We start from the raw sequence: 68,805 nt of genomic DNA, 5'->3' as shown, positions 1-68,805 counted from the left end.
TAAAATATCAGCTGTTTTAACTCGTTCAGAAACAGGGAGTCTGTACAGGACAAATATAAATGTGACCAACTCATGAGACGCTGTGATGTCTTCTATCTTGAATGAATGTCATGTGTGTCATGTTAATCTAGCAATGGATCATGTAGTTTATTATTTATTAAGACAAATACATGGTCAAAATTTCAGTTACCTCGCTCGTTCATAGCTCTGGTTTTGTGCCTGAAGCAACAAGGCTCAAGCTTACTGTTGCTACAAAACTGTTGCTGAGCATTACCAGCAATTTGCTATTGTTGTCTTACTAAATGGAAACCTGATGTCAAAAGAACCAAAACGGGTTTTCACAGTAGGTTTAATACCGATACGAGACCCGTGTTAGCCGACAGTTTATTTATAGTTACAGTTTCTGAGCATGTGATCATGCACAAAACTTTGTTTTCGTAAATATACGGTAGGCAGTTTCACCTAAGTTACCTGGTAACGTAGCGCAAGTCACTACTGTTGTTGCTATGGTTTCCTAAGGTTTAAAATTTCTTGCACACTGATTTAGAACAGTAAGTGTTGACTGATGTTTTAGGTGTTTTAATATATGATTAGACTAGCCAATGAGAAGTGAGTATTTGTCATGGCCATGGTCAGAATGTGAGGCTTCTCTCTTTAGTGCAGCTTTATTAAGTCTCACTTCAGTGCTGGACTATCCTCGACTTTTCAGAATTATCCCCAAAAAGTCTGAAGGTGTGTACAGACTGAATGTGAAGCAAGTTTAAGAAGTGGTGCAATTTCATACAGTTGAAACAAACAAGTAAATACTTACAAATGCAGATTCACTCTTAAGTCGTGTGAAGCAAGAAATGTTTAAGTGTTTTTACTTGTTTGAAGCTGTTTGAATTTGTTTCAGTAACATAAAAGACAAGAGGAAAGATTAAAGATCTGTAACAATTTAACAGAAGAACTGGAGTTCATGATAGATTCTGAGATCAGTTTGGGGTTTGAGCTGTCACACATACACATTTATTACATGTGTTGCTACAGTAACTAGCTAACAGTCCAGGAAGTCCAGTTACTGCGACCTTGAATCAGACGCCAAATTGTTGCACAGTGGTTTATAAAACTAAGAGACAGGATTTTACAACTTTTGGAAAGTTATCACAATAGCAACTCTTTTGTTGCAATAATCGTGAGGTAAACAGTAGAAATACTCTGCTGTTCATATTACACCAGTAATCTACCAGGAACATGTGCTTGCATGTATGTAAGTTGTCTCACTGGACGACATTGCATTGCAGCAAAAGCCGTGACAGGTTCACCTTTTTTCCCGGACAACGATGCTATTTTCGGTCTGCCTCATGTCACATGTTAAAGCGAGATTAAAATTTGCTTTTGCCTTCAGTCTGAATGCATCTTTAACATCAAAAGTATGATTCATTGTCAGACCAAAGCAACGGTTTGTTGTCCAATCAAATCTCAGCATGTTATGTGCTGTCATTGCCCTGAAGGTTTAACCCCGGGCGCTGATTTACAAGTGTGAATCTTCAGCTTGAGGTTTGGTGTGTCAAGTACGAGTGTGAAATGAGGTTAAGATAGCCTTGAGCTTCCTGTCAGCCCGCAGGGTTTAGGTCAGCAGGCCTGAGAAATGAAAGTGTGAGGAGCCTTCATGTTTCATGGCCAAATGAAATCTGACAACCATTCAGTCGCCCACAGAGTGTGTGGATGTTAAAGTGGTGTTTAAAAAAAAAACACTTAAGAAATGTAGTGTTTATTTTAGACATGAATACTTTAGTGCATAAGTGAATTTTCATTTTTGAATAAAATCTCTTTCAGCAGGGAAATGAAGCAGTCGTAGCTCTGCTCTGTCTGGAAGTCCTGAAACTCCAGCTGTTCTGCAGCTGTGTGATATTAACCAACAGTAATTACACCACTCAGCTGCAGCTACGTGGTGTAATTATGTTTTTAAGTACTATATACACAGTAATTTAATAAACAAATCAATCAATCCACAGGATAATCTAGTCTAATCTAATCTCAGTACTTCACAGACTTCATTGATATTCATGTGAGTCTAACGATGGAATACTGCGTTTATCCTTGACGACGTATCTGATTACATGTTTTAAATACACATGATGCTATTAAGAACAAGTCTTTGTTGGTGACACGCTGCAGCTGTTCTTACAGCGTCCAGTGTGTTCACTCGAAGCAAAGTTCAATTTTTATTACTGTTTTATTTCAGTGTCTTTCTTGTCTTTGATTCTTTTTTTGGTCAGTAGTTCAAGTTTGTTGATTTGCATCTTCTGAGCAGAAACAGTTTTTGACCTGGTTTCATGTATTTGTTAGTTGTCAGTGACTTGAAGCTTTTTGATTATTTGTTAGGTTTCATTCATGATTATAATTCAGTTAAATGCTTTCAAAATCAATACTTTCAGCTCTGACAACTCTAAAAATTCCATCTTAATTTACAACATAAATGACTTATTGGTACCAAGAGCTCACCTGCTTTCTACTAATTTCTACTGACCAACTAAATTTCTTGCCATTAAAGGTTCCCTGTGGAGTTTATGACCACTAATGGCGGGTAGAATAATTTCAGGAGCAGGTGCTGTGTTGTTTGAATCACATGTTCTACCAGCATAATGACAAAAAATGCAAATGCACGTCATGAGTAAGGGGACGCTGGTATTTATATTCTTATGACTGCAGAGATCGATAACTGGCGATTTTCCAAAATAACAATAACACATTTTGGTTATTGTTTATCATTAGAGCTAATGTTTTTAGAGCGTTCTCACTCAGCTGCCAACTATTGCAGTCCTGCATGTCACATTGCCTTGTGTGTTGTTTGAACAGCTGTGCTGTTTTATGCAGTTTCACTTATCAACATGTAATGATGGTCACATGACGTAAAAAGTAGCATAACTGCGATAAAAGAGAAGAAGACTGCAAGCTGTTGTAAACAATTTAAAGCAACATTATGCAACTATTTTACCTTAAAATAACAGCTTCAAAATCATTTTGATGGTAAACTGACTTGTAATAGAGGGACTGGCGCCTCTTTCATTCCCACTCCGCGCCCCTGACGCCTGTTCTTGTAATGTGTAATTTGGGTTGAGCGGTTACGATCACCCTTTAGAATAGTAGTAGTTACCTGGACGTAACTCCAGTTCTATGAGTACGTGCAGATGACTCTTCAACTAATAAGCAACAGCTGATGAGCCTGATGAACCCTTCAGTGAATTACAATCACTTGTTATCTCACCAATATGTAACTATATCGTTATCAACAGAACTAAAATACATACTGGCAGCCACCAGACTTTATTTTCTGCAATGTGTGAAGATGCTGAAGAGTATAACGCTAGCTGTTAGCAACTACATTTTAGCACACAGCTGCTGTGGGTTTATATGTTGACGATCACAGAAATAAGATCAACCAGAAGCACAGTGAGAGATGTCATAACAGTAACCCCCCCGTCAAGACAGCGGTCTAACACTGACCGCTCCTTCAGACTTTAACACTTATGCTGTGTCTAGACCTTAGCCTGAGCAGCACGTTTAACAGTGTCTCTGCTAGACACACAGACGGAGCACTCACTGTTGCTGCTGCTCTGCTAAACGTGCTGCTCGTGTTACGCTTGCGGTCTAAACATGCCATAAGTGTTCCCTCATGTTACAACAGTGCTGTATCCTCACTGCTCAGGTATCAACAGAGTTAAATGCATCAGTGTCCTGTAATCACCACTTGTGGCAGTAGAGGCCGCTGTTGCTGCTGTTCAGCAGAAGTCACATAGTCCTGCTTTAAAACGATTTTTCATAAAGTAAGAAACACATTCAGTATGTTCTCCGTTCATTTTGTGAACAAAATCTTGCTTGTTTACATCAAAAGTGCCTTTAACATACCAATGATATAACTAGCTGGCCCAAATGTCCTAAATTTAATGCACTTACAATAGTTTGTTTTTGTTTTTTGAGCATGCGGGTCAGCTTACAACAGCTGTGCTAACTATAAGACATTAAAAATGATGAAAACAACCTACTAAAAAATTAATCTACTGATGAATAAATATAATTTGAGCGTTATGGTTTGCAGATGAACTAAACTCACTGTTTGCCTTAATCACTCTATATAGTATATCAACCCATATGCTGTAAATAGAGGCCTGAGAGGATGACATCACAGCTGCACATGGTGCTTTTATCATTTATGGTTCCTGTTGAGATATATTTATGATAATAATTTGAGACCTTCTCTTATTTCCTTTGAGGAGAATATTGGGGCTTTTCAACAGATTTAAGCTGTGTGTTTGTGTGTGTGTGTGTGAAAATTAAAAAAAAAAAAAAAAAAAAAAAGCCTTGAAAAGGAATCTGTAAAGGATTCATTGTTACCGAAAGTCATTTCAACACCTCCATTTACTTCATATTTACTGATGTTTACTTACTCAACAGAGCCGTAGATATCCTGGGTTTGTCTTTTGTGAATGAACTCTATTAATATGGAAATGTTTCAAGAATTTAAGCCAGCGGGGAACATGATGATGATTGTGTTGTAACTGCAGGAATAAGAGTGGATTAATTGCAGAAGGTGTGAATTGTGTTTATGTTGTTTTTGAAGCAATTTGGTGATGTCTTATGTATTATGCATGCTGTTGTTATTCAAACAAAGCCACATTTTCGAGTTGTAATTTGCAGTTATAATTCAGTTGCACTCAACACCAACTCTTCAGTGTAAAATAAACACCAACCAGCAGTAGGTCCTGTGCTGTATAAAGAATGTAGATAACACGGATTGTTTTATTTGTTGCACTCTGGAGACTCATTAATAAATCTTTAGGTCTCACACTGACAGAGAGAAGAAAAATACACAAGTTTGGTTGGAAAAATTCACTTTGTTCTAATTAGAGAAGATGTTTTTCTTTGCAGATCAGTGTCATTAGACTGTAACATAAAACTTGGGCAATAATTTTAACTTTGTTTCATAAAGAGACGGTATAAACAACCTGTTGCATGTATTACAAGGCAGAATGCAATCACCCAATCACAGTACTGAATATTTTAGGAGCAAATTAAATGACATCTCAGGCTGTACTGAGAATGCCCGCTGTGTCATATGTAGAATACAAACCCAAAATGCAGTTTTTGAGTCATAATTTGAATAAAATCATGCAGAAAATTGTGACATAATCATTGTGTTTTTCTTTATAATTTTATAGGCGAACATACTTCTCAGTAAAAAGTCAATATTATGGAGACACAGAAGAACATTTGAGACTGATGTACTCTGGCTTCTGTAGAGCAAATGAATACCTACCTGATGCATGAGGTGTTTATGTGCCACTAATTTGCTTTTCTAAATACATTTTGGAACCAATCGGTGAAGTGTGACGTTCTTCGCATCCTGCATTCCCCCTAAAGTTAAGGAAAGATTGTGGTTTTGTTTAAATATCGAAAAGGACAATGATTTTGTGAATCATATGAATTATCTGGTGCCTTAACTCAGTGTTAAAATGTCCGAAGAAGTTTAAAGTTGTGGATATTTCTGCTCCTAGAAATTAGACTGTAATTGGAAATGTAATTGGTGCATGTAGTAAATTCAGTCACAGGTGCTCTGTTCCTGTACTGGTGAGGAGGTCGAGGTGACACTTTGATAAGGTGCTTTGGTTCAGTATTTGGGAAAGATTGACATTTCAGTTAAATGTTAAGAAACACGTGTCTCAGCTTCAAGTCACTGTGACTTTTTCAGTATTTAACCAAAACCATCATTTCACTCCCCTCTAATCTCATTCAAGTGCTTTGCCTGCATAAACATAAAAACCATAAAAAACGATTATCATGCTGTGGTTGCTCTGAGCTGATATTGCAGGGAAAACAAAACGTCACGGTTCACGACAGTTTTGCAGACAGATTCAATATGAACATGTTGCTACTTTGCAGATACGTTCATTAAAAAAATGTTCCCTCATTATGTTGATAGAAAATGTAATCTGGGCGGCATTGCAATTCTCTAAAAACATATTTTCTCTTGCAAATTAGTGTTATAGAAACATCATTTCTAGGAGACAGGTTTGACAACTGCAGCACAGCGAGTCTGTCCTGCACTCAAGGCTACGTCCTCCTTTTTCTCCACTAAGTGCAAAGTGAATTCAAGCACCATCTTTCAACCTGAGTGAACGTACTCAAAAATCTTCTCAGAAAACATTACGTTTCTAGTCCCTTTTCATTTGGTCTTTGCCTCCAGCTTCACTCCCAGGAAACAGACATTTGTCCTGATTGTTGATTCCCTGCAGGTGCAAGTAGGATCCATCCCCGTTAGTGTTACATCTGAAGCTCCACCTCCAACTCTCACATACTGGATTATTATTAAAGCGATGAAACAGTCTCAAGACAAAAACAAGAGAAATGTGACCAGTGAGAAAATCTACGTGTGTTCATATTTATTTTGCTCATTTTACATAATGCATTTCAGCAAATTGCCTTTGAGGACATTTATACATTTAACACCTGCTAACTGAACAGTTTTTGCTCCTATAATATACCGGCTTTCCATGATAACACAATTCAGTTTTGAGTTTGGTCTCCCTACAGCGCCTACTGCAACTATACAATCAAAGAACAGTGATATGAAACTTAAATAAATATATATCACCAAATGAAAATTGTGCATTCATTTTTAGGAAATTATCAATCATTTAAAAAATGTCATTCAGTGCCCAAACTCTCAAAGCACAAATACTTAATGCTTAGAAACAATACATTGAATTTTTAATGGAAGAGGTGGCTTTGGCTGAGATAAATCGAACATTAGTCAACGTCAGTGAGAAATAAATCATTTAAGTTCAGCCTCCCACATTAAAGGAGGTCATTATAAAGACTGAAATACATTGACAAAGCTTGTGATGGAGAGTTTAATTCCAAAATGATGAATTATTGTAAAGAAAATTCATCAGTAAATCGAATAAAGGTGATCGTTAAATGTTTCCATGTCAGAAAATGATTCTCAAAGGGCTGCTGTTTATTTTGTGACCTCATTTTGGAACAAAACTCTTTATGTGAACACTTCATTTCTAATACAGCTCTACACAGTGTTGTATAAATTGAAATGCATGTGCAGTCATTGCTGCGAGTTTGACATAAACAAAGTTATTGTGATCAGGGTAGTTTAGGTTGCCAAGAAAGCAGAAGACATTTACATCACTGAAACCAAACATCTGGGTTAACATTTGCCCTTTTTATATCCATTTAGTGCAAAACATATGTAAATATGTTTTAAATATAACATATGCATAAATGCAAACAACACATGTATTTCTCTTCTATGGATGATGTCATGTCCTCTCTTCTACAATCTCCCAGTTAGGCACAGTTTCAATGTAGTCATATGTTCCAAACTGGGATTCAAACTCTGGCCTGTAGTTGCAGAAATGCTCCAAATATGGAGTCATTGCATTTGTATCTCACATATTCTGCTGACAACATTTGGCGCCATCATGGAGGTCTGAAAGTAATATCTAAACATACCAAGATCAAGTCTGGTGATGCTCAAAAATCAGAAGTTGGACTTCTCAAACGTATAATTCAGCAAAAAAAACATTTTTGACAGTGCTGTGTGACAGTGTGACATGTGATGAAGAGCGAATCTGAAAATCTGAAAATCTGTTTTTCATAGTTTTTATCCCATGAGATGTAAATATAATCTCACCAACAGGATGTGATGTATCATGTTTTGAGCTTCAGTGAAAACTGTTTTCCAGACTTCAAAGTAAAAAACACTGAAAAAAAGTTCACAAGCGAAAAGCAAAAGAAAGAGAAACAACCCAAAATACTGGTAATGGCCTCGTATGTTAAGTCTATTTAACACTTTTATCTTTTTATCTGAAGAAAAGAATAAAGTTGGAAACATCACACCAACCAAAGCTTACGGGTGAATGTCGTCGTTACAGTAAAGGTTCCCTGTGGAGTTTCTGACCTCTGGTGACGATATGGAGCCATTTTTATGTCTTTTTAAAGAGTGGGACCTGTTTTCCGTTCCTGCATGTGCAAAGACACTCAATCCTGCTAATGCTTTCATACTATTCAAATGATCTACAGGTGGCTGTAATGTGCTAAGAAAAGCAGCAATATGCCAGAAAATAAATGGCAGGGAAGAAGAAGATGGCAAAGAGGTAAACATGGATGTAAACAATGCAGGATTCAACATACTTTTAAAAAACATTCACTTTGCAAATGTTTTATAAGGAAGGAAATAGATTCAACACCTTTGTTAAACCTGAAGGATGCACACAATGCATTTTGGTGAATAACGCTCACTGTAAACACTTTTGTTTGTTTATAAGAAAACTCCACAGTGAGCCTTTAACATATTAGTGTCTGAAGATGCAGTTCCTGTAATGACCACTAGATTCCGGGTCCAATAACACTCTGGCTGTATTGAATTAAATGGTAAAACCCTCAACTTCTCTCTAAAAAATACTGATATTTTTTTTCCTCACAAGGACATTTTTTTTTCTCTCTTATGTTTTGCTTTATGACAGGAAAATTTTCAAAATGAATGTTATTAATATCATGCTTTTTCTCATAATGCCTGATGTTAAAAATGGACAAAGTTCCAAAACTTGAGATGAACGTGTTTAAAAATGCTCCCTGAAAGTCAAAAGCCAAAGATTAAAAACTATAAATCATGCAAAGATATTCCAGTAAAGCCCCAGAATGAAAATATAGACCTGGAAATGTGACGACGCGTCCTCTTTAAAGCTGGAAGCAAGCTATGTCTGGGGGGGGGGTGAACTTGATTGCATGCAAATCACAGAAAATATGGATTTGCTGCCCAGATTTCAAAACATCTCTTCAGAAACCTACAAGTGACGCTGCAGAAGCTTCACTCATGTTTCTCTACAGTCTGTGTGTCACGTGAGATTAATCGGATTTTGCACGGGGAGCATGACAGTATGTTGGCTCCATATCTCTTCTCATGTAAGCTGGTGTGAAATATAGATCACTCTCACATAAAAACTGACATTAAGTGTTCGTGACAGGATGCACAAAATTAGCACAGAAATGAACAATATGTGTTTCTTTTGAGATGAAGCGGTTGAGTTTAAAATAAAAATACAAAGGACCTCCAGTATGGCAGCCAAAGGGTTTTTTTTTTTTTACAACCTTCTATACTGTCTTGTAACAGCAGGTCTCTGAAATATATATTCAGCAATACTGTGATCCAAAATCAGCGGGTAAGACATAACAACATCACAGGAAGAACATTCAAAATGCTGAAAAATACTTAAATAAAAACAGATTATTCTAACATCTGTTTACAATTCATACAACATATATCTGTCACCTGTGTAATAAACAAAAAAGATAGATAGCAATTTTAATAAAATACTGACAAAAAAAAACACATTTAAAAAACCTTAAATGTATGGCAAAGCACAAAGCATCACCCGATAAAGTATATTTGTAATAAAAGTAAAAATCTTCAGCTGTGTGTTACTGTGTTTAAGTTCTTTTACATACAATAAGTTTTACAACAGAACAAAGCAGCCTCTCCGAACTCAATCAACCTCTAATACTTATACAGCGGACCTGCAGGACGCTCTGAGTGACACTCAGTTAAAAGAGTTTAGCAATATTCAAGCAGTATACAGATGTTTATTTAATGTAAACTTTGTATCCTAACAACTGGAAGCATCTACAGTGGCTGTGTGTAAATGTGTGTGTCCCTGTTTATCGTACTAATCTGCTTTCAGCATCGTATTTTCCTCCTGAATGTCTGACTGCTTGTGATAAAAGCTCGACTGCATCCTGACGTATCGGCTCTAAATGTTTTACTGTGTGTGTATAATAACTAATGCGATATTTTCTAATGCAAAGAAGTCATTCTAAACACCTGATAAACATGTTTTTCTGGTTTCACCGTCGTCTTTACAGAGGTGCACAGAAGTGGCAGTTTTACATTTTTGTTTTGTTTGTTCATTTATCAAGAAAAAAAACCCTAGATGAGATTTGACAAAATAATCTTAATGTTGTTTTAAGAAAGCAACACAGGTTTTAAAGTACAGTTTTGGGTTTTGAAAACCGACATCAGTACTGATCCTGATAGAATTTTGGATTGCAGAAAGATGATATGTTTGATTATCTCTCAATTTTTTAATTGATATGCTCAGACGCTTCAACCCCTGCCAGCAAAACCCCAGAATGCGTTCAATGAAGATGAAATATTAAATACCAGCTTTTATAAAAGATTTCTTCTCATTCTGTGGTGAACATTAGGAGACTAAAATGACTTAATTAAGATTAAGGAAGGATCATTGTTTCGTTTTTGGTCTGAGACACAAACTCCTGTTTCTGGTATAAAAGCCGACACGCTACACGCTCCTGCTACATAAAAGACAAACTGCTCTCTGCATTGATACTTAAAGTTGACATCGGGCATAAACTGAATGCTGCAGAACGTCAAGGATACTGGGCTGGATGATCAAATATTACTCAGCGTTACTGGGAACTTCACACCAGGAGCTTTATGTCTGAAAGGAAACAGCTGCAATTCTCAGAGTGGGCGCCATGTTCTGAGGGTTCAAATAAACTTGGTGGTTCAGGATTAAAAGTAATCTGTAATTCAGTAGTTTAATTGTTTGTAGTTCACTGAACAAACAAAACAATTAGCAACAAATTATAACATGCATGATAAAGTCGGTATTGCTGCAAGGATTTGTGACATCAGCTTATGATTCAGGTAGAAGCAACATGTGGATTGTGATGTCAACACAACATTAACCCTCAGTCAGTCCCCCCTCGCTGTCATATGATCTTCTCTGTCTCCTATAATAATGATGTTTTACATGTCTGGGGAGTTCAATGTGAGACTCAATGAGAGCATGAAACAAGCAGTGATGTGACAGGACATGAGGTAGCACCAAAGCTGGCCAATCGGATAAGATTACATCAGATTTACATGAGAAAGTCTTTGATGTTTAGGAGCTTCTTGATGCTGAATACTGAATGTCTGGGAAACTCCAGGATACATTAATACTTTTAAATAACTGCTTTTACTATCAGTAAAAACATTCTGTAGCAGTTTGAGTAAATCTACTGCAAAGCTAGCTGACAAACAAACGTCCTTCCTTTGCGTTCTTGCAGAGTTTATTATGCTTTTGTTCAGGTTTGAATTGTGATAAGACTTAAATTATTTTGCAGGTGATTTGTTCAGGATTTAAAGCAGCAAAAATCAATATTTTTTACAATAAAAATGTTTTAGATGACAGTGTTTTATAGCGGAGGCATTGCTCGTAGTGATGAACCTACAGAATTAGAGATTTTATAGTGAGTTTCAGCTCATTGTTTATCTGTCCAGCTGAAACTTTACTGTTTTGGTTCACTCTCAGTGCTCTCATAGTGTCGTTTCTGTTGTTTTTTCAGAGAAAAAGCTGTAAAAAGCCGCTGTACACTACCTGCTCAGCACCAAACCGCAAACAGACACAGTTAGCTGTAGACTAGCTGGTGAACATAGTGGAGCATTTAGCAGTTAAAGAGCCAGATATTTCCCTCAGGAGTTGGTAGAGAGCAAAAACAGAGCTAAAAGAGAGCTGGACAGAAACACAACTCCACATGGATAATTATGTAACTGCTTCATGTGAAATAAGCAACTGTTTGCTAACAAGTTCAACATGTCAACTTAAAAGGTGATGACGTGTTTCTGCTGCCCCCATGTGGCCAAAAATAATCAATAATAATAATCAGATGTGAGAACAGTTCTGCTCATTATCATCTATCTAAACCTTGTCCCCACAGTTCACTGCTTTGAGCTTTCTGATGCCACGTTCAATAAGTTTGCCAAAGTAATATCTGAAATTGAAAACTGAGCTGTTTCTGCACGGCTACTTTCACACTGTTTGAGTCTCTTTTTGTGATGAAAGTTGATGATATGTCTGGATTTTTCAGAATAATACAATTTTCTATATTTGCTTCTTTTTTTTGCCGCAGTCAGAAGCGTTTAATATAAATTGTCTGTCATTTTAAATAAAATGCCTTTTAAAACTACAATCATTGGAGTGTATCAAGAGCAGTTTCAGTCTCACAGAAGTGAAGGTGAACAGAGCTCAGTGTTTTCCACTCTGCCTTAAAATCAGTGGCATTATCATAGATATCAGTATTGGATCTATTCACTGAAGGATACGTTCTTGCCTCTGTAAATAAAGGTAACAAATAGGAGGCTTTGACTTCAGGGATTTTGGGCAAAGCTGCAGCAGAATTGGCTTGCAGCTGACTGTAGCAAATCCACTGGGGAGGTTAGACTTTTACCAAGCATTCAATGAAAAGCTAAAATGAAATTACGCTGGATTTATGCTGCGATGAGTAAAGGAAATGTGCAAAGAAACCCACTTGTCTCAGGGTTGTCTGTTCTCAGAGGACTAGCTGATCACATTCTTAATAGAAAACCATCTCAGCATCGTATTTGGCAAACTGTTATATCCATCTAACTCTGATTTGAACCAGACAGATCACATAGAACCACTGAGACTGGAGTCTAACTCTAATCTGTAAAGGGTAGAGCCTGTTGTAACTGGGGTTGACATGTCATGTTCACTGGTGTGATGGTTTAGCATTCCAGCTGTCTGCTCTCGTTGCAGCCGGCCACCTCACGCTTCCTGCCTGCCGGCCTTTCTGTGATCTGCTCGGCTGTCTGCTTGCCAGTCTGACTATCTTTACCCACCTACTGGCTTTACTTGGCTTTACCTCTGCTGCTCTGCCTGTCATAGTCGCATGTTTTCCTTCTTGCTGGCCTGTCTACCCTCTTAACATTCGCTTGTCATACCTTTCGCTCTTCACAACATAAACCTGGAGTGAATTGTTGACTTGGAGGAGCCTAAGCTATGTCAAACAGCTTTAAGTAATGCCAGTTTCACCCAGAAGTATTTTTAGGAAGTCAGCAGCATTTAAAACAAAAAAACAAAAACTGTGAGTATAGCAAGTGGAAAATAGTGTCTGTCATTTTAAATATCCTACTCTATCTACACTGCAGCAGTAGCTTGTCTAACTGCTGTATTTAAATTTAAATCTGACTGTAATTATAATAAAACACTGTACTTTAAATATGTAAATAATACTTTTCTGAAATAAAGCTCAACATAGATTCAAAGTCCTCTGCACAGAAAATAATGATTCATGCTGAAAAAATGGACTTTTATTTTAGCCCATTTACTGCCAGTTTGGATACTGCTTGATGATCCATGACAGTGAAAATCATTCTTATTTCATTTTTGTTAGAGTTAAATCATCATTTCCTGGTAATACAGTTTCAACATTGCCAGATGTATGTGGTGATATAATCTCTACGATGTACACTCAATAAGGCCAAAAGTCCCATAATGTACAATAATTTGATCATTTTATGACACTTAGTATTAGTAGCTGTAATCAGTCTAGGCGATCTCATTTTAATTCATTTCCCGACACGATCAGAAAAGTAAAATATGGATCCTACGTCTGTGTTTACGCATCTCTTTTCACGTGACATCTTTCCAGCCAATCACACTTGTTGTGATGTTGAACGTGACTCATGAGCACGGCTGTCGTTCTCTGGCGAAGGTTTGCACGAGAGAGATTTTACTGCTGCGTCTTTGTGAAAAAAAGAGTAAAGAAAATGAGTTATTTATTCATTTATTGAACAGCTATGCTTTTGTTTTCAATTATGGGATGTTTTTATTTGAGTGAGTCATGAAAGAACTCTCCCACACATCATATAACTATGTCAGCATTTAAAAAAAAAAAAAAAAAGAGGCTAGATTTGTAGGCAGCATCAAAAAGTTGTTCGTCTCAAAAAATGCGTTTTCTGAAATGACACATTTACGTCTATTCGTTCTCTTGGTTATGACTCGCCTACAGTCATTTTAAGCCACTGTTACGATACTTTAACATTTCCCATCTGGCAACGCTGAGCAGTTTACTAGAATGAAATCTGCCAGTGTGGTGTGTTCATGTGCTGTCAGGAAGCTTTGACACTCAACACCTGACAGTCTGCTTCCAAACAGCCTTTCTTTCTCAAGCTACAGTATTTAGCTGGCAAATCAAAACCTGAAGACGAAAAAGCAAAAGTACGACATTTTGGGAAACGCACTTTTTCACTTGCTTGCAGAGAGTTAGATGAGAAGAGTGATAGTTTGCTACTCTCATGTTTGAGCAATAAATATGAAGCTACCACCAGAAAACTGTTAGCTTAAATTAGCATAAAGCCTGTAAGCAGCCCAGCTCTGTCCAAAGGTAAAAAACAAACAAACAAAAAATCCCACCTACCTGCGCCTTTAAAGCTCACTAATTAACGTGCTGTATCACGTTTGTTTGATCTGTAATCTGCCTGTGCAGGACTGCTCAGAGATAAGTTAACTTAAACAAAACAAAGTGTTAACTGATGAACTTTAGAGGTTTGAAAGGACAAACGTGAGAGTGGTTTCGATCCTCTCATTTAACTCTGCAAGAAAGCTTAAAAAACGTATTTCCCAAAATGTCAAAGTATTCTAAAAGTTAAGTGAGAGATGTAGTTGAAAAGCTAGTATGTGAACCTTGATCTAAGATTAATTTACTATCTTTAATTTCCATTAAGACAAAGAAACGGCATCCTGGAAGGACTGTGACTGTTAAAATAATCTAAAACATGCAAGAAATACCAGTGTCGTCCCTTTAATACCTCATTATCATCATCATAAATTCATCCTAGTTGAAGGAAATTATGGTAATGTTTGACAATTTCAGAAGTAAGATTATTATTGCCGATAATCTAACAAATGTGCTACATGAGAGAATGATCCACTTGTTTCTGCTTTTATGAAATAACAGTTATTTGCCTGACTCCTACTCATTAGATGCTCAAAATAATCTGTATCTTTTGGTCATGCGATGAATTCTGAAGGAAATAAATTACTTGATGTTGTGACTCATTCTTTAGAAAGAGCCTGCAGCTTTGTATTTTTCTGATGGAGGAAGAAATATTGGACTTCATTCTGTATCATATGGGTCAGAAAAAAAGAGAAAATGGCCAAAAGGGAAAAAAAAACAGATGATTCATAGAGCCACCGTAAAGGGGGATTTGCTTTTCCAAGAGATAACAAGAGCGAGACCAATAGTTCAGACATTGTTTTTGCAGGAAAAATGCCAAAAACCCATTAAACACCCAGAAAAACTCAACTCCCAGTAAACCCACTCCCTGCCTGTCTGCCAGTTTGGGTCCAGGAAGTTGAACCAACTCATTATCGTCACTTCTGCTAATCCTGAGCCGTGCTTCTTTAAATTACTGTACAAAGAAGAAGAAAAACAGAGCTTAGGAGACGTGGCCCCGAGCTCCCATTAAAGTGAGATGATTTCCAGTTTTTCACGCCCACCCCACCCCCTCAGTCGTATACTATACAACTGAAAGAAACACTATTTTCACACAAATGTGGCACCTTCACAACTCTTTCTCTTTGCACTTGTCGTGTTTGCTCTTGAGCCGTCCCTTCCCTGCTCCACACTGACGGGCTGGATTGTTTAAAGACGTTAATTTACAGTTTTTTTTGGAATTGGCACTTGACAAATAACTAAATAAATATTATATGGAACGCCATCAGTAGCTCATAGGATGTTGTTCTGTCTGAGGAAACGTCCTTGTCTGTCTGCTTCGTCTCAGCTCTTTTTGATTTCCATGAGTTCGATAGAAACGAAAATCCAACAGCAGCAGCAGCAGCATTTTCTGGAGGAAGGTGTTTTTCAGGGCGCGCGTGTTGCGTACAGTATGTGCACAGGTAAGTCAGTGTATTTGTGTGTGTGTGTGTGTGTGTGTAGATATTGGTTTAAGTATGGTTTGGAGCTGTGTGTGCGTGTGTGTGTGTTGTTTAGTCCAGTGAGAGCAGCGGCTGCATGTTGTCCTCCTCACTCTTCACTTTATCTGGTCGTTTCAGGACGCCTGGCTCCACCACCGACTGAGACCTGCAGGGATACAGAACACAACATGTGCAGCATTAGACCTGACCTTGGATGAGAGACAGGCTGGATCTGTGTGTTTATGTGTCTAATAACAGAATGGATCCAAATGGACTCGCTATCTGCTATGGTATCATGAAGTGCATCACAGTCATCACAGGAGAAAAATGTGTTTTTTGAGGCGAGGCGGAGAGTGTTTGGGTCTGTTTGGGTCCATCAAATTTTGAGTCAGGTCTAATCATCCTCTGGTCTATTTTGAACTGTTTTTTTTAGGTTTAAGGAAAGATCATGGTTTGGGTTAAAATGATCACTTGAAACGTGGTGTGGGTTAAAGTTACTACTTCCTTAAAGTTAGGCAACCTTAGTCGTCATGGCAACAGTAAACACCACGACAATTATGTTTTTTAAAAAGCTGCCCCTATGTGGAAAATAGACCATCGCCATATTTGATTTTTGGAGCCAGAAATGACCAAATTTGGACGAGAGGGTGGAGCTGATCATAGCGCTATCTGCTAGCTTGGTTAGCACCGTGCATTTACAATCTATGGTTAACAGTGATAATGCTAATGCTAATTTTTACTAGTGAAAAACAGGCTTGAAACTGTTAAAACAAAATGTACTCACCGGAAAAACTGAACATCCGAGAGGGTTTTTTATCACAACCAAACACTTAACAAGACTTTTTTTAGGTGACAAAAATGTTATGATTAACTTTCATGAACTGAAAACACAATGTGAAATAGCAGCAGCTACACCTATACTCTGTGAATCTGGTTACGCCATAGTTACGTTACGTAATGAAAGTTGTTGCTGTGGTAGCGACTTGTCAATCACAATTTAACCTCGCCCTAAAGCATACGCTGCTTTATCGTCTATTTTACTCTAAATGGGACCATAATTTACACACTGATAATCATGATGCATTGAAGAAGACTTGAAAATAGCGATCGAAATCATGAACTCATAAACTCAAGTGTTTACTGGGGTAATAAATCAAATGAGAAGTAGGATCATTTTCTCATAGACTTCCGTACACTCAGACTTCTTTTTGCAGCCAGTGGTGTCGCCCCCTGATGGCCATTAGAAAGAATGCAGGTTTAAGGCACTTCTGCATTGGCTTCACTTTTCAGACCTGGAGCTACCCGCTTGGGTTGGAATGAGGACGTGAACAGCGGTCTCCTGCAGCTAAGTCCACTTTCTGCCATCTATGTATGTATGTATGTATGTATGTATGTATCTATCTATCTATCTATGTTTCTATCTATCTATCTATCTATCTATCTATCTATCTATCTATCTATCTATATATCTATCTATCTATCTATCTATCTATCTATCTACCTATCTATCTATCCATCCAACCCGCCTCCTCCGATTATGGAACTTTGTCACCTTATGTTAATGTCATCTGAACTGCGTTACTTCTCCAGGTCATAATTACGGCCACTAGATGGCGTCTATAACTATAGGTTGTTTTTGTCGGCTGAATTTTTGACCTGTACTTTTGAAGATGGGCTGCGAATAATAGTTAAAAAACTGCTTTGTGTTTGAAACAACATGCAATGAAATAATCAGGCATGTTTGGGATCATTGTCAGATGATTGATCGGTCATTGGCAGGACTTTGTTACCGTGCAGAGACTCTCAGTCTACTGTCGGACTTCTTCTAAATGTGTTTGGTCAGATGATTTACTGTCACAGTGAATCATACTGCATGGTAGCCTATGGGGGGAATGATACGCCACAAAATGTCAAACATACTCACAGTTACAAGGTGCCAAAGAACACTTTATGGTACTTGAACATACAGTTCCTCCCAGGGACAAATGCTGGTGTAAAAGTTTTGTGTCCATGCACCCTAAAATTGAACCAGTTCAGCCAGTAATTGATTTATTTTGGTTTTATTACAGTTTTTTCTATCAATTAGTTATGTTTCTTATGAATTTATTTATCATTTAGTTATTTTGCATTCTGTAATGTTTTTATCAAGTATATAATTTAACTATTTCATTTTGTATGCAGCTATTCATTTATGATTTTTTTAATATATATTTTTTGTATTATTATGCTTTTTTCTGCTCCTTTGTCCTCCTTTGTGAAACAACAAGAAATCCTGATGAAAACCAGCTTTTAACTGAGTCAGGCCTTCAGCTGTTGATGATTCTTAACATTATTTTGTTCTTTTTCAACTGAAGAAATAAAAATAATCATAAACTATGTAATTAGGAGAACAAACTCGAACATCATCCTCTTCAGTCGAGCCAAAGATGGCAGGTGGTGGGAGGTGGGAGAAGAAGACAAGAATATCACAGTGAGATAAAATCTACACATTAGCTGTACTATTGTCTCATTAGTTTACACTAATTATGCAAAGATAACATAATTAGTTCCACAATATATTGATGTTCTGTTGATCCACTAATACTCTACATGCTGTAGACAATTACAGAATAGAGATTACTGATGATGATTACTGGTGATGAAGCTTTTGGCCCACACAGCCTGAGTTTAACCCCTTTTCACATTTGTAACTACTAAATATTTGCAGAAAAACAGGCCTGATATCCAGATCTAATTTGGTATATAGACATTTTCCACAAACTACTGTTGTTAAAATCTGTCTGGTTCACTTGAGTAGATTTTAGAAAAATATATTATCAGAAAGTGATAATATTTTAGGTGAAAAGGGTGAGTGAGTAACATATTCCTTTTTTCTCAAAGGCACTGGCTACATAGAACCAGTGCAATAATTTACTGACTATTGACATGGAACAGGATTCAATGCCAGTAGTCCACAAGCTGTTGGTCCAGACTGGTTTTCTGTGCTGACAGTAGTTTGTTATACTGGTATGTGAACACAATTGGGGAACATTATTCGAGGGGGGAACAGACTTTGACAAAACACCGGACCTCTTGCAGACAATAACCGAAAATTCTTTACCGTCACGTTGAGCATTTTAGTGCTGTTAAATGGAGTATTTTTCCACATTTTACTGTTTTAACCCTAACCCTAACCCAAACCATGATCTTTCCCTAACCTTAACCAAGTGGTTTTTTGTGCCTAAACCTAACCATTTTAACCCAAACCATGGGAAGGATTACCTGCAAGCGAAAACATTCCTCCATTTTGAAACAATTTGAATTTGATCATGTGATCTTGCACAACCAGCCACAGCCGCTTCCTTTCTCAAAATCTACTAAACTCTAACTTGGTCCAGTGCAGTTAGTTATCAGTTTTCCTAATTTATGAAAAAAGAAGGTAAAAACTGAGGAAACGAGTATTTTGTTGTGTTAAACAGCAACAGTAAAACACTCGAGACGTGGAGGTGTTGGAGGTGATGAGCCCACCTCTTCATGGTTTTTGGGGACAGGTTTTTCTCCAGGTCTCTCTCCAGGTCTTGTACTGACAGGGTGTAGGACTCCGGACAGTAGTCGGTCTCCTCGTCGTAGGCGTGGTCAAGCAGCGTTCGCGCCCATGTTCCCATATCGTACGGCGGCATCATCCCACCGAGCTCTGACGGCAAGATCTCAGGGTGGATCAGCTGGTGGAGGCTGTTCAGGTTGTTACCGTGCATGAAGATCTGCACAAGGATACAAACACAGGTTAGTTTGACCTTGACTTTGGTTTGACGTTTTCTTCTTCAGATTATTTATTTTCTATTGGTGCATAAAGACAGGTACAGTATAGACATAAAATACATGGAAATAGACTACTGGGTTTTAGGTAACGGTAGCTCAGTTAATGTAAAGCGCACATTTCTCTATATGAGTCATGACATTTTGAGTAAGGAATCTAACCAAATTACTTTATCATTTAATATAAAACTAATAATAGTAGATGCTCATGTCCAGTGCAGTTCAATTCAACAATCAGTAGACTACAATACTTTTTAAAATTTAATTTAAATGTCAATTTAAAAACGTTTTTTCCTGCTTTTGAAACAGCTGGATTCATGTTTAGTATAGGATCTTCTGGGCTTACCCTCTTCCTGGTCTTGTCTTTGAGGAAGGGCCGGATGACGGTGTACAGAGCGTGTATGTACCACGGCTGGTTCACAAAGTGGATTCCTCCAAATCTGGCAGGAAAACTGTCCTGTTGGAAACAGAAACAAAACAATTCATGTAAATACAAGCAAACAGGGATAGAACCACCCTGATTATTGTCTTGTTTAATAGCGTCTTTTATTCCTTTTTGTATATAACGGTGGTTGTTTAATTCATGAAGATGTGATACTTGCTGTATTTTCCCTTCTTGTTACTGTAAAAAAAAATCTAGTACCTGCATTAACTGATTTTTTGGCCACTTTGAGGCAGCGGAAACAAGCTGTCAGCACAACATTGAGATATCATAAGCTTTAAAATTGATATGTTCAACTTGTTAGCAAACAGTTGCTTATTTCCACATCCAGCAGTTATGGAGCAACATTATCATTCATTTGGAGTCATGTTTCTGTCCACCTGGTGAATGTAAGTCCAATATTCACTCTCTTTTAGCTCTGTTTTTGTTCTCCACCAACTCCTGAGGGAAATATCTGGCTCTTTAGCTGCTAAATGCTCCACCATGTTCACCAGCTAGTCTACAGCTAACTGTGTCTGTTTGCCATTCGGTGCTGAGCAGGTAGTGTACAAACACAGAAATACATAGAAAAAGCACAAACAGTAAGAGAAATGTGCTCCAAAACAGCTGCAAATGGCAAAACACATACAAAAGTACAAATGGTACAAAAAGACTTAATAAACAGTGTTTTATTATTTGTTGCATTTCTCTTAATATTTGAGTTTTCCTATTTGTAGCATATTTTGATTCAGAGCATTTTCTTAATGTTCATGCTTTTGCTTTTGTGTTTTTTGTCCGTAGGGGCCACTGTAGTATTGTCATTAAGCTCAGTGTGTTAAAAAGCAGTTGCAAATTTATTATCTCCTAATGTATATAGAGCATTTTTTTTCAAACGGGAGGGTACACGGACTTAATGACAAGAGCAATCAGTATGGCTAATGAAATCTAAGATGAATAAAAACTCTCTGTGTTTTATTACAGATAACAAAGAGCCAACCTCAATCAGGAGGATTTTGTTCAGTCCTCTTGGAGTTCCAGCAAATGAAAAATTACCTCTGTGAGTTTCCTGTCCCTTTTCATTAGATTAGTTTTGTAAATGGCCTCTAATTTCATAGTCAATAGGAAATGGTCTGGTCTATTCTGGAGTCACCGCAGCACAACGCCTGAGGGAAATGAGGCCTCGTTGGGATGTGGAGTCTGGGCCTGACACGGTGTTTCCTAGAACGCTGAACGCAATTATGATTATTACAGTCCACTGTGTGTGTGTGTGTGTGAATGTGTGTGTGAGTGAGTCATATTCTGGCTGTAGTCCAGCAGTATGGTGAGATTATATTCTGACATAACAGAGCTGGCTGATGAAAATGGCTCGGGGTAGACAGTTGTGTAAAAACCGTTAGTGGTGCTTTGGAGAGACGGAGACAGTGAGTGTCTCTGAGGTCGGACCGGGTCTGACCCACATGAGTCATCAAGGCTGAACCACTGCTTCTGCTCTGCTTGCTTTAATCCAGAGCAAAATACTGTGTCTAAACAACTAGTGGCCATTACATTTGACATGAAATTTAGTATGGGTATTCATGTAGAGGGTGATTCCTCTGACCTACTGTCTGGCCAAAATTCACCTCTGACCAACACTTATCCATGACAAGCTTTCTTGAAAACTATAATGTCTGTATTTCAATGACATTTGCTGTGAATAGACTTTGTCCTCAGACAATAAATCCCCCTAAACATTAAATCAAAATTTCCACTTGTGTCTAAGAAATATCGCATTCTAATGGACAAACTGTAAACTCCTGCTCCACAGAAGACAAGTTCATTTTCAACAGTCCAAGACTTATAAAAAATTATATTCTTAATAAAACTTTAGGGTTGTTCTTTACGCACCATCCTCCAGTCAAATGTTCAGCTTTAAAAACCACTTGACTGATCTGACATGACATTAGTTGTGTAAATTCATGGATCCCAAAGAATGAAACTGATGGTACGAACTCTCTGACCTTTCCTGCTTCCATCAGTCTAAAATCCTCACTTGTACATAATAAATAAACAATTCTTATTGGTTTTTTTCCACCAAAACATAACCAGATTTTGGAAAAGGGGCATATTTAAGATGATTTCCCTAATATCCTAATATTATGCCCTCACACACCCCAAAATGATTCTTGCTGTAAGAAGAAGTATGATAAGGTTCTCTTCACTGAGCACAGCTCAGAAAATCTTCACATTATAGAGAGTGAGGAGGGAAATGGGAGTTTATTTCTTAATTTAATTTGTGGTGATGTAGGTAACATTTAGGGACAATGATGGAAATAAGTGCTTTGACCTTAACATGTTATTTCCCTGTAAGCCATAAATAAATCGTATCGTATCGTATCATGGTTATACCCCATATTTTTATTTTTTAAATCTGATTATTAACATTTGTTGTTCCCAGAGGACTGGAACCCTCTCTGTTGTTATGACTCCTTGACATTTCCTCTGTTGCTGCAATCACTCAAAATCTTTTACAATTAAGGATCATTGTTTCTCTTTTTGGTTGATTTTCACTGAAAAATACTCAGATGTTTTGAAAGGAATATATTTAAAATTATTTTCACAGTTTTCTGTTTTTATTTTGACCTCTAAATACGTACAACTACACTTTACCACAGTGGCAATTGTGTATGAAATGTAAAAGTTTTTGGCATGATTGTTTAAAAAGAATTCTATAAATAATACGAATACTGTCACAGAATACTGACTATCAGCTGGTTCCCAAAATAAAAAGATTTATTTTGGTCAAACGGTGGTCAGGCTACCCCCCCAACCCCCCTCCCCCCCTGCTGTCACATCCCTCTGGACTCTGAACCTCTGCTCTGACAGACATCTTCACTGTGATGAAGGGACCTGCTGCATTATACATGAAACACTGAAAATGGAATATGAACTACAGCCCAGAGCCTCGGCTGTACTGGAGGGACCGGAGGAGGAAAAGAGGAAAAAACAGAAGCTTAAGGATTGATCTGCTTTCCCCCAGTGGCGTCTGAGATGGAGAGAGAGAGAGAGAGAGAGAGAGAGAGAGCGGAAAGAGACAGATATGAGGAGAAAGTGTTCATAGAGGTGGAGGAAGTGAGAATAATACAAAGTACAGAAGGTCCAAGAGGGAGTGGAAGATGTAAGCAGAGCAGGAGCAGACATTAAAATGATATTTCCATGTGTTTTTTTTTGTTTTCTTATTACAAACTATAGATGAGGAGTGCAGGTAAGACGAGTGATGAGAGGACTGAAGACGCAGCATATTTTACTACATCTTTCTGCCACAAAACTCCAGAAATACTTTGAATGCCAACGTTTTTTTTAACATGCAATAAAAACATTTTTAAAACTGTTGCTTTCTACAATTTCTGCACACGATTATGGTGAATAAACTAAAGTTATGATTATATTAGAATCATATTTAGGAGAAAAGAAAAAGATCATGGTTACGGTTGATAAAATGGTGAAAGTCGATCGCAGGTCTTTACTTTCCATCTCGCTACATAAAAAGCACAGAACATCTTACGCTGGCACTGAATGCTTTAGACATAATTCATGAGGTGTGTAATTATCAAATATGGATGTAGATCTTAAGGATATTAGGTTTGAAATATGAGAGGCATAAATACTTTCAGGTTTAGGCTCAATAAATTCACATATTCAAGCTGATTTATATTATAAGTCCTTGTGCAAGACTATAAAACCATGTTTACCATCACATTATGTTTATTTTGAATAAAATTTCTGAACTCTTCACAAAACCTACAGTTTGTCTGATGTATTTAAATGTTGTTAAGTAAGGAATCAGTTATTCAAACATGAAAGAAATTAATAAAGGTTTTAAACAATTAATTGATAAATAATGTCACAATCAAATGGATGTTAAATAAGCTTATCTAGTCTGTTAAAGTCAAACTAATATTGGCTTGTTTTGTATTTTCTCCAGAATCATTTTCATCATCTTACTGTTCACACCTGAAGGTGTAAAACGATACAAACACCTCAAGGAAAACAAACAAAATAAGACAACTAACAGAACTCCCACGAGCTCTCATATACAGTATAGTCTTCTCTCTGCCTGAAACCTGTTGCCATTAGATCTAAAAATGCAAAATTTGGTCTCTGTTTGTGCATTTAAACTATTGTTTCCTTGTGGCAGCTGAGTTATTATATGAGATTTGTCTTATTTTATGTATTTTCAGGGTTTTAGACAGCTCTTAGGTCCTCTTTTCCTCCTCTTAGGTACCTCTTTTCAAGGTCATACTTAGTTTGTTTTTATCTGATTGCATTACAAAATGTATTCATGATTTTATAAACATATTAAATTCAATTTTGTAGTATGTTTTGTCTTGTCTTATTTGATTGTAACTCACTGTTTCTGGCCAGGACACTCAAACTGCAGAAGCATCAGGAAAATGATTCAATATGTGAACAAGAAAGGTTTTGAAAATCATTAAAACATAAACCAAACTGAAACAGAAACAAATATATTAGATTAGACAATTTAATAATTTGGCACAAAACCTAATAGTTTAATAGGCAGATGATGATGGTTTTTGATGCTTATTCTCACAGGTTGAAAATAAGTAGAGTTTCGCAAGTAAACAGCTCAAATATTCAGTAAATATAAACTTCCAACTGCAGAAACTCGCCACTCAAAACCTCTTAAACGTTTGCTTTGATGTTTGGTTTCTGGGGGGGAAAATGTCGATCCTAAACAAATGAGCCACTGTGGGATTTATTTTTGGAGTCTCACTCCAGGTCACCGCTGAGTATGTTCAGTTACAGCGAAGGTTGAAGAGAATTAAAAGTGACACAAGATCGAGAAAAGTCCGTCAAACAACAACGAGACGACACATGGAAACACATGGAGTCTCATTTAGAAACACAATCAGAGTCATCATTAACACTACGTTCCCCATAAACCCTGCTGCTTCATTTCTCTCTTCCCCCTCGCTGAGTGCCTGTGGCTTCACTAAAGAAGATAAACACATTATGAATGATTTCCCTTCAAAGCTTGGTTTGCTGTAGAAAAACAGCGCCCACCTCCTGCTTAAACTAACTAAATCTGACCCGCAGCCACAACATGTAAAATGGAGATCAGAGGCTGCCAATCTTGTTGGTGATGGTCTTTTTTTCTTCTACAATAATTACTCTAATCACTCATAATTAATCTTCTTAAGATAATAAACCAAAATAAAGGGGAAAAACCCAAACTTTTAGTCATGGAAAACAAAGTCAGAGCACTTTTCCCCCACAGACAGTTTGGGCCTTATTATTCTCTACTTTTTGTCTTCGTGGCGATTTTCTAAAAAGGTTAACTTAAAGGGGACATATCAAGCTTTTTGTGATTAATTTTATAATGATGTGATGTTGAATGTCTATATTAAACATGGTCAAAGTTTCAAAACATGAGGTGAATGTATGTAAAATGCTGCCTGTAAGACAAAAATCAGGACTTCAACCTACTCTTGTGACATCAGATTGTTGGTGCATGCTAACAAACAGCCGTCAGCTGTCTAGTCTTTGTTGCTAAGGTTGTTCACATTGTCCACTCGCTTGTTAAAGAGAAAAAGAAGTGAAATCCTGCTACTATAATTTGTTAACATAGCCTCCAGAGCCAATCAGAACAGAGTGGGCTCATCAGGAGGCGGGGCCTTAAAGAGACAGGACCTAAAACGGCCTGTTTCAGACAGATGCTGAACTGAGAGGCTGCATAAAGGACCAGTAGAAGATAAATAAGGAGTTTTAAAAACTGTAAATTATGTAAAGATATTCCAGTAGAGCCCCAGAATACAAATATAGACCTGGAAATGTGCATGATACGTCCCCTTTAATGGTAAAAAAAAAAGGAATGTATGTTTGGCTGCTCTCTCCTCCTGCTCCACACAGGCTACTACTCATTGCTCAATTAATTTTTTCTATGTTTGCATAGTGATGAGATGAATCCAACTTCAGGCTAACTGTGTGCGGCATCCATGTTTTTCTACAGTCTGTGTTTTTAAAAAAACACCTGAAAATTATATTCAGCTGAAATGCTTTATATCATCATGCCGGGCACAAAATAAACACTACAGGGAAATTATGTGGAGCTCATATTCAGTGAGCATTACACACAGATTATTACTTAGTATTGTCAGCAGCTCAGTTGTGATTTCTACCTATTTTTGTCTTCACTTTCTATACCCAGAAGCATTTTCTCTTCTCATATTGCAATAGGACCTTGGTTACTATAATCTCTTAAAAAAAACATGTATTTTTCATTGAAAATTGTTAAATAAACCATAATTTATTGCTAATCTGGGGGGGAAAAACACATTTTAAATCAACATAGTGTGTAAATTAAACGTGTTAATTGTAACACTGACATCGCCATCTTGAGCTGTCTGATGGTGTGAAAGCCGTTTAGTCGTATCCATGACGATCTTTCCATCACCACCTTCTGTCCCGTGACGTGATTTGAATGCAACATCTGTGTAAATTCTTGCATGTTTCTGTTTGTTCTGCTGTTATAAAAAAAGATCCAGAGGGGACACACAGGACACAGGCTGCCACCAACACTGTGGGTTAAACACTGTGTGTCTGTTCAAAGACACTCAGCAGTAATTACATGTGACGTGTCGACATCCCCTCGATGGCTGAAGCAAAGAACAGATAAGAGTCAGCCAATCGTCTGCGGGCGCAGCTATGCTGAAACGTCTTTCCACTAAAAGCTGCTCTCGGACTATTCAAACAGTGAGTCCTCCTTAAAGAGACTGAATGTGTAACAAACATCACATGCTGCTTTGCTCCCAGCATCTTTGTCATTTTGATTCCAGTACTAATGGAATCAGGACCAGCACTGCTGCAGAGGACAAATATGTTTTAAAACTACAACTGTGTTTTTAAAAACTTTAAAATCTCTTTGAATTAAACTGACATGAAACTCGAGTAAACTTTCCTTAAATGCAGAATTTTCTGTGCTATTGAACAATATCAAATATATATATATAGTACATATGTGTATGTTAAAAGAAAAGCTGCATTAGGGACAAACTGCTAACAAAAGACTATTCGGCAATATGCAAACTAACACCTGATCCTGAGTGAAAGGATTTACTGTAAGAAGAAAGTAGATCACAGTGTTTTTTGACACATTTTTGTGGTTATTTATCATAAGTCCTTCTCCGCATGTTGCATTAAATAATTCTTTGGTTTGTGTGACTTTCTTCTTGAGGCAAAAGCAAACCGTTACCTGTAATTCAAACCCTGCAGCTTTTACAGAAACCCTTCAGAGAGCAACACTATGACTGAAAGGACTGTAAAGGTTTTATGTACAAAGTGTCAGTGCAGGTGAATATTTAACAGCTTTAGTGAAAAACCTTTCAGAACCAGAATATGATAAGCAGCAGGTATTGCTCTGTAATTTATTCACCTTTACATATTAGGTCATCTACAGAGTGCATGACAGACTACAAAATGTTTCCCAATTTAGTATTTTCTACCTGACTGAGTAAACATCTCGCTATGAAGGAAGAGAGCTGCAGAGCTTTCTCCTTGTAGATACTATAACTAAGTCACTGTTTTCTTTATTCTGGATACAAACGATTAAATCGCTCTTAACATCCTAAATGTCTAATTAAACTGTTGATATGGGCGCTGAAGAGAGTCTTTTGAAATATTAACCACTGCTTCATTGTCATAAAGCACCATACTTGTTTGTGGACTGCTGAGAGCTGCACAGTCGGCAGGAAGCTCTGATTGGATATAATCACGGTTGGATTGTGGCCCAGCAGGCCAGCAAACTCTCGAATGTGCAAAAACAGAATACAAACTGATTGGGAGAGTCTTGTTAGTCTAAGTGGTGTCAATACAAACAACAATCCAGCAGCCACTTCTGAGGATACACGTTGTTGTATGTTGAAGGATTTTAAAGCCCTCTGAGAAATATTTGTGATTTTGAGGAATGGACCTGACTATCTTCCCGAGAAAAATGACAGAATCAGTCGTTTTGTTCAGGTGACAGAGACCTTCAGTGGCTGTAGGAATTATGACTTCTGTTCGTTGGGAGCAGAGGAGGAAGCAAAACATTGGCTTCCCACACAGGAGACTGATTCTTGTTTCCTGTTCAATGTGGGTTTCTTTTAGCCACGACTGCTGTCATTTAACTCAAACCACAATGTTTCCCTAAACTTAAACAAGTCGTGCCTGAACCTAACAAACCTCAACAATATCAGTGTAAGATCAGAAGATAGATTTATTTTCCCAACAGTTTAACAGTTTTGGAGAGCAGAGACAGGCGTCCTGCTGATAGAGGCATCAAATCAGAAAATGCTTATATGTGTCGTTATAGAAGACAATTACAGACGATGTATTTTGTCGTTTAATTGAAATGAATAAAAATGAGTTGCGATTGTTTTTTTTCCAACATATTGAGCCCTATGAGGAACAGATTTTGTTTGTTTTGCAGATCTGACGCCAGTATTTCGTCTTTAGATCATCATTTTGTGCATGAAAGTGTTGTAGTTTTGTGAAGAGAGAAACAACTTGTTTTAAATGTACCAGCTGACAGAAACATCTCCATTGACGTACTAAACATTGACCATGGGACTGGCTGGATGATATTGTCGGCCAATAATTAGTTTATCACAGATATCTTGTTACTGGCATAATGTGTATGCTGGCCAGTAAGAAACAAGAAATTGCAGTAAGCTACAGAAATACCCAACAATGTGTTCAGGCAGAAAACAAAACAAATTCATTGACTTTATATGTGATGAAGCTGCCTTTCAAATTTGCAATTTTATTTCTGTAACATTTGTTTGATGTCATTTAGAAGCAGTTTTTCAATTATGCAATTTATCCACCAGGTTATTTTTCAACAACCTTGCTCAGTACATGTCTTGTTCACACTTCTTTAATGAGCTGTCAGTGTGTAATGTGTTGGTTGTGGCTTGTAGTGATGAACCTACAGAGAATTATCAGCGACTCTGCAGCTCCTCTTGGCTTTACGGAGCTTTATAGTGAGTTACAGCTCATTGTTTTTCCGTCTGGCTGTAACTTTACTGTTCTGGTTCACTCTCAGCGCTCTCATAGTGTCGTTTTGGGCTGCAGCAGGCAGCTGTTTTCAGAGAAAAAGCTCTAAAAACTCACTGTACACTACCTGCTCAGCACCAAACGGCAAACAGACACAGTTAGCTGTAGACTAGCTGGTGAACATAGTGGAGCATTTAACAGCTAAAGAGCCAGATATTTCCCTCAGGAGTTGGTAGAGAGGAAAAACAGAGCTAGAAGAGAGTGAATATTGGACTTACATTCACCAGGTGGACAGAAACACGACTCCACATGAATGATAATGTTGCTCTGTAGCTGCTGGATGTGGAAATAAGCAACTGTTTGCTAACAAGTTCAACATATCAACTTAAAAGCTGATGATGTATCTGAGTTGTGTTTCTTGTTTCTACCGTCCACAAGTGGCCAAAAAATCAGTTAATGCAGGTTTAATGATTAAATGTAAGGGATTATTAACATAAAAGAACAAACAAAAATGAACATCAGCACATACGTTGTTATCGGATCCTTCACACTTCAAATATTGATGCTTGTATCGGTCTCCAAAGTCCAGTATCACACAGGCTCTACAAACCATAATTGAATCTGTCAGTGGACCTGAGCTCAGATTTCAGTCATTAGAGGGAGGTGAGTCAGCATCTGATGCTCATGCCAAAAAAAAAAAAAAAAACCCTCACCTGATTTACACACATAAACTGGTGTTGGCAAAGACAAAACAGCCATCCAGTGATTCATACAGTACAACCACATAAACATGGACTGGGCTGTAAATAGATCGTCTTGCAACATAAAGAACAAATCCATTAGATAATAGAATCCATCTCAGGTAAAAGTACAGCAGCAGGAGGGAGGAAGAAACCTCATTTCACGGGACAACATGAGGAAGAGGACGATGGGACGGGTGTGCTGTGTGAAGTGGGTTTTACAGCTGAACCTGCCGAGGCTGTAACATCAGGTCAAACAGAGTTACAACCTGACAGACACAAGCTGCTCATTTATTATTTACTTTATCAAATTGGTTCTGTGATGGATGGAAACCGGATCCACATCATCCCACAGTAAACCCGCATCATCCTCCCAGTCTGATGAAGTCAGTCCGTCTGCCCAAAGTTGTCTAACAAGCTCATTTCTAGTCTGGTCGCTCTGCTGGCAAGAAGAGCATCAAGTCCATCTCAAACAAAGATGAAACCTTTAAAAAAAAATCTTTATTTTTAGTAACTTTGATTCCAATTTTTTTCTGTTAAAAATTAAAAAACACACAATTTTTTTTAAAGCTTTATCGATCTATTTTTTGGCCACTTGGGGGCAAAATGACTCCAAACAAGCTGACAACAGCAGCACTGCCTTATAAAGTTGTTCTGGGTGAAATGTTAGAAAACAGCTGCCTAGCAGACACAGAGCAGCGTTATCAATCATCGGTAAAAGTCATTCATGTCTAAGTATCGCTTGTTAGCTGTTAGACGTTCCACTTCTTCATGAGTCATTAGTTTTGTCTGTCAGCAACTCTCCAAACTAAGAAAGTGTGACTCAACAGGTGTTGAATCAATTACATACCTTAAGTTTCTTGAACTTATCATTAGCTGAGTTAACTTATCTTAGTCACGATACAACTTAAGTTCATTTAACTCACATTTTTAAGGCAGCATGGGAACTTAACGTTGAAAAAGCTCCAAATGTCTTACAGTGTGAGTTTATCAGAGCTTGTTTGTTGATAACTTCTGTCTGCTGTGGCTTGAAACTGAGCTTCAGCCCACAATCTGAAGTGCAAAACTGAACCAAAACCAGTAAATGTGTCTTAAAACTGAAACAATGAGTTAAAAGAGGCTAAAACGCAGACTGTCTTCCCAAGAAAATGACAGAATCAATTGTTCTTTAGAGGTAATAGGGTCAACAAAACCACATGACTTTAATGTACGAGCATCTGCTGTTTGTTTTCTGTGTCCAACCACAAGTCACCATTGTTTTTATCTTTTTTTAAAATTGACCTTGATTGTCCCCTGATGATGACTGTTACCCCGACCTGATCATTTTAACCCAAACCATGATTTTTCCCTAAACCTAACAAAGTTCTCTTGTGCTTTAACCAAACCAAACCTTAACCATAGTGCTGTCTCACCATAAAACCTACAGTATTCATATTTCAACAGTGATTTGGATCATTTTTGAAGGGCAGAGTGTCGATACGGGCGTCAGATCAGAAAACCAGATATCGTTATACTGTCGTTTAACTTGGAGAACTTATTAAAGAGATGAGTAGAGCTGCAGAGAATAATTCTCTGTGAGTTCATCACTGTGATTGACCCCTTTCACGGTTTCCCAGACATCAGACATTTGATATGGATAATATCAATTAATGGAGCTTTAAAAAACATTTCGGTCATGGATATTCACTCAAGTAGAAAAAGAGTTATATAATTTCATATTCAGCTCCTGTAAGAGAAGTTTTCTTAGTGCTCCTCCTTTTGAATAAATTTCATGCTGAAAGTGTTACACAGTTTAATCCAACTACACATCAACCAAGTGAACATTAGATTACGTATAATTTTGTGTAAAACATGTCAAAATAACTCATCATATTATGCAGCTGTCCATGATTTATTCATTAAAAGTAGTTCGATGTGTTTTTTTTTTCTTCAAAAGAAGACTTAAAGACTAAAACAAATCCATTTTTTAGAAGAAAATAAACACTGTAACATCCAACATTTTGGTTTGGGGAGCGTGAGTCGGTGTAAGCAGCTGATGTTACAGCATCTGACATGTGTCGTCTACCACTCTATATGTGTCTGTGCTGCGGTCATACATCTTCTCTCTCCTTCATGCTTGTTCGGTCTTCGTAGAGCACATCAGGTTGATGAGCTCTCTCCATTCTGCTCTGCTCCTGTCACTTCTCATCCACAGCAGGATGAGTAAACGTGTCTTCCAGTAAAAGGGGTAAAAAAGTGAGTTTGAAAAAAAAAAAAGGACGACATCCATTCGAGTGCTTCCTTTTTCAGGACGTTAAGTGCAGCCTGGAGTGATGACATTGTTTTGCTGCTGGCTTGTTCTTTACAAAATCCACCTTTAGTATGGGAAGACGTCTGACTGGAGCTAATGCTGAACTGAAAAAAGGGGAAATCAACAGTGAATCTTATGTGACAGAAAACAAAGAGAAGCTGCTGCTGCACTGATCTCCGAGCGTTGTTGCACTTCTAACCGCAAAATCTGTTGTCAAAGGAAAAACAGTTGCTCTGATGAATGAAACATTTTACTACTTTTATGAGCTTGTAAGTTCAGTTGGTTGTTGCTGCTTCAGAAAACAACCCCAACAACAAAAAACAACTGATTCATCGAGATGACTCATGAACAGCAGATTTTTCTTTTTTCACTAAAGTCACTAAAACTAAATGTGATGTATCTTACATACAGTACATGTTACTGTTAGTTACTGCGGGTTTGGATTCTTTTATTCTTGCTTCCTGTCTTGTCTACAATTATTTCACTTATTTATGTGATTTTAAATTGCTCTTTGTGTGATTGTTGCTAATGTTGTGTCGACTCCAGGAAGGCTAGTTACCATCCAAAAGAATAAAGAATAAACAGTTGGTGGCGCTAATTCTCCAATCAGGGCCATTAAACCGTCACGGAAGAATGAGACAACAAGATGACATGATTCAAAGAATGTCAGTCAAAGTTCAAACGATGGAAAACCATGTGGAAAACGCAATGGAAGTATGACATTTCTGTTTGTTTCATGTATTAATCTGAGGAACGTTACAGTCTCCTCGTTGCTCCACACTCTTCAGGGATGTTTAACTCCCATGCTTCCAATACTTTGTATTGATACACCAACTTTTCCACCTCCACCAATCATACAAATGATTTTCAGATAGTTTCACGTATTTTTCCACTCAGGTTTTTTAATGCTCAAATTGAAAATATGCAGAAAACAGGTGGATAGAAACACACATATAGAAACAGAAAATATTAGATGGAAACAGTGTGACAGTACATAAACTTATGTATATAAAACTAATCATTTATGGCAGAATTTCTTGTATTATCATTAAGTTAATTCATTAAATTAAATGTCTTGGTAATTACTGTGTTATCTTGTTGGTCACACCTGAGCTATCGGCTGTAATTCTCTTTCTGTCTACATCAGGAAGCAGCACACACACACACGCAGAGAGTTACAGTAAAATCCTTTCTCAGGTGTTTGATAAGCAACGATGGTTCAAAAGTAACTTAACGGTTTTATTCCTGCTAGAGACTCACAGCGAGAGGGAAGGTCACACCAATTAAACCGAAGCCTCTGCAGGTTCTTAAAATACTGCCAACTCCACTCAGGAGCTCTGAGGGGAAAGGAAGCAGAGAAATTAAGTAAATCTCCAACCTAGAGATCATATATGAACTCATATATGTTATTTCAGCTGCATGTGGTGTGCTTTTCTCTTAATGAAGAGTCAAACTGTCAAGTCGGTAAACCTCCCGGTAAACTGAACAGTCATGTCTGCGACTCCAGGGCTTGATTATGTTGAATGTTTTTCTGATTTTCAATTAGCAGGATATGCAAAAAAATTACTTGACAAATTTCTATGAGGGAACAAGCAATCTGCGTTTTTTTTCCTTTATTACAGGAAGTCTTAGCATTCAGAGGTTGCTGCCCCTCGTCTGCCTCTGTGTGTTTGTTCTGGGTGTGTCTGTTTGATGCAGCTGACCTGAGCGTCCAGATTGTGGGCTCAAGCTCAGCAGATCTTGTCTCCTTGCCAAACAAACAGAGGGAGAGAGAGAGAGAGAGAGAGAGAAATGGAGGGACAAATGTGCAGTGACAGTTCATGCCAGTTCATCACTGCGTCAAAATTCCTGAAGCAGGAAAAATATACGCTGCTTATTCTGATAAAGTGTCTGGATATTTGGGGTTGTAACGCAAATATATTATCTGTATCTGTTTATATGTCTTGTTTTTGTCTTTATGAAGGTTAAAACTCCAGTAAACACGTTGGTCATAATAAAGTTGTTCTTTATTCTTCAAGTATTACTTGAGTTTTATCCCTTCAGACTTCTTTTCTTCTCTCCATGCACCGTGGAAGTAGATGAAGTTGTGCCAGAAATCTGTACTCTCCTTTCGTATTTACACCCAAAGTTGTAAATCATCTGTACAGCTTCATTTCTGTGTTCAGTTGTTATATACCGCCAATTCCTCATAAGCTCGAGTTTGGCTGCCCTCAAACTTTATGACATAAGTCCCTAAAGTTGGTCTGAAATGTCCATGATAAGTTTTTTTTGTTTTTTTTTAAAGGAGGTTGTGCATCCTCCAACATGGCCAACATAAATATACCACTGATTAAACGTATAAGTATTAAACCATCATAGGTTTCTGTTAAACGTTTTGGTGTCTAAAATATATTCAAAACATGTTCTTAGTCATTGTCTCCAAAACAAACACATATGAGCATCTGCTGACACTGTTATTGGCAGGACGGCGGTGTTTGTTGGTTTCTAACAATCTGTTACATTTGATAGAAATTCATAGATTCATAAAAGGCTTTTATGATCTGTTCTCTGTGTTTGGTTAAGTTTAGGGAAAGATCACAGTTAAAAGAAACAACCTTGTCTTCTAGAAATTAGTAAGTTTGCATCAGTGAATACGTTTTGCAGGAAATGTGCTGCGTTTAAATCTGTTTCACGTTTGCTTTCCTTTTACTTTAACCTGCACTCATATGTAACCCCAACCACTTATCTCTGCTACATCTAATCATAATCATAACCTAACCCCAATCGTGGTGTTTGATGCTACAGGAAGGGAACAGACTTTAACACAAGGCCAGATTATATATTCCAGTAACATAATGAGGAAATGTTGTTAATCAACGTACCAGACGAGTCGCAAAGTAAAAAATGTTAATTAATTTTCCACCAAAACAAATTAGCAGCAGTTGGTTAAGGTCATGTTCTTGGTTTAATACAGAAAAAGGTCCACAGTGACCTGAAGCACAAGACACAATGTTTTCATTAATATTTAACCAAAACAACAATCTTTTACTAACCTTGACTAAAGCGCTGCTGTAGCCTGAACCTGGATTCAGGATGCAAACCTCAGTTCTCTGTTGTCTTTTAATACTTCCTTTAAAAAAACCTCTGCATCTGAAGTGATAACGTTTGCTGCCACAATGTAATTAGGAAAACAATTCATAAATATATGAAGACCATTTCTAGGAGGCAGGGTTGGGATGCAAACAGATGTTCCTGGTGTCAAAATCAAACGTGATACAACTTCAGCGTTTAGTCCGATTACCACACTTGTCAAGAAAAAGTTTAACTGCCTGAACAAACAACACTGCTGCTGTTTTCCAGTGAGGACAGTCTCAACAAACAAACACACTGGCATCATCAAATTCAAAAAGAATTATGATCTTGAATATTGGCAGAAGATATCTACCGGTAGCTTCTTTTAAAGCCAACTGGCGTCAGGCATGAAAAGCTCTTATCAGTCAAACCTTCGCTGTGTAGCTTCATCTATTGAAGTGGGCGAATGTTTGGTCAGACAGCTGCTGTCTTCTTCCAGCTGCAGTTACAGATAACAGGCAGAAATGAAACAGTTTAAATAAATACTGTGTTGTTTGTTAAGACAAATGTGGTAAACAGCCTGTTTATGCACAACAAACCAGCTCCATTTCCTGTTTTCAGACTCCACTGAAAGACTATCGACACTTAAAGTATGTTAGAGCATTATTATCAGCAGGTAAACTGGGAGAAACTGGTTAACGACAGGTTATCTGTTATGAATTTTGATTATATCTAATGAAATAAAAATTAATAAACAACTTTCAGTTAATTTAAATCCATTTCCTGTTAACTGATTCCCAATACAGCATATAATGCATTTGCTGTTGTAATTATACTGCTTGTGTTGGGAAAAAAAAGAAGCCAAATTACAGGGTGCTTAGAAACTATTCATCATTTATTATACATGATGATGTGGAGAAGAAGGGGGATTATAATTCAGTAGATTTAGATTAATGTTCCGAGTTAGACTGCTTCCTTTTACTAGTGATTAGCGATTTCCTCTAAAGATAAAAAATAAAAATAGATTTGAGATGTTTTGAGTGAGATACGGTAAGCTCAATATTTATTTTCATGTATTTTTCCACAGCCAGTGTTGGCACAATTTTCTCAGGAGTCCCAGTAATTCTGGAGGGGTCTGTGTGTTACATAATAATGCTAATGCAGAGTAAATCCACAGAGAGCTCACTGACTGGGGCTGCACTGTACTGTACTGTATATGTTAATGTGGTCTAAATATCAGCAAATATTCACGCTCGATAGAAGAAGCATTTGAAAGGCAAATTGAAAGGCAAAGGAGTCATGAATTAAAGCTAATTTAGAAAATGTCATTTTTTTTTACATTATGTTTAAAACCAAGAAGGATTAATGAACAAGTTAATAGTAAATACACTACAATTAATTGATTTCACCAGGCCTGCAACTAATGATTAATTCATAATTGATCTGATCTGATTAGTCCGATAATGCTCACAATTTCCCAGAGCTTAAATTAGCATCTTAAAACTGCTTATTTTGTCTGACCAGCAGCTCAAAATCAAAGGAAACTAAATGTAAAATAATACAAAACAGAGAAAAGCAGCAAATCCTGACATTTAAGAAGCTGGAACCAGTTGACGTATGAAAGATTTGTTTTATAAATGATGAATGAATGAAATGAATTGATCTACTTACAAGTATTATGTGTGTATCTAAAGCCTGATATATCTGATTCCTCTGCACCGTAGACCTCTGTTGTTGTCTAGAAACTATTAAAAACACGTCAATGAATCACACCGCTGCGCTGGGTGACATGTTACTTCATTATGAAGATTACGGTCACTGTGGTTTGTTGAGAAATGGCCACAAAGACTAATAACAGTTTTGAGTCTCTGGAGAGTAGTTCTGTGTAAGGCAGAGGCCACTGAGCATGTGCAGGAATGTGGTTCAGTTACTACTTTTATTAATCTTCATAAGTAGATTCATTCATTGTTGGTTTGTCTCTGCACATGAGATTTGTTTACAATAAGAAAAATATATAAAATCACCAGACACATTCATGAAAATTGTTGTTGATTTTAAATGAATCAAATAATTGTTAGTTTACTAAACATAGTGCTGAAACAGCTTAGCAGACAGAAAATCAATTATCAACTATTTCGATCAATCATTTTCAGTTATTTCTCAGATGTGATGCGTATTTTCAGCTTCTCAGATGTGAGAATTTGAAGCTTTTTTTTGCTCTTTGAGAACAGTGCAGCGCTGCAGGACACAACCTGAGGAAAGGCATCAGATGTGCTGAAGCCGCATACAGGAAAAGAGACTGAGGAACACCTGCAGGGATCCAACACGTATGTGGCAGGACATCCAGCACATCACCAACCCACCCACAGGCGACAGCACCTCACTGACAGAGGAACTTAACTACTTCTTTGCTTTCAGACAAAAGGACAATGTCGCCACACCTCCACCACCTACCACCAATCACATACTTACCATACAGACACAGGAGGTAAAGCAAACTCTCAGCACTGTGAATGTTAAGAGTTACGAGTTCTGGCCCATCAGCTTGTGGAGGTGTTTCCAAACATCTTCAACCTGTTCCAGGCTCCTGTACCTGCCTGTCTGAAATCAGCCATAATCATCCCAGCACCCAAACACCTGCTGTCTGATTGACTATAGACCAGTGGTACTCACACTCATCACAGCAAAGTGCTTTGAAAGATTGGTTCTAAATCACATCAAATCCACCCTGAACTGGACCAGCATACACAGCAAACAGATCCACAGAGGAGGCCATCACCACTGCTCTCCACACTGCACTGACCCACCTTGAGCAGAAAGGGACATATGTGAGGATGCTTTTTATAGAGTACAGCTCTGCATTCAACACTGCTGTCCTCAGCAAGTTGGTCACCAAACTGCTCGACCCAGGTCTCAGTAACCCCCTGTGCATGTGGATCAAGGACTTCCGATCCAACTGCTCACAGACAGTCATGCTCGGTCCCCACCTCTCCAGATGACACAACAGTGGTGGGACTGATCTCAAACGGAGGATGAGACAGACTACAGAGACGAAGTCTGCAAACTGGCAGGATGATGTATAGAAAACAATTAATCACTAAACATTAAAAAAAACAGAGAACTCATTAGGAGACACAGCGAGGACCTCTCTCCTCTAAAGATTAAGAAGAAGAAGAAGTGGAGAGGGTTTCCAGCTTCAAGTTTCTAGGAACCCACATCACAGAGGACGTCACATGGACAATCAACTCCACTGCTCTGGTCAAAAAGGCTCAACAGCACCTCTACTTTCTAAGGACACTTAGGAAAACCAACCTGTCTGTGAAGCTGCTTGTGTCCTTCTACCACGGCTCTACAGACAGTGTACAGTATCGCATTGATGACTGTTCAGCAGCAGACAGGAGAGTTCTCCAGAGAGTCATAAACACAGCTCAGAAAATAACTGGCCCCCCCCCCCCCCCCCCCCCCCCCCCCCCCCCCCCCTTGCCCTCACTGCAAGACACCTTCAGATCACGCTGCCTCCGCAGAGCCAGCAGCGTCCTGAAGGATGCAACTCACCCCTATCATCATCTCTTCTCTCTGCTGCCACATGGAAGGAGCTACAGGGTCTTAAAGACTTGCACTTCCAGGCTCGAAAACAGCTTTTACCCCCAAAACCACCACTGAACTGAACTCCCCTACCACAGGGGAGTCCACACCACAGGACTAACAACTGGAATAATATTTCCATAGAATGAGGAAATGTGCAATAACATCTACAAATATCTGTATATAATGTGCCATAATATTTTTATAAGGTGCAAAAGGATTTGGTACAATGTACAACACTAGCTCCTTTTTTAATTTATTGCTTTATTATAATTGTATCTGTATGGGCAGGTGCACATATGGATGTATGTGTGTGTGTGTAATGATAAATGAACTGTTTTAGGAGCTGTACAGTTGTACGACAATGTGCAATCAGGATTCTAAACTGATGGTCTGATAAACAACTTGAATACCTTCGACTGTGGGAAATTATAATGGGCCGAGTACTAGATAATGAAAAAAAAAAGTTAGTCCCAGCTCAACATGAAAGCATAAATAAAGTATGTGATTATCCAAAATTATTGAGGAAGCTCATAAATGAAAAATGAGAGGGTCAAAAACTGGTAAAAAAACAAACATGTAAAATCAAAAGCACAAAAAGACTAAAACTACACAGTGTTATGTGTACATCAGTATTAAACTATTTATAACACATCACACATTTACATAACACATTATATATTTACAGTGTTTTGTGGCGCATTCATTGACTCTCAAACAGCCGCCTGTGAGCATCTTGGAAGAAAAAAAAAAGAGAGAGAGAGAGAGAGAGAGAGAGAAAGATGGAGAAGTGTGTTTCTGTCTCGGCACAAACACACACCAACACGCAGACGCACAACAAAAGGGAGCCCATCTGGAGGAGAGGGCAGAGCAGATAGCACGGCAGTCGGACATGTTGCCGTGGCAACGTAACGAGGGTGGGATGTGGCGGCAAGGAGGCGAGGAGGGAGGGAGGGAGGGAGGGAGGGGGAAGGAAGAAGAGGGGTGGGGGTGGGAGGGGTGGGGGGGGGGGGGGGGGGGAGCAGGACGAAGCACATTGCATCATGCAACTGGCTGCTGGTAAGGAAAATGTTGCTTCTTTAAGATTCAAAGAGGATAAAAAAAAGAAGGTGAAAAATAAACAGCAGGGAAGAGATTTTAAAGGCTTTTGGTTAATTTCTTGTAACTTGTAATTAAAACAAATGTGTAAATACTGGTGATTCTGTGATGATTGGGTTCATTTTTAAACAAAAAGATTAATTATCTCGGCGTGGCTTGAACGCTCCGGCTGCTGTGAGATTATTTCAACTGCCCTGCCAATATTGTCTCTGGTGAACAATGATGGAGTGACTGAATTGAGAGAGAGAGAGGGAGGGGAGAGATAAGGGGGAAGGGGAGGATGATGATGTTGTTAAAAAGAGAGAAGGGGGGGGCGGGGAGGGTAAAGAAAACAAAAGTGAGGGGTGGGGAGGCCAGAGGGGACACAAAGAGACAGAGGAGGAGGACGAGGAGGAGGAGGAGGAGGAGGAGGAGAGGGAAACCAAACCAGCCAGAAGAGGACAGCTTACGTGCTCGGCTTTTATAAATGATATTGATGCTCTTTATGAATCTATGTTGAGTCATTTGTGCCATAAAACAAGAAACACTTTGGCTGAAGTTTTCCTCCTACATTCTGTAAATCCTTTTTTAAAAGTGAAAGTGTTTTTTAAGGTCTGAGAAAAGGTCAAGGTGTCAATTAAAAAGGTCTTAATGTCATTTTAACACGAAAGGTGTTAATTTACAACCCAGTCGCCAGAATAAAACGTTGGCATTGAACATTTCTGCAAACCACAGAAACGTATATATACGTTTCAACATGTGAATTACATATCATATCAACATGTTTTATGGTGTGACAACGCTGTGGTTAAGGTCTGGTTAGGTTTAGGCACAAAGACCACTTGGTTAGGGTCAGATCGTGGTTTGGGTTCAAATAAAAATAGAAAATAAAATGAAAATGTCTCTTCTCTCTTCTCACCAGAAAAACGGCTGCAAATGTCCTGACGTCTCGCTAAAAACACCCGCTTTTGTCAGTTGAAACAGGAAGTGGACATTGGTTTCGGTTTCGAGGTGGTCTCGAACCGTGTTCTCTGCTGATTTCGAACTTGCAGCCAAGAAACTTACTAACCATCCACCTGCTCCTCCTCCTCCTATATAGGAAAGATCAACTCATATAGATCACATGTGAACTATGTCACTTTAGAAATGTTGAGATGATACGTTTTGTTGAAATGTTAATATGCTACGTATTTCACGTGTTGAAACGTTGATATTCAATGTTTCTGTGGTTTGCAGAAATGTACAGTACCAACGTTTTATTCTGGCGACCAGGCTGTAATTAAACTCTTAAGTGTTCAAACATAAAAATGATCCTGCACACTGTCCAGTTTGTTCTGTTTGCATTAAGAGCATTTTATTACCAGACTGACGATGTTTTGATCCCACAAGTATCGACAAACAAAAGCTGACTGGTTGAAATTTGAGCTGATAGTTGGTGGAAAAGTCAGGGGAACATCAAAGTCATGTGGATTCATCATCTGGGGACCATCAATGACTGTCTGTGCTAAATTTCATATCAATCCATCCAGTATTTGTCCAGAGATACTTTTCTCTGGACCAAAGTGTTGGACCAACAAACTAACAAACATTACCATCTGTATATTTATGCCACTAGTGGGTTTTTTCACACTGTGACCAGAAACTGTGAAAGCACAAATCTGTATCAGTATATCTCCATATATCCAAGATCCAATATATCCATCCCTTAATTAATCAGTGGTGTGAAGTTACAGCCTCATGCTACCTTACATATGAAAGATCCCAAAGAGATCCACACAGTGGGACAGTATTTTATGGATTTTAAATGTACTATCTGCAGATACCCTGAGTTAATGTATCAGAATCGGTGTTGAGAGAGAAAAAGTCAGCTTGGTAAATGTCTTCTAAAACTTTTGGATACAAAACGTGCTGGGCCACAATGTGCATTTTGTACCCAATTCAAAAACAGACCTGCAGGAAACCCATGACATGTATAAATTAATGTTTGAAAAAGAGACACAATCCGAAAAGGACCTGAGAAAAGTTAGACCTGATCCAATAAGATCTGAGGATAGTAAAAAAACCAAAAAAAATCAGGCCCAATCAGAGAGAAAAACCAACACAGCAGCATGATGCTCCAACAATTAACTCACAGCTGTTGTTGAAAAGAGCAGAAATACATGTAATTTTTTTCTGCACTTTGCTGTCTGCTTAAAAAAATCATATTTTCCTCTTGGGCTGATGATGACACACCACATAATCAGAGCTGATTGAGGATCCGCTTTGATCCACTCGCATATTAGACAAACTGTACCCGACTGAGAATAAATATAATTTGGATCCGGCTCGATTTGGGTCTCGCATACAAGACACCGGGTCCTGAAGACCTCTAGAGTGTTTATGTAACTGTGACATCAGCCTTATATTACAGCTGGGACTGACGCAGTTCCTGACTCTGAGTGCAGAGAAAGCAGCTACTAGGTTTTACTTTAATTATCTAATTAAGGCCGAACCTCATTATCCTGCTTTTTGTTAAAAGCACAGTAGAAGAACTCTGATTAGCAGTCAAGTAATAGGCTCACATGTTTGACTTTCCTATCAGCACATGAGCACAACATTAAGAGGTTTGGCCACAAGAAAAACTGTCTAATGGAAATCCCAGATACTCTAATTCTCTCTTTGTGATTAAGACGTTGAGACACTAACGACCGCAGCTGTAAATGCAGGTTAGAGACGTGGAGCTGGCTGATGAGTCTACTGACTGTCAGCAGCTGTGCAGCAGGTTCACTGTCACACATTGAAGACGGTTCATTCATTACTTTGAGTGGCAGGTAGTTGTTCTGAGGTCAGATGGTGTCAGGCCGTGACAAATCACCTTAACCAGGTGATTCACGTCTCTGACCTCCGGAAGAAGAGAGCTACACAATGCAGGAGGTTTCTCAAGTCCACTACAAACATGTTGAAACAAAAAAAAAGTACAAGTTTAAATAAGAAAGAACACAAAAAAATCTGTGCATAAAAGAAGAATAAGAAGCTGTAAGTCAATAGATGTGTACAAGACCTTTAAAATCCCAATTATGTCATAATGTACTTGATTAAAAGATTCTTTATGTTTTTGGAAATGTATGAAGTAGGGCTGTAACTAACGATTATTTGGCCTATAAAATGTCAGAAAATGGTGAAAAATGACAATCACCGTTTCCCAAAACCCAAGATGCAACCTAAAATGTCTTGTTTTGTCCCAACCAGCCCAACCCAAAGATATTCAGTTTACTGTCATAGAGGACTAAAGAAACCAGAAAATATTCACATTTAAGAAGCTGGAACAAGAGGGTTTTAGTTCTTTTTTTCTTAAAAAATGACTCAAAACAAAAAGCTATTAATTTTCTGTCATTCCACTTATTGTTGCAGCTCCAATATGAACCTTGACCTTCTAAAATCCTTTAGAGACTAATTTAATTTTAAAAAATAAACTTATGCTCCCAAATAAAATATAAAATGTGAATAAAAAAACAATAAACACATGTACCTTATAAACGTTCAGCTGGGTTTTCCTTCTCTGCCTTGATAGTCAATTTGTTTTTTGACCTTATAAACTGTTGGCATTTTGCTGCCTTTTTCATGTAAAAACAACAGCATTTAAAATGGCAACGTTTCTTATTTTCTTACACATTAAATTCTGTTTAAAACAGTTTTCAAACTTGTCTTGAGAAGAACAATCCCAAAAAAAAGAGACTTGAAGACTTAAATCCTTCTACAACATTGTAATCCTGGAGGATTATGACTGGATGTGTTTGAGTCTCATCCTGCTCTCTGTCTCCTCTGTTCTCCTAGACTCTACGACTCCTCAGACAATATACTGTAGTCCACATCACAAACAAGCAATGAGGCAGCACATTAAGAGCCAGACTGTAGAGAGGGTCAACTTAAGGACACAAGGCTCTCTTGTGTCAGCTTCCAAGTCTCAGTTTTCAGTGTTTTAAATAGAAATCATTGAACAAAGCAAAAAAACAATAGGAAAGCCTTTTTTTTCCCTTACCTCATGGCGGTGGAGCAAAAAAGAGTAATGTGAGCCGCTCAGTCGGTCTGTCCAACACAAGAAAAAAATACTAAATCTTGACAACTCCTCAGCAAAATGCAGAAATTGGCAAAGTTATTTATGTTGTTGTTTGCATTTTTCCTCATCTTATTATTCCCCTGAGAATGACTCCAATTATTTTGGAGACGTCTGGACTTTGTGTTTCTATTATGTCAAAATTTCACCAGGATTAACACTCTTGGTCTGTGCAAAATATTTCAAAAACACTGTATCTGATATCCATGAAACTTGCTATTCATGAATATTCATGGTCCCCAGATGAGGCATCATGATGTTTGAAGTATTTGTGACTCCCTGAATTTTGCTCCACAATCAAACAAAAAAATATTTCCAGATTTAATAGTTTATCAAAATTTATCAAGATCTGATTGCCATTAAAATTTGTCAACTACGTTCATGCTCCCCAGAGGATGACCCGTTTCTGTTTCTAAGAGCTTTTCTTTAGCACTGTCCGACACCAAAATGTCATCTTTATACACAAGATATCTTTTCACATAATAGAGAGAAGAGAACATATTCATGCTATCATGGTGATGAACCCTTCATAGCTTGCACCACCCTCAGGACAAATGTAACATTTTTAGATGCCTCGCTACTGTCGTTATGTTGTTTATTCTCATCAGCGGTTGCAGATACTGGGACATGACCTGTGGAGTATGACGCTTCACATATAAACCACCACTGTTTGAATCTGACTGGGGACTTTTGTTGTATGTAATTCCCACATATCATGTCTGCCTCTTGACACTATACCTTCAAAGTACTGTTACTCCAAAAGAAGATCTAAAAAAAGCTGCGTTTTCTGGGTTGTAATAAACATTGAAGCTGCTAGGGGCCACCAGCAGGGATCCACACTTATAGTCTTACATCTGCTGTGATCTGTGCAGCATACTGTGCTACAAAATTGGATCCCAAGGCATGTGGCCTACATGCTATTTGTATTTGGTTGCTCAAAACCAACATTGTCAAGGTTGCCATGACAAAGAGTATATCACAATTGAGGCAGTTTGCCTGAACAGCATTAACACGGAGAACGACATACAATAATGAAAAGAAAGACAAGCTGATGACTCAATGCACTCACAACTGGAGGTAAATGCAGACACAAAAAAAGGATTTTGACTCCTTACACCACAAAAAGAGCAATGGAAGAACATCAATATGTCCTATTTTAGGATGTTTAAGCCTGATTTCCCCCTTTTTGAGGATAAGTAATATTGTTAAGTGCTATATGACATATTACACACATATTTCAATATCCCAAATCTCTCTTAAGAGATACAGTAACTAGGTGGCTTTATTTATTTCAAGGATCTTAAAACTATGAAAGACAAGAACAAAAACTGTAATAATCTTGTACTAAAATCTAAAATCTAATTATAGCAGATCACTGCACCAGCAAATAAATTATGTTTAAACTTTTGGCAGTTTTTTTTTGGGTTGACAATAGCAAAATTCCTCCAGATTACAAGTGATTTAGCCAGCTTAAAAGCGGATTTTTTGCAGTGTAATCGCTATTGTTACTTTGCACATTGCTGTCAGCTCACATTGACATCAGATAATATGGGACTGAGAGATGGAAATGTTTGGAGACAAAAGGAAACAAGGACAGCGGCAGATATAACATTGCTGATGCACATGGAAGTTAAGCGAGTGATGTGTTCAGTGTAAACCGGCCATCAAACTACATCAAACCCTCATGCAGAAGGAACTGTGTACGGCTGCCCAACAGATGAATGTGACTCAGTCGCTTTAAACAACTTGCTGGTTTTCAGATTCATAAGAATCAAATGACTCACTGAGGCTGTTTAACAATATTCAGATCTTGGTATTTGGGAGTGGGGAATGACTCAGGCTCAGCTCTACTACTCTCCCATACTGTACAGAGGCTGAAGCATGAATATTCAATATATTTATTTATTATAGTTTATGTAAAAGGGCTAATAGAGTTGAACATTGTTACATATAAGGAGTATGGCACAGATGCTGATGTAGAGGTATTTTTACAATTCGCATACTTGATTCCTCAATATAATGTCCCATATTTTTCTTGATATTGTTAAAGTATAAGGCTGTTGATATTCTATATTCTTGTTACTGACAAAAAATGATCAAAACCAACAGTGTGTTAGTCCATCTCAGTGCTTCTGAACCTCACTCCCATGTTTTTAAAGGCTTGGTGATTATCTAAAACAGCTGGGCACTGTAACTTTTAGTAAATGTTTCTTAAACAGGAGTAAATAGAGTAAATTATTGGGGACTATTTTCAGTGGATTAATACACATTTGGTGCTGTAGTGAGTATTTCTAGCAGCAGGATGGTGTGTGTGAGATGAAATAAACTGGCTGTGTGTGTTTATGGTAATGAAAGAACATGTTGCCCAGTGCAACGGTGTGACATTGATGTATTTTTAATAGTTTTTGGCCACCAACAGAGGTCTACAGACACAGATGAATAAGATATATCAGGCCTGTTAATGTATTAAACAAACAAAACAAAACAGCGGCACTCACTGATCCATCTTCTTATGTTTTTTTATTGTGGACAGAAACGACAGAAACTGACTCGTTTCAGCCTGAAGCCATCATCAGCGTAAAAAAAACAAAAGAAATGACAATATATATAGACAAACAGGTGAGATTGAAAAGCCAATCAGCGACGAGAATACATAATTATATAATAGGATCCATCTGTGAAAGGACAACCCCAATGTAGCCTCTTCAAATGAAAGAGGTGTGACCTCAGCAATCAATGGAAACGATAACTGGTGTCATGAGCCAAAGGGCATCACATATATAGGACTGAACGCCCCGGACAAGAAACACACAGCAAGAGACAATATAAAGAGTTAGTTGTTGGTATATTAATTGATTGTTAGTTTTGGTCTTTTCATTGAATTTGTTGACAATAAGAGGAATATAGAATATCACCAGACTTAAATTTGTTTTCCCATCTTTGCATCCTGAGGAAAATAAGGCTGAATTTATTACAACATCCCTGATTATTTTAGCAAGGCATTATGCATTTTATTTATCAAATCAAATTAAGTCAAATCAAATCAAATCAAATCAAATCCCCCTATTACACTTCTTCTTTTGGTTTTGCTGCACCAACTGATGAGCAGCCATTCATGTGAGCAGTTGCACAGCTGAGAATGACTCAGGGCTCAGCTAATAGCTCCTATCAATAATTCAAGCTCTAATCTGTGTCAGGAGAGCCGTCAGAAATGTGTTATATATGGACTCACTCCTCACAGCGATGCTCTGGCTTGTGTCTACTGCCGTTCACTCAGTCGGAAAAAGAAAAAGAATTTTGCCCTTACAGTACCAACATACTGTACCACCTCAACTCTGTACCAATGACACTGAAGAAAGCTAATGTTTAGAGAAAGTGGATTAGGTTAAAAATATCAAAACATAATGCTTATGTAGAAGTATGACATGTATCTAAATGTTGCTAAGACTTAAGAAAAGGACAAATTAACTGAAGAAATCAAATTGCTCACACTGATTCACATGTTACTGTTACTGAGTTCTCAGTAACTGTTCTGTTTTATAAAACTAACACTTTAAAATTCATTTCATTGTTTAACCTGTGATAACAGCCAAATCAGTCAAAACACACTCTTGTCTAAAGCACTGGAGAAAATCTACACACAGCTTCTGTCTTTTTTTTTAGACAATAACAACATCCTGGAGAAATCCCAATCAAGCTTCAGGGCTCATCACAGCACAGAATCTGCTGTTTTCAAAGTCTCAAAGTGCCATTTTAATTCTTTTAGACCTTAGCGTGACTTTTGATACGCTTGGTCATTGCAATGCCCTCCAGTGGTTTCCTCCGATTTAGCAAACAGGACTTTCTCTGTTAAGATTGAGAGCCTCTCTGCCCCATCACTTGTGGAGTACCTCAAGGTTCCATTTTGGGGCCCATTTATTTGCTTTGTATATGCTCTCTTCAGACTCCATCTTCCACTATCTTCTTCTATCTTCTCCTATCTTCTCCTTTCACTGTTATGCCAGGGACACTAAAATATACCCTCCATTGAATCTGGGGGATTCCAACTCCATCACATTCATCCTGGAGGCCGTTATCCATCCATAACGGCCTCCAGGATGTGAAATGCTGGATGGCAAAAAACTGTCTCCTGTTGAATGATAACAAGACAGAAGTGATTGTTTTTGTCACCCCCCCCCCAACACTACTTAGGGTCATTGACATCATACCTTCATACCCATGTCAGGAATCTTAGTGTCATCTTTGACTTGGCACTGAAATTTGACAAACAGATCAACTCTGTGGCGAAAGGTTCCTATTTTCAGCTGAGGAACATTGCTAAACTAAAGTCCATCCTCTCTCTCAACAATATGAAGGCTGTTACCACTGCATTCATCTCCTCAAGGCTGTATTATTATAACTCACTGTACCTGGGTGTTGGCCAGTCCTCTTTTTCTCGCCTGCAGCTGGTACAGAACGCTGCAGCAAGACTCCTGACTGGTACCAGAAAAAGAGACAGCATTACACTGGCACTAGCATCCCTCCACTGGATACTTGTCAAATACAGGACTGAACTGTACAAATCAGAGCTTCTCTGCCCCTTCTCCAACTCTAGGCCTCTTAGATCCTCTGAACAATTGCTTTTAACTATTCAAGGATTGAGGCTAGTGGGTAATAGAGATTCTACCTTTGTGGTTGCAGCTCCAAAGCTTTGGAATAATCAAGTGTTCCCCCTCCATTGACACTTTTAAGACAAACTCTTACAAATTTTATCCTGTTTTCTGCTCTACATCTGTGCACATATTTTGATATTGCCTTGTATTTTATCATTGCCATATGTTGTTGTTATTTGTGCCTTTTTAATACCGATGCCTTTCACTAGACACTATGATAAACACCAACACCAACTTACATTAAAAGCAACTAGCTGCCTTATATATCCTCCCAGCTGCAGGTAATTAGGCTGAGAAGACCACTTAGGTGGGACCACAACCATATGAAATAATAAAGAATTAATATTTACATAAATACAAATTCCTATAGATAAGCCAATAACACATACACTCAAATAATCACATAAATCAGCATTGTTTGCCTCTACTCCCCTCACTCATCTTAATGCTTTGCTCCAGGAGCTCTTAAGCAGGTGCTTGGGCTGCCTCACCCTTTAGCCTCACCCTTTAGCCTCCAGCCTCTGCTGAGGACCAACCATAAAGAGATGAGTACTGCCATTGTTTGAATTGGCTGTTGGAGTTAGCTTGATAACTACAGATGAAACAGAGTAGAAAAACACACAATACTACACCCTGAACTGTGACTCCTACTGATTGAGGTTTCTTTTCTTTCTTTTTTTTATACAGACAGGCCAGTCCCCCTGTGCTTCCTCAATCACCCTCTGGAGCTTCTACAGCAAAGAAAGTTACCAATTGTTACCAACTAATTGAATAAAAATCACTGTGTGTGACTACCAGTTTAACCTACCGTTTTTTTTATCAATCATCCCCACATAAATCCTAACAAACCATTTAAGCTAAATGAACCGCTGGTCTCCATTACATAATCAAATATGGCATCCATGACAGTTTTCTTTCAACTACAGCAAGACACAGAAGTTTCTTTTGTCCTTTTCTGCTTCCTATTGTTTCACCTTAGGATTTAAGGTGAGTTATTAAACTATAACACTGTTTCTACACCTGATTTCCACTAAAAAGAAAGTATTACAGATAGTAAAAGGTTGCTTAAACCCCCACATTACCCAAAATACAGAGGACATGAGCTCAATATCGGCTTTTGGTACTTGAAAGTTTTCAATACTCTGTGCTATTGGCACATTCAAGTTGGTACAAAATAAATATCATGATTTGATAACCAGCCTTACTGTTAAACATTTATACAACAATTTACCACCAGTAAGTTTCTGATGAAATTCTTGTGAGTATAATATTTGTACTTGCTGATGGAAGCAATTTAAAACTGATAGAAATACAAAAAAATCTGCTGAATTATAATTAAATTACTTTAAAGCTAAGGAATGTAATCCCCTGCTGTTATTTTCTCAGCTCTAATACACAAATATTGGAGATAAATTCAATATAAATTCAAAGGATGCTTCTCTAACAGTTTGGCATCCATCACAAGCACATCAGAAAATCTTTTAGACCATGCTGCATCTTACTCAACACTTCCCTCTAGAAACACTTCCCCTTAGATTTCACTTTGACTAATGGAGCCCAACACAAATTGGCAGATGATTCACAAGGATGTTGAGAAAGCAATAACAGCCCCCCGCCACACACACATACACACAGTAACAGGCAAGACATTTCCTTTTATGTTTGGCTGTTTACCAGTGGACAGCTGTACATTCTGCCTTTTCTCCTGTAACTCATTTCAATAATGACAATAAAGGTATCCTGATGATTCAGAGGACTAATGCACTTTTATGTCATGAAAAATCCAGAATGCACAGATACAAATACGACATTCTTTTGTTTTCTGTCTGCAAAACTGGACCACATGAGAAAAAAACAAATTAGGGAAAGCAATAAGTAAAGAAAACCAAACTGACAACCGCTAAAAATCATCTTTTTTGCATCATCTACCTACCAAACAAGCCTTGAAAAGAAAAACCCAGCAGTGTGTAATCAAAATGGAAATGTCATTATTCCCTTCTACCGCTTTCAACGAGCTCACAGCTTTAACACGGTGCTTGACTTGTTCTTAAGTGGAACATTTTGACTACAGAGTGGATGATGTGAAAGGGAGCTGGAGGTTTGTTCACCTACTGTCAGAAAATGAAAAATAGTACTTTTAGAGTCGAGTAAAGCCACAGATTTGGCTTTTCCTTCACTTGTGACAGGAAACATAAAATTGCTTTAGTGAGGGACCAAATTGTAGAAAAAATGTTGGGTAATTGTGTGTAACATAAATTCATGTGAATAAGGACAATCATCGAGACGTCCTCTGGTATGATCGTGATATGAAACTTACTTTAATCTGAATTATCTGGCAGCTGAAGGTACTCTGTTACCCATCATGCTGTCTGACGGTGGAGCATCTTACCTGTAGCCCCTCGATGGCCAACCGCAGCATACTGGGAGTCAGTTTGGACGCCTGCTTGAAAGTGAAGTTACTCCAGTCGATGATGAGGATGAAGCCGTTGACCTGCAGCTCCGGATCTTCAATCATAGATTCCAGCGACAGCAGTATAGCCCTCAGTATGTCCACAAATGTGTATCTGAGCGAGAGAGAACATAATTTTGTATTCTGCAGCACACTGGAGAAAATATTAAATCTGCGTTAATTGATGTTTTTGGCCACTTGAGGGCAGCAGAAATATGTACGTTAGCAACATTAGCATTCATTTGGAATTGTATTTCTGGTCACCTAATGAATGCCAGTCCAATATTTACTCTCCTTTAAGTTCTGTTTTGGTTCCCACTACATCCTAAGAAAAATATCTGCATCTTTAGTTGCTACATGCTCAGATATTCTCACCTGCTAGTCTCTAAATTTGTCTGTCTGCAGTTTGGTTCTGGGCAGGCAGAGCTGCAAACCTCAACAATGAGCTAATAGATGCTAAAATGAAGCACTGCAACAATGACTTGATTAGTTGATTGACAGAAAATTAATCTGCAACTGTTTAGATAAATGGTTGATAATTTTATGTAATTTTTAAAGAAAAATTCCAGCTTCTCAAACGTGAATGTTTTATGGTTTCTTTAGTCTTTTATGAACAAATCAGGACAAAACAAGTCATTTGAGGATGTTACCTTGAGCTTTGAGAAACAGTATTCAATATTTTTCACCATCTTCTGACATTTTATAGACCGAACAACAAATCAATTAATTGCAAAAATAAGTGACAGATTAATCAATAATGAAAATAAAGAGCTGAGGGGAACTGCAGAGTTGGGCAGTAATTCTCTGTGGGTCCGCAACACATTTTCAGATACATGTAGTCAAGGAAACCATTGTTAACATGAAAATATTAACTACAGAAGCTATGAGGCAAACAAAATAGTTTTCTTCTTTTTGTTAATTAAATTTACACAATAGTCGGGACATTGAATAATAAAACTCACTGAAACAACCTAACATTTCTCAGGTTTATGTTTGTTAACGGAACTCAAAGATTTCTTTCCAATGTAATTTGATCTTGAATTTATAAGGAAGTCTTTAATTTGATTTGACTCTGTCTTAAAACAACATACGCACTATTCCCAACACAAGAAGACAAGAAGAAAACCTAAACAAAAAACCACAAATTCAGTCAAACATGGGACATGTGAGGACAAATAATATAAAATGAAATAAAACAAACTACAAATAACATGTAACACAAAGTGTTGTGCATAACTGAAGCATGACAGCAGGATAAAAAACTAAAAGTTAATAAAACATAGCCTTCATGTTTCCATAAATCATTATAATAAAGACTGTATGAAACGTGTGGCATTCAGCTGTAATATTTGTAGGTAAACTTATTGTGCAAATATTATTAAAATATCAAATATCTTCCCACATCTTTCCTCTTTACATGATTATCTGGTAAACTCACCACACACTGAAATGCTTTAGAGAAAGACTGCATCTATGTCTAGTGATACACATACAGTATGCTGGTGTTTATTACGCTCAAACACCTCTGAATAGTCTGGTGTCTGCCCATTTAGCCATTTATACACATGACCAGCTGCCAAAACCACTAGGCTGATTTAAAATATCCCATCTTTCTATCTTTATCTTTGGTGTCAGTTGTTACGAGTGTCATAAGATGATCATCTGGATGTGTTTGTGGCTGCTGGTGTTAGTAGTCATGTTGTTTCCTGCCTCAGTGTGTCCTCACAGGTTTTCATGCAGCTGATGTCTCGGTCATTTCACTGTCACTTGTTCAACATTCATGTTTTTCTTTCAGTCGTTCGCTGTTGCCTTCATTATCGTGATTCATTATTGTCATTTTCCACTGCAGTCTGATTCTCCATAGAGAGACCCTTTGTCTGTTGCATCTTTCTTAATTGGCTTAATTAGTAGCTAAACAGAAAAAAGTTGTCTCAAATGCAAGCACACGTTCAGTCTTTAACATACTGTAGTTTTATCTAAAATGTGTTGAGTAGAACAGGAATGATGACAAGCATGATATAAAACATATATCTATTTTTTTTGACTGACACACATTAATCCAGAGAAGAGAAACTCATCATGGAAATCACTCGATCTTGTGACTGATTATAATGAAAACTTGCAGACATTCAGCACCTCGTGGCATGTGTGTCTCCCTGTCACATAAAGACTGTACAAAGTGGCATCTACTGTAGTACGTGCTGTTGCTCTATAACAGTCATGAACGATCTGGCTGGTCATCAAAATGATACTAAATTAAATCATCATTTTTGTCCCCATTTCCACTTTTATGAGATCATTCAACACTACAGTAAATAAGGCTTGATGACATTTTATTTGGATAATCAAATGTTTCTGAACTGAATTATGAAATGACAGAACATCTCTATGAATAGACCTCTGGTCACCCAAACACTGACTCATCACCTTTAAAACCTAAATCCGAACCCACATTGATCAGCATAGAACTGTCTGAAAGAAGAGTGTCCAAATGTCCACTCTGTTTCTTCACCCAAACAAGGAGAAAAGAGGGTTTCTAGAGATTAAACTCAAAAACTAAGAATGCTTAAAGGCAGAATGCTACTAAATGGTATCGAGCTATCCTAATAATAATGTTTCTTATTAAGAATTATATGTTAGGTTCATTGAATCCTTGATCAAATGTCCTGTCAATACATTCATTTAAATTGCATTGTCACAAATTCACAACTAAAAGTCATACAGATGGTTGAACTTGAATTACATTGTTGCAGGATACCGATTAATGATACTGATCCATAGATACACAAATTAATGAGGGAAGTAATGAGGTACTTTCACTCAAACCCAATAAATGCAGACAATTTTGAGGCACTGCTACTTTGAGTTTTTTCCATTTTGGGAGATTTTTCCATTTTAGTAGAAAATGCTGAACTTTTTAGTCAATTATAGACTGTTATCTGATTGTTGCAGCACTTTGTAGAATTGGATTTTTATACTTAGACTGTACCTTGACTGGCTGTTACTTTGGACAAAAAATACATTTGAAGATGTCAATTTGGGCTTTGGGAGACATTCAGTCATTTTATAGACAAAATGATTCATTTATTAACTGAGAAAATAATCAGCAGATTAACTGATAATGAAATTAATCGTTACTTGCAACCCTACCTGGTTCTGGTTCCTACTGAATATGAATGCACTTATTTTACTTAGTATCTGCCACATTAATTTAATGAATGTAATGAAATAACATGAGTGAGCAACAGGATGTTTAAACTAACCAAAACCATATAAATAAGACTGACTAATAATATTTGATTACTTTAAGTTAAATAAAATTTGACTGCAGGTCTTTTACTTTTAAATTAGTGCATTACATGGCCAAAAGAATGTGGACAGACGGTTACCTGTTAACTACTTTTGTACTTTTGTTGGTCAGAGGCTGTTTTTCCTGGTGTGGTCTACAGGTACGTTACTTCCAGTAAAGAGAGATCTTAATGCTACAGCATAGAGTTAAATTTTAGACAATGTTGTGCTTCCAACTTTGTGTCACAGTTTGTGTCCCTGTGCACAAAGTCAGCTCCATTAAGAAATTATTTTCCCAGTCTGGTGTGGAAGAACTTGACTGGCCTGCACAAAGCTCTGACCTCAACCCCTTCTGCAGCTTTGGGATGCACAACATCAGTGTTGGACCTGACTACAACAGGCTCAGGAGGCACAGCGGGTCGTCCGCTAATTGGAAGATTGGTGGTTTGATTCCTGTCTCTTCCAGTCCGCCTGTTGAAGTGTCCTTGGGCAAGATATTGAACCCCAAAATTGCTCCCGAAAGGCTGCGCCATCGTTGTGTGAATGATTAGAACTCCTCCTGATGAGCAGGTTGGCGCCTTGCATGGCAGCCTCTGCCCTCAGTGTATGAATGTGTGTGTGAATGGGTGAAAGTGGCTTGTCGTGCACTTTGAGTGGTCGGAAGACTAAAAAGGTGCTATATAAGTGCATTTACTATTTACTAATGCTTCTGTGGCTGTATGAGAGCAAATCCCTGCAGCCAGGTTCCAAAATCTGGTGAAAAGCCTGAAACCAGGAGAGCTCCAGCTGTTACAGCAGCAGATTAATGCCCCTGATTTTGGAATGAGATGCTCAACAATCACATGAGTGTAATTTGGGTGTCCACATACATTTGGCCATGTGTTTTTTCTATATTGGTGTTGCTGCCTTTATTCAAGACTTGGTTTGGTATCTTTAAATTACAGTGAGAGTTCCTGTGTATGAGTGTGTGGTGCTGAACGGACAGCTCCAAAAACCTCACTTTATTATAATGGATCCTAAAAAGACTGACTGTGTTTGTTTTAGTATGTCAGTAACTGATGAGACTTTTCAGCCCCCTCCTCCCCACCCTCCACCAACCGTGTCTGTCTTTATTACCTGCTCTGGTCCCAGTTGGCTGCGAACAGGACCAGAATTTTCCTGCCGTATCTGTCCAGATTGGAGAGCACGCCGGGGAAGCCGTCCTTCAGGGCCTGCTTGATGCCCGGGTCCGTGGCTTTCAGGTTCTTGAACATGTCCAGGTTCTGCTGTCGGTACTCAAAATACTGTGCCAGCAGCCGGAACGCCTCGAAGTGGTTGAATTTCCTCGCCCGGAGGAATCTGAGGATAAACGCGTCGTCTGTCCTGAGGAAACCGATGTCCGGCCGAGTGATGATCATGTCCCGGACCTCCTGGATGTCCTGGTGTAAAGTCTCCGGGTTTTCTTTCAGCTCAACCTTGGCCTTCTCCAGGGTCTCTGGAGACAGGCCAGCCTGTAGGTGAGTCATCTTTTGCAACAGCTGTCCCTCCACGGGGGGCCACACCAAACCAGTTTACGATGAAACAACACAATAAAGTAAAATGTTACCTCCAGCAACAGGGTGAAGTATATTAAGTTATTATTTTGTGGTTTCCTGATCAGAAGCTGACTTCAAATGAAGGCCTGCTGCTCTGTAGACGGTAATCCACCCTGAACTGGCACAGACGCTGCTGCTATGATGCTCCTATGATGCGTTATCAACATATGGGCCATTCACTTTTACGCACAGAAACATTTCAATTCCAGCTTCGAGAATTCAACTTTATTATAATTTTTTTCCACCATGTATCTCATGAATGAGGTCCTCCAGGCTTCAGGCGGTACATCCAACCTGCTGATCCGGGCGGCCTGAGCTCAGAGCCGACAGACAGCCGCTTCCCTCCATGTCAAAGCCTCTCCTCTCCTCTCTTTCTCTCTCTCTCTGTGGCACAATGACGACGACAGCATCACCGTCTCCCCGGCGTCGCTCGCGGTGGCCAGGCAATGCGGCACGACCCTGCAGCACCTGCTATATCATCATCATCATCATCATCCCTCCGCCTTCACAACGCATCTCCAACCGCCGACCGACTGATGTTGCTGCTGCTGCTGCTGGTGGTGGTGCTGCTGGTGCCGCCTCCGACCGCTCCGTCAGTTGAGGCAGATTTGGACGCTCGTTTTCGCGTCTACATCCCCCGTCTTAATCATCACCGCTTCATCATCATCACCACAATTTGGGTGTGATTGAAATCTTAAATCATGTTTCACAAAGCCCCCAAAAAAGGAGGTATCCAGCAGCACAGGTGTCCCGCGAGGTTTTGTTCCCCTCCTGCCTCCGGTTTCTGGGTTTTGGAGAGGGGTGGGGTGGACGGGGGGGGGATTACCGTCTCCGCTCCTCCTGCTGCCGCTGCTGCTGCTGCTGCTGCTGCTGCTGCTGCCGTCTGTTCGCTGGGAAAGTGACTGACATCAATAGAGTCTGTGCTCCGGTCGGTGTATGGACGCCACCGGCGGGGGGGAAGGGAGGGAGGGAAGAGAGGGTGGGAGGGAGGGAGAAGTGGGTGGAGTGTTAAGATGAAAAGGCAACAGATATAAAAAGGGATGCAGGGAGAGAGGGCAAGGTGGCAGAGAGATGGAGAGATGGAGGATGGCTGTAAAGGCCAAAAATGAAAGAGGAGGAGGGAAGAATGGGTGGATGAAGGAAGGATGCTGAAGGGAGGAGAGAGAACAGAGATGAAAGGAGGATGGGGTGAGAAGGGCTATTAGCTGTAGGCAATAAAAAGGTTGAAGGGATGAAGATGGGGGCAGACTTTGTGTGTTTTAGGAGCCTGAGGCAAAATGAGTGGCCTCTATGTCACCAGTTCCTATCCTTACTTTTCTTAAAGGACCAGATGTTAGCAGGTTTTTATCTCCTTATGGCCACATATAATGTGTAGCTACATTTTTGTGGTCTTTTTTGAAATGTGTTATGTGCAGTTTTGTGTATATTTTGGTTATTTTCTCCGTCTGTTCCAGGCAGCCATTGTTTTCTATTAACTTACTGAGTCTTAAAACTTGTGTAATCCATCTTATTGAACATTAAAACTGTGTTCATTGTTACTTGATCGTTGCGTGCACTGCGAGTGAAAAATGTGCACCTCAATAGTTCAAAAATTTTGACAAAACTTCGTATGCAAGCTTGATGTTTTAATGAATTACGCAACTCAAGTAAGTTTTAAGAGTCTCATAATTAATTGTCAATCACAAATGAATGGACGTCAATCAGCCTGGAACAATATAACAAACACATTCAAACATTTAAAATACAACAACATATGGTTTGCAAGATGGTTAATGATGCAAAGGATTTATCATTTATAGCAAATGGACTCAAACATGCAAACCCACCAATATGTTCCTTTAACAATCACACTCCTCCATGTTCAACATCATATGTATCACCAAGGAGCTGCTGCAAAGGTTTCTGCAGTTTGTTTTTCAACTGCAAGAAATATGAACTCAATTAAGGAAACATAATGAAGAAATCTTTCACTCTAAACCCTTAAAGCCATAAATTTTAAAGTTTATCTGTCTTATACTATGCATGCAAACATTTACCCTCCCGGCAAGCATTGCTTTAGTGATTTGCGGGTCAAAAGACGTCTAGATATGTAGATTAAAACCTTTTTTTTTTTTTTTACATGTATGTTACTCATAACCATTTCAGCAGTACAGACTTTATTTCAACCTGCTTCATGTTACAGTAAGACAGGGCTGTAGATTTTTAATAGTAAGGTTATAAGACTAATTATCACATCACATATCTATAACTTAATATATCTTTGTCTCACCATCAAATAAATTATATATTAATTTAAATTTGTTGTATGTTCAGTCATATTTTCTGTCATTTTTATCTTCATACATGAGAGTCTAAATGCTGCTTCAAACCCTCATACTTCACTCTGCCAGAATATAAATATGGTGGTAAAATACAATATTGCTTTATTATATTTCAATTTAATTTCAAATGTTTGGCCTTAAAACAAGAAAACTTAAATATATTTTGTCTAATAAATATAAGAATCAGAATTCAAACTCTGCAACTACAATTTATGTTTAACTTAATTCCTCCTTTGTCGTTAAAATCCACAAAGTCTCAGACACAATACGAAGGAAATAACCTACTTTTCAAAATTTAAATACTGTTGAAACAATATAAACATACATGTAACCTAAAAGTCTAAAAAACTTTTAAAAAATTGTTAACATAGGCATCAAGATATCGTTTGACCTGCAAATGACCAAATCATTGCCTACTGGGTGAAAAGAATGATGTTGGATTAAGTTTAAAATCACTCTGCTGCTATCACACATCATCATCATCATCATCATCATAAATGCCAAAACATATTAAACAGTTAAGTAGCAACATGAGTGCAAACAACAAACAGCAGAATCAACTAGAGAAAAAAGATGCTGTTGTATATTTATGAGTTTAGCAGTTTGCTTCCTCTTTTTTTTTCTCTGCTCGACTCCCACAGTAAATGTTTATAATTTCCGTTCACTTTTATAAGAACGTCTACTATCAGCTGCCTCGTCCTTGAACTGTCTATTGCAATAAGATTCACGATCATCATGTCTGTTGAGGGCCTCAGATGGCAGATTTGCCTGAAAGTAAAGCCTGCGTTTAGATGGAGACGGATGGATAAAGTGACCGAGGAGAACGGAGCTGGAGGAGGGAAACGGTTGCACCTACAGTAACCTGTTCACAGCTTCACTCGGGATCTCTGCTTCTCTCTTTCTTTCCGTATGAAAGAAAGACATTACTGCTTTTGTTAGCAAGACAGCTGTTACAGATTAATTAGAAGTCCAGAAAATCCACCCTCTCATTCTTGTTGGATTATAGACATTCTTTTTTTCCCCTTAAATTGGAAAAAATAGACTCACATTAAAGAGCTCATCCAGTATGTTTTGGAAGGTTTTACTCCCTTTTTTTCAACTTGTCAGAGAGGATAACTTTCCATATAACTCAGATTAAGAGATTCACGAGCTGCTCTTTTCTCTAGTCGCTAAAATGTGATTTGAGTGATTGTACAATTGTGCACGAACCGTGTGCTGCAGATATTTCCCACTCTTCTTTCTTTTTTTTCATGTTTTTTTGTCATCATTATTATTATTTTTTTATCATTTCTATTGCTTCTCTTTACTTTTTAAGTGTCTTCAGTGTTTGTTCTGTTTTGTAACTAGATCATAACTGCATATTGATAGTTACAACTGCTTTATCATTGTAATTGTTTGTTGTAAAACCGTTAAACAAAGAGGTAAATGTGCTGGTTGTCACATATGATGGTAAGGTGGATGGATGGCCAATCAGGTAAGTGCATTTCTCCCCTCAGTTAGATCATAATTCATAGAGTAAAATAGGACATCCTTTATATGAGGTTTTGTTGCTGAGATGCTGACGGCTGGGCTTCAGATGAAATGGAGGGGTGTATGGATGAATGGGTGTAGAGTGGGGGAAGGGGGAGGAGGTGGCACCTGCTCAGTGGTGACCAGACAGCTGCACTCTACTAACATGCTGAATTAATTCCTATTGTATCCGCCTACTTCTCTCTCTTCTGGTTTTACCGTGTCTTTACACATGGTTGAGCTTTGCATGTGTCATTCAGCTCACTTAATGTTCACTTTGGCCACCAAATCAATGTGCTCACATGACAAAGTAGCACAAGCAAGAGAAATAGAAAGAATACTGAGAGTTAGACAGAAGAAGAAGAAAATAACCTCTAAGCAGACAGACTTCTTCTTTTCCTGCATTGTTGCTACTCATGATTTTCTTTCATTGTCATATTTGTCATAATTGTTAGTTGATGACTGCAGGATTCAGAAAGATGTTTCATTATTGTAATATATTACATTTACATTGTATTACATTTGTGTATTTTAATGGTATTTATGAATATAATTAGAAAAAGAAGAGGAGCAAGAACAGTCTTTTTCATTTTTAATCATCTTTCTCCTTTTTTAAAATAGCTGTTATGTATATGATGAGATACAGTATGTTCTTAACCATTCGTAATATGACTACTTTTCCTTGTAAAGTTATTTGTCTCAATAAAGAAAGTCAAAATACAGAAGAAGAAGAAGAAGAAGAAGAAGAAGAAGAAGAAGAAGAAGAAGAAGAAGAAGAGGAAATAGAAACTGTGAGGCTAAACCTATTGCCAGACAAGAGCCAATATTAACATAACTCTTGGCTGGAAAAGCACTTTTTAAAAACAAAAGTTAAAGTACTGTGCAGTTAGTAAAAACTTTAAAAATGGACATAATAAAGGTCAGATAAATTAATTTCTGACTTTAAGAGCCACAGCTGCAAAAGCACAATCTTCTTTGGGGTGTGGTTAGAGCAACAGCTAAAACACCTTGATCAGATGATCACACACACACACACACACACACACACACACACACACACACACACACACACACACACACACCATGAAGTGACCCTAATAACGTTGAAGCTAACTTGTCCAGCACTCCTCTAATCACAGTAGGTAGTATTCACCGGTGGGAAGCCAGTGAGGGATCACCAGTCTGTCTCTGGACTTGAAATTCTTTGTGGTTTCTCTGATTTGGTTTAATTCAGCTGGTTTAGAGCCTAGAGTCCATGTTTGTTTGTTTTTTTTGTTTGTTTGTTTTTTTACACCATTTTAAGGTTCAAACAAAATACAAATTATTACATTATAGTCCTACAGAGAATTCCTAATGGTTCTTTAAAATACCATAATGTCTGATCTACAGTACAAACTCCAAGAGCTATTTGTTGTTACCATATAAAACTCTACATGTTACAGGGGAGCTCTGCCAATTTTCCACATCAATGTGTGTTTAGAGGTAAAAAAAAAAAGTTCCAGTGGGAGCTGTGTGAAATTGGAAAAATTGTCTCAAGTGATGTTATTTGAGTCAGTGTCGGCTGGTTCTGAAGACTACAAGAGTAAGAAAAGTAATAAAATCTGTTGGTGTGAGTTAGAAAGGAATGAGGTTAGCAGACCTCTGTAGCTCCTCGTCTCTGCTGGAGGCTAGCAGCTCTAGGCTACATTAGCTGCTACTGGCATAACACACCTGAATCTGTACAGTTGAGTTGAGTTGCATTGTGGGTAATGTAGGCACCAGGTTTTGACGAGAAAGAAGAATGCATGGAATAAAAAAAGACAATATCTGTCTTATCTTTGGTTCTGCTGTATCATAATTTATATCCTTTTTCTTTTAAAATGTCCATCGTGAATCCGACAACATTATGAGTGCAATATTAGATTGGTTGAGTTTCCTACCAGTTTCTCCCTTAAGTTAACAGGCAACACCACCAGCTAAAAATGTATTCTTTAACCTGACAGGAAGTGCCTTGTCACGTTGTTAAAGTTGGCATTTTATGTTCTGATCCACCTCCTTTTATTTCAGAGAACCAATTCAAAGATCTGCCACCACGAGAAGAAAGGCATCTTAAAAACCTGATTTCATTTAGGGATGCAAATGTTTTAAAGCCTTTAAATGAGGAATTCATTTTTCAGTAAGCACATTAAACACAAAACAAATGACCTCCCACTCACAGCAGAATAGATCCAAACATGTTATGATGCTCTGGTGCTATTTTGGTGACTTTTTTTCAGAGGAACACCAGCCCTCCATACCCTAACCCTCAAAATATACAATATCTAAGCAGGTTATGCTGCTTTGGTGCTGCAAGACATTTCTAAATCACATGCCTCTTTTTTCTTAACAAATGATTGCTCATGACGTGTTCTGTCATGCTGCCCATACGCCTTAAGTCTCGAGCATGCACTGGGCAGTGGATAAAGACCGGGGGTTGGAGAATATCCTGGCAGTGGGGGGTGCTAAAAGGGGCAAAGTCTGAATGGAGGGGGGCACTAGAGCGTCCCAGGGGAGGCAGGGGGTCGCCATAATTGTCCTCAGCTCTGATGAGCCTGTGTTGGAGTGAATTAAATAAATTGTGGACATGCATTAGAAATTACCTCTGGTTTTTCAATGGCACAGCTGTCATTTTCTGAAGTGCTTCTGTCATTTGCCTTCTTGTCTCTGAAGAATGAATGGAAGATTAACAAATGACAACTAGACTTAAAAAACTTAAAGTGAGGGCGTCAAGAACAGCTGAACATATTCAATACTGTTATTTTCTCTAAAATGTGTCATAATGTTTCATTTTATCAGTAATTTATTGTCAGCTGCTCGTCGCAAATACAGTAAAAATGCATTCTTATATATAAGAAAAGGTCTGTGCCACCATGCAAGGGGTACTTATTTCAGCAAGTCATAAATAATATAAATTCCAGTCAAATTTGTTTCAATTTAGACTAGAACCAGAATCAGGTTTATTGCCAAGTAGGTTTGCACATACTAGGAATCTGCCCTGATGTTGTGGTGCATTACAGTCAAAAATATACACACTGAAGAGAATAAAATGAAATATACAAAATATCGACCAGGAATGTGCAAATGTTCGTAGTGTAAACAGTATAAGCAGTGTGAAATTATTAATAATAATAATAATGATAATACAAATTGCGTTAATGAAACATGCCATGTTAGATCAAAGTCACAGATGAGCAAATATGAGATTATGGGGGTTTTATGTTAATATTATGCGTTATGTTCATGGGGGAGGTAGAGTCTGTGTCAGTGGGAGTCTTGGGCCTTGTTGATGAGGTGGCTGCAGACGGAAAGAAACTGTTCTTGCGGTGTGAGGTTTTGGTCTTGACAGACCTCAGCCTCTTGCCGGAGGGGAGCATTTGAAAGTTTATGTCTGGGGTGGGAGGTGTCAGCCATGATCTTTCCTGCTCGCCTAAGTGTCCTAGAGGTGTGCAGGTCCTGGAGGGATGACAGGTTGCAGCCAATCACCTTTTCAGCACAGCGGATGATAAACTGCCGTCTGTCCTTGTCCTTGGCAGATGCAGCAGTGTACCAGATGGTGATGGAGGAGGTGAGGATGGACTCATTGATGGCGATGCAGAAGTGCACTATCGTTGAACTTCTTCAGCTGCCGCAGGAAGTAAATCCTCTGCTGAACCTTCCCGGTGAGGCAGCTGATGTTCTGCTCCCACTTGAGGTCCTGGGTGATGATGGCTCCCAGGAAGTGGAAGGACTTGTAGGACTAGGGAGTCATACTGGGTGATAGGGTGGGTGGGGCTGTGCTCCTTCCGAAATCCACAACCATCTCCACTGCCTTTAGAGTGTTGACCTGCAAGTTGTTTTGTCCATACGGAGTCACCAGATGGTCAACCTCCCACCTGTAGGCAGTCTCATCCCTACCAGAGATGAGCCCAGTGAGGGTGGTGTCATCCACCAACCCCAAGAGCTTTACGGACTGATAACTGGAGGTGCGGCTGTTGGTGTACAGGGAGAAGGAGACTGGAGAAAGGATGCAGCCTTGAGGGGAACCGGTTCTGATGGTCTGGGAGTCAGAGATGTGCTTCCCCGGCTTCACATGTTGCTTCCTGTCAGACAGAAAGTTTGTGATCCACCTGCAGGTGGAGTCGGGTACATTCAGCGGGGAGAGCTGGTCCTGCAGGAAAACCAGGAGGATGAATGTTTTAATGGTGAAGCTGAAGTCCACAAACAGGATCCTGGCGTAGGTTCCTGAAGAGTCCAGGTGCTGGAGGATGAAGTGAAGGGCCATGTTGACTGTGTCTTCTACCCACTCGTTGGCTCTGGATGTGAGGTGGGACAGCGCAAGAACTTCATGACCACAGAGGTCAGGGCGATGGGTCTGTAGTCATTGGTCATTTCTGGTATACAGACAGTAAGCACTGGTGCTCCCCATGGATGTGCCCTCTCTGCACTGCTCTTCTCCCTCTACACCAACAACTACACCTCCAACGACCCAGCTGTTAAACTCCTGAAGTTTGCAGACGACACTACGGTCATCGGACTCATCCAAGATGGTGATGAGTCTGCATATCGGCGGGAGGTTGAACAGCTGGTGCTCTGGTACAGTCAGAACAACTTGGAGATGGAGATGACAGTGGACGTTAGGAGATACCTCTCAGCACTGCTCCCCCTCACAATAACCAACAGCCCTATGTCAACCGTGGAGACTTTCAAGTTTCTGGGAACTACCATTTCTCAAGACCTGAAGTGGGAGACAAACATCAATTCCATCCTCAAAAACTCCCAGCAGAGGATGTACTTTCTGCAGCAACTGAGGAAGTATGGCCAGTTCAAAACCATAGTCATTGAATATGTCCTGTGCACATTCATCATGGTCTGGTTCGGAGCAGCCTCAAAACAGGATAGGAACAAGCTGCGGTGAACAGAAAGGATAAAATAATTGGTACTCCCTTGCCCACTCTCCAGGACGTGTACTCTTCAAGAACCAGGAAATTGGCAGGGAAAAGCATTACAGATCCTCACACCCTGGACACAACCTTTTTCAACTCCTCCCCTCCAGCAGGCCCTACAGAACCCTGTATACCAAAACTACCAGACATAGGAGCAGTTTCTCTCCTTGTGCCGTCACCCTCATTACTAGCTGACCAGTATCATCTGCTGTACCATAGATATTCTCAGTTCTTCAGATAGTTATTACACCCTGCTTCACATCTATAAATACTGTATTGTGCAAATACTCATACATCACAATTTAATTCCCATAGGTGATGCACATTATTGTTGTTTGCAATACCACACACACTTGCATGTATGTATATTATACTGTTTGTCTTTTACATAATCTGTGTATTTCTTGTATATTGTGAATTGTCTGTAAATAATATGTACATTGTCTGTACTGTATGTTGTCTGTATTGCTTGAGAGACACCAACGGCCATAACCAAATTCCTTGTGTGTGTTAACATGGCCAGTAAACCTGATTCTGATTAAGTCCTGTGGTCCTTGGTTTTTTGGAGAACGGCAAGCAGGCTGGCGCGTGGCATGTAAATACATCATGTTAAAGTTAATATAATTGATAATTGATTCTTAAAACATGATTGATCCTAATTGCTCCACAGAATTCTTATATAAGGAGTCATATAATAAAATGGTTAATTGTTTGATTACACTTTATACATCAATCAACTCTTTCATATATTGGGATGCCCCAGTGGTCTGATAAGGGAGTTTTGTTGCAAAGGAAAGGAAAGGAAAATTAGATTCAATTCCACTTGACTGTAAATGAGACAAAGAGAGCAGAACATGAACATGCCTCATAGAAGAAACCAGGAGATGAACCTGTAACCTTGTGTTTGTCTGAGGTACAATGACACCATCTGCTGGTGAAAATGAAGAAATGCTGTAGAAGCACTGGCATGGAAATGTAATTTTGTATTAATGTAAATACTGAGAAAAAGAAGAGAGGAGTCACAGCCAGGTCTGCTCAGGTAACAAGTGCATTAATAAAATGTTCAAACTTTTGTCCATCTCTACATTTCTTTCAAAGATTGTGACAGAGTGGACATGAACAGTAGAGCTCATGGGGGAATTGTTGGGTCTTAATTAAATAGGACAGTCTTGACTTGCTCTGTGTGAAAAGTGTCCTGAGATCACTTTTGTTATGTTGTTCAGAAAAAGTGTGTGTGTGTGTGTGTGTGTGTGTGTGTGTGTGTGTGTGTGTGTGTGTGTGTGTGTGTGTGTGTTTGTGTGTGTGTGTGTGTGTGTGTAGCGGTAGATAGACCAGAGACTCACTAAACTTTTGCAGAGTAACTATAGCTTGCTTTCACCACAGGGTGGCAGTATAATTCCAAACACAAAGCGGCTAACTAACGCTTGTGGGATTAGATACAAGCTTGTTTGTTCAATTACCTGAAACTACGAGTTTACAGGACAGCAACACGACTGCAGCTGAGTAAGAGCAAGCAGTCAAGAGGAATGTTAAAGTTGTCCTTGTGTCATTAGCAGCCATGCCCCAAGTCAATATTTAACAATCTGTTCTGTGTGAGAAGATTAAACATTTTGCATAGTGTTTAATGTATCTGTAGTCTTCTACAACTTCTGTGCCTTTACACAGCCTCTGACTAGTGACCACTCAATAAATCAACTGACCGCTTAAATGTTCTTTTTGAATATGATCAGAGTGCAGCAAATAAACAGAGCACAGACAGGAAGCTCTCGGCTGCAAACTAAATGATATGCAGTGTTAGGTTTATACATTGGGACAGACACTTCCTTCCAAGTCTAAAATTGCATCATTCATTTTCTATGAAACTCTTGTTCCTGTTAAGAGTTTGAATATCAGTCAAATATAGAACACAGTTATTAACAACTTGAACTTTCACAGAATAAATGCATGATGACACTGACAGATGACCAAATATAGTGAAGCGTTACTGACACAGCAGCCACAGCCTGAGTTCTGTCTGTTGACAGGAAATGTTTACACAGAGTATCTGATTATGTCATTGACAGGTTTGTGTGGGTTTCTCCATGTTGTCAAATTGCATCAGATAAGACCCTAGCTAAGGTTAGTTCAGCTAGCTAACTGAATGGCTCAAACAGACTTAAACCATGTAACACACAGCTTTGAAACTATTTTATTGGTTGCAATGTACACTGTCTGCATTTGATTTGTGTGACAATGTCCTCTTTGATTGGATTAAAATGTAAATATTCTTCCCACTTTATGTTTGCCTGCTTGATTTTACTTAATGTCTTAAAAGTGGACAGTAAGGATTGAAACGTCTTTTTACCGTAAGTGTTGCAATATAGGGTCATTTGCGGGGGATACAGTGATTCGTGACTTAAAAAGAATGTGGAAGGAGGGTAAAATGGGGGGGGGGTTGGCCCCTTGAACCCCCTACTCCTGGTGCCCTGAGCTGAGTGTTTGGTTATTCTGGTGTTGTTACTGAATGAAGGAATATTTTTTGTCAGGAAGGAGAGAAAAGAAAAGAATATTTATTGTATCTTAAAAGCTTTTGTGTTTTTTTGATTAAGGATTGTGACATGAGTGAGTATTTGGTCTAAAATAAAGATTCCTCAAAAGGTAAAGAGCATGTTGACATGAAGGTCACTGTGAAGGTTCATGGTCCTAAAAAGAAGAATCCACACAACAGACAGAATAACAACAATCATAACAATAACAATAACAGCAGCAATAGCAATAGCCGTCAACAGGACTGCGAAGGACTGCGAAGGCTCGGCCTGCAACCCAGGGTTTCCTGTGAGATGAGAAAGCACAGAAAAACTCTGGGAAAGAAGCCAAATTAGTAACATGCATTAATGGTACATGAATGCATACTGTTTCCCTTTTGTTTCCCAGGGTTGTGGTGATGGTGATGATGAAGGTGTTGCAGTGACCTACAGCAAGCTTCCTCCTCTCCTGCTGGAGCCTCCACTGATCCCAGCAACCTCTACGCTACCGTTAACAAACCCAACAAATAACAGACCACAGTGTTCATGTCATTACATTTAATTTATAACCGATTAGTTAAAGCTTTCTGATGAGAATGATGAGAACAATTAGCCTTTACTTCATAATAGAGACTTTATCTCTGTGGGGAATTTGTCTATGCAATCTAAACCCTAAAAAGAAATGTACTGTCTATTCTATCCTAACATTCAACTATTTACAGTGTGCAGAACAGACTGTGCTTGACACATGAAGAGAAAGACATTTCAGCTCAGTGATGGTTGTTCTAGTGTTGAGTTAAAGTTAAAGTCTTAGTTTTCACTGCTGTTTTATTTCTTCTTATATTTTTTTCTTTCATGTCTGTTATTTTTTAGGGTGTAATAATTTCAACATTTATGTGTCTGTTCAGTTTTGCTTTGTTATGGTACAAAAGTGTCAAAAGGCAAACTGAGCAGAGGTGGGATATGATCATGTGACATCCCCACTTGGTGTCATCCTTGACAGTCATATATTAAACAGCTGAATATGGAAAGTGGAAACTATAAGAAATCCAAAAAGGTTGTAGATCTATTGTACAGTTTCACAGTTTAAAATAAAATTCAATTTATGTTACAAGCTTCTTTCAGATTTTCTTAGAAATTTATATTTGTGTTTGGTGCATTATTTTAGAGAGAGATTAAACAGGACCTATTATGCTTCTTTCAGCTCTAAATTTTTATTTTTGGGCTCCACTAGAGCAGCTCTGCGTGATTCACAGTTCAAAAAAACTCATTTATCTTATACTGGCCCTTTATGCAGCCCCTCAATATACACAGTTTCTCTTTACACTCCGTTTTAGCTCCTGTCTCTTTAAGGACCGCCTCCCGATGAGCCCACTCTGTTCTGATTGGCCAGCTTTACCTAGTATAACTTTACCGTCAGTGCAAACCAAACATTTCCTGCTTTATTGCTTCAAATTAAAAGCTTTCAAATGACTATATAACAGGAGACTTTTATTGTGAATAACTTACAGGAAATTAAACGTGTTCCTCACTGAATTAGCAGAGCTTCATTAGCGGCGCTAAAAACCGGTCAAAACAACAACACATGGAGTTATTTGTTCAGTGGATCAGTTAGAAATAATGCAGGGAGGAAGAGTACAAGCAGAAACAGCCACAGTGATGATGATGTTTGATGATGAAGTTTGATGATGAAGAGCTGCAGATGACCAG

The 68,805-nt window shown here is 38.5% G+C and overlaps 1 protein-coding gene across 1 annotated transcript; it reads right to left on the bottom strand.

Moving 5' to 3' along the window:
• Positions 1 to 11,524: 11,524 nt before the first annotated feature.
• On the bottom strand, positions 11,525 to 56,602 carry clvs2 (clavesin 2). The gene is made up of 5 exons (XM_044330045.1): positions 55,364 to 56,602; positions 50,900 to 51,074; positions 19,918 to 20,028; positions 19,284 to 19,516; positions 11,525 to 15,942 (listed from the first exon to the last, which is right to left on the bottom strand). The coding sequence occupies exons 1-5, from the start codon at positions 55,750 to 55,752 to the stop codon at positions 15,849 to 15,851; spliced, it is 1,002 nt and encodes a 333-aa protein (XP_044185980.1). The 5' UTR covers positions 55,753 to 56,602; the 3' UTR covers positions 11,525 to 15,848.
• Positions 56,603 to 68,805: the final 12,203 nt, after the last annotated feature.

This window comes from Thunnus albacares, chromosome 16 (genome assembly GCF_914725855.1).
Source record: "Thunnus albacares chromosome 16, fThuAlb1.1, whole genome shotgun sequence".
Lineage (NCBI taxonomy): Eukaryota > Metazoa > Chordata > Actinopteri > Scombriformes > Scombridae > Thunnus > Thunnus albacares.
The sequence above is the reverse complement of the archived record's forward strand: the minus strand, read 5'-3'. Positions and strand labels throughout refer to the sequence as shown.

Excerpts from the sequence above, each read along its gene's own strand:
- clvs2 (XM_044330045.1), bottom strand. The coding sequence starts at position 55,752 with ATGACTCACCTACAGGCTGGCCTGTCTCCAGAGACCCTGGAGAAGGCC. Across the intron at positions 51,075-55,363 it reads GCCAACTGGGACCAGAGCAG|ATACACATTTGTGGACATAC; the intron begins GTAATAAAGACA and ends TCTCTCGCTCAG. Across the intron at positions 20,029-50,899 it reads TGGCCATCGAGGGGCTACAG|GACAGTTTTCCTGCCAGATT; the intron begins GTAAGATGCTCC and ends TGTTTCCAACAG.